General features: G+C 45.8%; 1 protein-coding gene across 1 annotated transcript; it reads right to left on the minus strand.

Moving 5' to 3' along the window:
* Positions 1 to 7,137: 7,137 nt before the first annotated feature.
* LOC147106314 (ras association domain-containing protein 9-like) lies at positions 7,138 to 52,526 on the minus strand. The gene is made up of 2 exons (XM_086009310.1): positions 52,438 to 52,526; positions 7,138 to 13,377 (listed from the first exon to the last, which is right to left on the minus strand). The coding sequence occupies exon 2, from the start codon at positions 13,356 to 13,358 to the stop codon at positions 12,066 to 12,068; it is 1,293 nt and encodes a 430-aa protein (XP_085865436.1). The 5' UTR covers positions 13,359 to 13,377; positions 52,438 to 52,526; the 3' UTR covers positions 7,138 to 12,065.
* Positions 52,527 to 72,089: the final 19,563 nt, after the last annotated feature.

Here is a 72,089-nt window from a genome sequence, read left to right on the forward strand (position 1 = left end):
CCCTGCCCCACGTAAGTTTCAGGGGTGGCGGGTACCCGCCCCGCACTGGGACCCACCGAAACCAGGCGGGAAGGGATTAGTGCCAATGAACTGCCTGTTAACAGGTAGTTAACAGGCAGTTTTTAGCCTAATCCCTATTTTGAGGGGTTTCGTGTGGGTTTCCCCGACAGCTCCAAACCACGCCAGCTAGAGCAGGTGGGCCGTCGGGTTGAAGGAGTTGGAGGGGTCGCGATGTCAGCGCTCAGGTGAGTGATGGGTGCATGAGTGCAAAGGTAAGTGTGTCTAAAGTGTGTAAAGAACTTTTACTTACCTGTACTTACCTTAACAGCCTTTCTTCCTGTAGCCGTCGGGAGTGCATCACTCAGCCGGAACTGAAAGCTGAACGGCTGCGATCTGTCAAAAGTGACAGCCTTCAGCTTTGAGTGCCAGTGAGAGTTCTAACTGAGTCTGTGCAGAATGACTCAGCTTAGAACTCAGAGTGTCAGTGTTTCACAGCTTCAAACAGCTGTGAGACACTGATATTTCATCTGTCAAGAACTCTTGACAGATGAAATTTCAGTCTGTGATGTCACCTGTTGCCGGGTGGCCCTTAATTGGCCTGCTGAGCCCGCTGGGTGGCCTCAATAAGGTCAATCAAGGGAAAATTGCGCGGATTGGCCGGACGTCGAAGTAGGTGGGTCAAAAACCCGAAAGGGGAAGTCCCGCCTTCTTCCCGACAGGTTTGGCAAAATCTACCCCAATGTCCCGTAATTTCCGATAGGAGGCTTCCTGCGTGCGGGTGCCTCCTATCGGGAAAAAAATCTACGTACTTACCTGAGGGTTCCCGAGGTCCGGACACTTCCGATCCTGGGCCTCTCCACAGTCGAAATGCACAGGGCCCACGTATCCCAGGAGCACAGGCGGTTCGCAAGCGTTCCTGGGATCATGTGGGCCAAGTGAGCCAATGAAAGATGGGAATCCCCCTTCATACTTTTGACAGATAGACCTGTCAAAAGTATGAATGGGGATCACTGAAAAAAGACACTAAAACATTAAATAATTTTCTTTAATCACATTTTTAAAATGAGTTAAAATTACATTAAATTAAATATTTTAAACAAAAATTTGACTTTTTGAAAAAAATAATTAAAGCTTTGTATGGGGCTAAAAATAAACTTACCTTTATTAAAAGTATTTTGAAATTATAACTCTTATGCTGGTAAAAACAGGCCTTATGCCTGCTTTTACCAGGCGTAAGATTTTTAAGGGTTTTCAGCGGGCAGAGGTTCTGCAGAAAGCGGAACTCTCCACCTGCAGAGGCCCTTCTCCAGGTCAGGCGTGCGATCTGTCAAGAGGATTCTTGACAGATCGGAAATGCGGGCTTTCAGCGCATGTGCTTCGCATGCCTGAAACCGGCACTTGCGAGGCCCCTACGAGTGTGTACACAGCGCATATACATCCGTAGGCATCGGAAAATACGGGTCCATATTTCAAACAGCGAAACATTCCCTAGCTACTGCACTTGACTTGTCAGCCTAGTATTTGAAGTTTAGAAGGAAAAACGAGAGAAAAGTTCAGAGGAACAATCCCCATAATAGTCTTAATATAATAGAGACAGACAAGAAAAATTGCCAACACAGTCTGCCTTTAAAACTATTTTGGTATTAAAAAGTAAGGGGCTAAAAATTCGATAGCCCCCGAAAAAGGGCGCAGGAATCATGATGCGCGATTAACCCATGCCCGTTCAAAGTAATTCAAGCAGCACTCAAACTTTGGGCTGCCTGCTAATTTAAATGATAGTGGCGTGCAGCTCAGCACTAAACGCACTGCTGAATGGCTGCACGCTCAGAAGGGGGCCTAATTAAAGCTAGCCTGCAGTTCTTAAAGCCGGCCTGAACCACTTAAAGGTGCCGTTTGATGAAAGCAGATGCTGGAAGTAATTGCAGAAGGAAGTTTCACCTGGGAAGCATACAGGAATGATATAACAGGCCAGAGAATGGGCTCCAAGGTTCTCAGACGCAGCACTGGAGGCCTTAGTAAAGCAGGTGAGGAGGAGGAGAGAGGTCCTATTTCCACAGGGGGCCAGGAGGCCATCTAGGCAGACACTGCGAAGGCAGTGGGAGCAGATAGCCATGGAGGTCAATGCCAACGGTGCTGCCCGAGGACCTGGATTCAGTGCCGAAAGAAGTTCAGTGACCTCACACGAGTGGTCAAGATCAGTGAATGCATCTTCAATTGCCATATCCCACCAACTGCACCACTAGCCTCACACACTGGTCAACTCACCACACCCCCATTACGCACCTACCGATAATCTCTATCAATCACGGCTCACGCCTCACATTCATACGCTCCATCTCACCCTCACACACTTACCACTGCTGCAAGCCTCACACCCACACCTCACAGTTTGCACACACACTGCCAGCTATTCAACCATGACAGCCACATCAGCCAAACACATTGAACCACACCCACTCACACACTTCCCTCTCTCTTGCAGGAAAGGTGGCACACAACTGCAGGAAGTAGTGGCTAACCAGAGGGGGACTGGCGTGCCTCTATATCCTGGCCCCACTCGAGGAGATAGTGCTCAACATAATTGGAATGGCTGTGACTGAGGCCATGGCCAGCGATGGCGCTGAAACCATTGAAGATGACGGTATGCTCACACCTAATCCTCCTTCTCACATCCCACTTCCCCCTCATCCCACAATCTCATCCGACGTACAAGCTGCAGATGGTGTAAGCAGGCACCTCTTGCTTTCCCCCACCTCCCCCTCACCACAACCCTACCCTTGTGCCGTTCTCATTTCAGAGACCCAAGAAATCCAACCTGGCCAGGCAGTGGTGCAAAAGGAAGAGGAGAGTGCTGATGAAGAAGAAATACCATCACTCGATCTCATAGTCGCAGCCACCAGCTCAGATATTAGCACTGCGCAGAATTTAGAGGGTAGCTTAGAGGCAGGATCTGCACGTGGTGAGCCACTGGGCATAAGTGGGCTGCAGCCAGGGAAGGGGGAAAGGGTAGCGCAGGTGCCAGCTCCCCGGAGGGCGAGATCGCACACGAGTTCTGCTGCACAGGACTCAGATGAGGACTTCGATGGGGCGGCCTAAAGAACAAAGCTGATGGGTAGGCACAATGAAATGCTTAGTGCATTGGCAGGCCTGCCAGAAAGCCTGAATGCAATGTCAAGGAGCATGGAGAAGTCCAGCTCCAACCTTGCACAGGGCTTTGCTCAGAGCTTGGAGCCCATCCTTTCCAGCGTGGAAGGGGTGGGCAGATCCATTAGCACACATGTGGACCAAACCATCTTGCAGTGTTTGATGGCCGATGTCTCAGCACAAGCAGAAACCACTCAATGTCTGAGTGCTGCAATGGAAGCTCAGACTGAAGTCATGCAAGCTCAGCTTGCTGCCACGCAAGCACAGACTGCTGCCATCATGGCTGGGTTTACCAGTGTAGTAAGGGGCTTGCAGGGTGTCACAACAATCTAGCAGTCTGCCCTCCAGCAGATTACTAGGATTGCTGATGCGCCGCCCCGAGGCGGTGGAAGTGGCTCCGTGGAGCATGAACCTGCTGTCCTCTCTCAGGATTACAGCATTCGTCCTCCCACCACTGCCATCCACCAGTGCCCTTGCTGTTGCCTGTCAGCCAGCCAGCCCAGACTGCTGCCACCCATGCCGAGGTGGTGCAGTACGAAGCCGGGGCTACTAGGCCCAGAGCTCCTCAAGATCGTCCTGCAAGGCCATCTGAAGTCTCCCCCACTGAAAGTCAGCAGCCTTCCACCAGCCATACTGCAGCCACTGGGGTAGCACTGCATAGGAGCACTAGGACAGGCAAAGGCACAAGGAAGTGAAGCACTAAGGGAATGAACAAGGGTGATTAGTTGACTTTTAAATGAAATATTGTAATGGTTTGATTCATAAAATTGGTTTGGAATGTTTGTTTTGTGGTGTTTTTTATTGTAGCATTTTGGCCAAAAGGACTCTGTGATGGTCAATAACAGAGGGAAGGTAAGGTGTGGGACTATTTATGAATGTGGAATGGGGTTGCGTTCACTGGAACCGCAGTCGGATGAGTCGATCACGAACAGCCCAGGCAGAAAGGGGCTGTCTGGGTTGCCTCCTCCCTTCCGCTTCCTCCTCCTCTTCCTCCTCCTCTGCTGGTCACCGTATGCCTGGTGGCAAAGGCTGTGCCCTCATGATGGCGAGGTTGTGCAGCATGCAGCAGACCACGACGAATCTTGAGGCACACTCTGGTGAGTACTGCAGGGCTCCTCCAGAGCGGTCCAGGCAGCGGAAGCGTTGTTTAAGGACGCCAATGGTCTGCTCTATCAGATTCCGTGTGGCAGCCTGGCTTTCGTTGTATGAATGCTGCCCATATATGCATGGGTTGCACAGCAGAATCATGAACCAGGTGGTCAGCAGATAGCCCTTGTTGCCCAGTAGTCACCCTTTGATTTGTCGTGGTGGCTCAAATGCTGATGGTACAGTGGACAGAATGAAGGCATCATGGCTGCTGCCAGGATACCCAGCATTGACTTACATGATGCGCTGAGTATGGTTGCACACCAGCTGGACATTGAGTGAAATCCCTTCCGGTTGCGGTACATCTCCGAGTTGAGATGAGGTGCCCATAAAGCAATGTGTGTGCAGTCAATGGCACCCTGCACCATGGGAAAGCATGCTATCCTGGCAAAGTCGCGTGCTCGCTCTGCCTGCTTCTCTCTGACAAGAGAGAATGAAATGTATTCAGCTATCTTTGCACACAGAGCCTCACTCACCTCCCTTATACAGGAGTGGACGGCGAACTGGAAGATGTTACAGATGTCACCTGCTCCAGCCTGGAAGGAGCTCGATGCAAAGAAGTTCAATGCCACGGTCACATATACAGCCACTGGCAATGCTGTCCCCGCCCTGGAGAGGCTGCAGGTCTGCCTGCAGCAGGTGGCAGGTTTCAGTGCACACCCCCTTAGCAAAACGGAGACATCACACACATTGTCCCTCGCTGAGGTTGCGGTAAGAGAATTGCTCCCTGAAGACCCTGGGTGGATATGGCATCCTGCTGAGAGCCCTTCTCCCCCTCCTCCTCCTCCCTCTTCCAGCAGCTTGTCCTGCTCTGTGCTGCCTGTGCTCATTCCCCCGTCTTGCTGCAGGCCAAGGGGGATACAAACTACTGCACCCATGTCTAGGAGAACTAGTCTGAACAGACCCCTTGCAAGTCAGTACCAAGTTCTTGAGCACGTGCAGCACCACTCCTTGTAGACCTTAGGCAAGTTTAAAGAAGTCTATAAAGCACCAAACACTTCTACAAACTCAGCAACAGCTAATAGAAATCAATCAGCAACTAACCTGTAAGTAGGAGATGACCCCTTTAAATAGTGCTGATGGGGATCCTTCCTGCTACTAAACCATGTTCAGCTGTGCAAGGTTAAGAGAGGGTGTTAGCTCCAGCGTTGAGGTAAAAAATGGCAGCGCTGGCATCAAATCAGCACTGCACTCTGACTGATGTCACAATCTGTGCACTCTGCAGATGGCGCATGCTCCCAGCGCTGATGCTAACGCCCTCTCCAAAATGGCGTCCGGCGTGGCCCACACCATAAGTGTATGCGTGCTGCTTGGATGCCATTTTTGAGCCAAATCAGCACCCATAGCGCCCAAATAATAGGCGCTACGCATCCAAATTTTTAGCTCAAGGTTCCTCATATGGAACAAAGCACAACTTGAGATGTGACATAAATAAAACTACATGAAATGTGACACTTCATAGTCCTGTTTCCACAATGGAATGTTGGCTGTGTTTATTTTGGATCACAACTGGACCTATTGATAGCTTAATAACTTCCTGCTCTCATTATTCAATTTCACCTGATCTGTAAATACCATTTCTGAGCACAAGATTATTTACAGTTGATATACTAAATATATACCTTTCATAAGGCTTTTGCTAGAAATGTTTGTTTATTGGGCAGTTTATCATCCAAATATTATTTTTGCTGCTGAAAGAAATAAAGTTACTTACACACGCAAGAGTTTTTCTCTACTTGAAATTTCACAACACAATAATCAAATATATTTTATTACAATTTTGATTTGTTTCTGGAAAGTATCAGGTGCCAAGTGTTCAGTCATAAACCAAATGGGATCAGTTGTAAGTTTTAAAGTTCTAACATAAATTGAGTGAATAAGCTCTGTGTAATAAGGCACAAAGATAATCAGCAGTGCCCTTATGAAATACTGAAATGTATTCAATGTAAACCAAAGATATTCTCCAGTTTCTGTTAGCCACAAGTGAACAAAGCAATAGAAAGCTAACTAAAAATATAGGCCACTCCTTTTGAGTTTTTTTGCTTCTAGTTTTTACATGTACAACTATAAAATACGCCCACATCATGAAGTTACTGAGCTATGAAGTCCTTCATTAAGTTTCATTGCATGACCATAAATCAATCATTTCACAAATCATAAATAAATCATGTTTAGTAGTGACATAGTCATGGTTTCAACATAATAAACCTTGCTGTTGTATTAATGAAAGAAATTCGTGTATTTTTAAAATAATATTGTGGGCACATGAATTGTTTGTTGCTGTTTAAAAATGAACAAAATTAGAAATTGTTAAAAAAAAAACTTGATGGAATTTTTTGTTTTGTTTATGGGATCAGGGCATCACTGACAAGGCCAGAATTTATTGCCCATCCCCAGTTGCCTTTGAGAAGCTGGTGGCGAGCCGCCTTCTTGAACCGCTGCAGTCCTTGTGGTGAAGGTACTCCCACAGTGCTGTTATGTAGGGAGTTCCAGGATTTTGACCCAACGACGATGAAGGATCGGTGATATACTTCTAAGTCAGGATGGTGTGTGACTTGGAGGGGAACTATGAAGCACTTTTTATTCCAATTCATTCAAAAATATATTTTCATTGAATTAAATGATTATGGGGTTTTTGTTTACAGTAGTCACTGTTGTACTGTAGGCAATGCAGCAGCCAATTTGCACACAGCAAGGCCCCACAACCAGCAATTAAATAAATGACCAGAATATCCATTTTAGAAATTGAGTTGCAAGCCATAATTTTATATGATAATAATAAAAGCCAGGGGGTGCTGAAGATAAATTCAAGAGAATTTGTGATTTCAATAGGTAATAAAGCACAATTCATTTTCTCGTCAAGTATATGTACTGGCTGTTTCATATTTCCCATTATGCACAATTTCACTGAGAAGAAACTCAAGGATAGCAGAACCAAAAAGAACATTTTCATAAATGATGATTTATTCAGCTGCCAGTTCACAATTTAGTACAAATGGAATTGTAAGCAATAATTTTTGTAATAATGTGTGAATCAATGAAAAATAACAAGTTAGTACCATTGCATCTTACATTATTGAAGAAATAGGTGCAACTTATTCTTTATATATTTGAACATGTTTATTTTTGTTCAGTCAGCAACATAATTGCGTGAGAAAAATATAAAGAAAAGCTTAATAAACTGATCACAAAAGTATGAAAGGAGGTAAACATTGCATAAAACAACAATACAAACAACAAAAAAAGAACGATTAACTTTTACAACAAAGTCATACTTATCATAATTGACTTCTTCATAGGGTGTGACATGAGAACACTCCATAAAGGCTGTCAAAGAGATATTTTATTAACAATATCACGACCCTTCCATTTTATTACCCTGTTGTTGGCACAGAGTACATCGCAAGATTTTTACTATTCCTTCAACTATGGTAATTTATCTGGGGCATGTCAGGAGCAGGTTTACTGGGAGGAGGAAATTGTTAAGGTTAACTGGAAAGCTGTTGCAGAAACTTTTAGGTTTGGCATAACAAATCGTTTTTAACTTTGAAGAAAGCAATCAATGGCCATTTCAAGTGCTCGTCATGGTTTAAGTATAATTCTGTGCTCAAAATGTTGATTCACTCAACTGTATTTTGCAGAAAGTTTCAAATGTACATTTTAAGTGCAAGTTTCATTTCAGCTGGAGGAATTCATGGCAAGCTTGTACAGTAGAGATTAGTGAGTTTGCTATCATTTGCCCTTTGTAAGATTATTGCAATGTCTAACATTTCTATTTAAATAAATGAACAGCACCTCCCCTTCTCACCAGGTACAATGCACATTCCATCGCTTGGAAGTCCTTTGTGTATGAAATGTCTTTTTAACCTTATGTCAACACATTGGGTACTGGCATTTTTTATGCAATAATTTATCTAATATCTGGCCGTAAAGTCAGTTGTGCGAGACCAGAAAACACTGACCGTCTTATGCAAATTGTTTCACTGAGCATTTTAATGATCCAGGATTATTGTTTAATAATTACACAATTTCATCTCCTTGAATCTGCGAGGAGCCAAAAAAAAACAATCCAGACAGGAATGTATTGTTGTGCAAATGTTTTAGTCTCCAATATGGCCGATAAACTATATAGCCCCTGTTGCATTACCAGAGATCGGTTTTAGTGTCATTGCAATTACTTGGAATATTTCATGCACAATTATTTTGAAATAGACCAGGAGGACCATTGAACAATATTCAATGCATTCTTCCTCATGTAAGCACTACACAGCTGTGGAGCAACATAATGATTCATTACATGCAGCTATGAAAATCCAAAATACTCTTTAAAGAACGCTTACTGTAATTTGTTATTTTAGGTTTTCCTTTTTGCATTTTCCAGCAACGTACACACATCATTTTGTTTGCTGAAATAGAATTAATTATGGAGGTGCAAAAAGTTGGCAAGAAAAATGTCAACCAACTGCTGACAAAGGAGAGACCTGCCTTGATCTCATTCCTGTATATTTTAGACAATATAATAAGGTGACTTTTAGTGCAGTATCGTCATAGTCAACAGTTCCAGAGGCTGCTGGTGTAGCTGTTTATTTTTAAATTGAGAAACCTAAGTGAAGGCCAAACCTCACAGTGCAGGGCACCACCAACATTGAAAAGAATAAGGTGAGTAATGATTAGATTTTAAAAGCCTGGAGATTGTAAGACTAAGGCAGGTGAAAAAACTCAATTTGCTCATTGATTTATAGTGTGAACTACACTTTAAACTAAAAATTCTGCATATAATTTAACGACAACCTTGCACATCATCTGAAGAATATTAAATATCCCGCTTTCGTTGAGCAGTCGATCTTTCTACTGAATTGTCAGGAAATTAGCATTCCTAAGCATATCAGAACGTAGTTTAACAGCTTGGTTAAAGTCAATCCAATTGCTTACAGCTATGTATATATTATTAGGAAATTTGAATAATTACTCACAATTAGGAGGAGTGAGCCTTTGGTTAGTGGTAGCATTCCCCCTCCCCTCAGAGTTAGAAGTTGAAGAGTTCGAGCCCCACTCAAGACAACCCTGGTGAGTGGAGACTAGAATATGGTCTCTAAATACTGTGATGACATCCAGTGGGGTACTCGCGACCAGACTGAGTGACCACTGGTTCAGTGGTAGTATTACCGCCTGTGAGTCAGAAAAGTTGGGTTCGGGCCCCACTCCAGACAAACCTGGTGAGTGGAACACTGGAACTCTGAATACTGGGTTGATGTCCAGCAGGGGTACTTGAGTCCGATGTGGGTGGGTGCTGTTAGAAATTAGGGATACTTAAAAATATGTGGTTATGCGAATGCAACTGTGACGTGAATAATACTGTGTTATATGATTGTATTAGAGCTCGAGACAAGTAAGGGGTTAATGTATAAGGTATGTTTTACTGGAACTGCATTAGTTTTGTTTTCCTGGAAAATGAGTATGAGAGACTTTAGTCTTGGGAGGACAGGGCCAGATGAGATAAGGGGAAAGACAGTCCTCAGCTTGCTTTAAGGCCATGATTGGTCAATTACAGAAAGCATGTGTAATGGTTGCGAGAAGACCCCGGACAGGTGGGAGATAACAGGATGGTTGGCCTTTTTCCATGGTTTAAACAAAGAACTCGACATGCCATTGAGCACCTTGTTTTAAGGGGTACTTCTATAGGTTAAATGGTTCTGTCCATATTCTACCCCAGGCCCACCACTGAAAATAAAATAAAATAAAAAGGAAGACCTAAAGATCCCTTAGCACAGACGGTGGAGTGAAGAGCTCCTGAGAGTGTTTAACACTCTTGGCAGTTCTACAAGAGAGAGGGAGAAAGGCCTTAAGCCGAAGAGCCGTTCACGCACACCAACCGTCTGTCCGATCAGATCCGGTACCAGCTATTTGTCACGGTCGTATGTTTTTGCTGTATAACCAGTGTGTTATATTCTGTTCTAAACTCCGATTAAACACACATACCCACCATATTGGTTTGCACTCGATCATGATTACTTGGAAGACCAGAGCTAAGTTAATCTCAACAGTGCCCCTCTACATCGTAAAAGGGTCGGTGGGGCTCTTTAGTGTTGGATGCAGTCCATCTAGAAAAAGGTACTCTGAAGATAAAAACCCACGAGGAAGGCAATAAGAAACCACCTGAGCTACTCTTCCCTAGTAAGTGGCTGAACAATCTCATGTGTGTGACTTCAGTTCAGACCTGCTCTAGGGCAGAACACAATGGACAGCCTCACAATTAGAATTTTAAAACTAATCCTAAAGTCCTGAAAGATAAAGAGTAAAATAAAGATGTCCATCTTTACAGTCTGTTAAGCATCACCTGGGCAGGATGCACAAGGGAAAATTTGGCAGAGAGGATTGCTTGCCCCTTACAGAACCAATTGGATTTTTCTTTTATTCATTTCAATGAACGGAAATTTAGCCGGATTCTGTTACTCGCACGCAATCCTCCCCACCAGATTTTCCTTTCAGCTCTCTGCCCAAACGGTGCTTAACATTCAGCTGGGAAAGATGACAATCTACTCCCATATCTCAATATTGTAAAGTGGTCACATTTAAACCAATAAGCTTTTTATTGGCGTGTTATAAAAAGTTCTATATTCTATTTCACTTTCTGATATGTTAACATGCAATCCATTTTTGGATGTATAACTTTAAAAAAAACATTTCCCAGTATTCATTACTCATTTTCACTGAAGTTATTTATTCTATATAATCACATGTAAATGTATGATATTGTAGCCCATATACACAGTGCAAAATAATCACCCTGTTCTCACTTTTGTAAATGCCACTCTCTTAATTGTTCATCAAAATGATTCTTAATACCATATTATTTATTATTGGCATCTAGCCAAAAAATGTCAGAAATTTAAATGATTTCATTCATTTTATGGTAACTATTAAACATATTATAGTCCATTTGTGTTTATAGTACTTACCTTCTAAATGATATATTTTGTACTACAGTGTACTTAAATGAACTTCTCTAAACGGGTGTGCCCAAGATAAGGGTGTAGAAGAAGCTGTACAGTTAGGAGGGGTGCATTGTGTGTAGGTTAATTTATCAAACTACATCACCCTAAACGACCACAGGCTCCCTGATCTGCATTATAGACCTCTTCTACAGTTACTTAAAGAGAGGTGTGATCAGAGTGTAATCTTATTGTACACGCAACACTGTTAGAATGGATCCCTACAGTCTTTTGTACTTGTTCCAATTCTTTAATGAAGTTGCCAAGATGCCGGTTAACTCTTTAAATAAACAGGGTGAGGGTTATGTTATAATCTATTTCGTTGGATCATAAATTACTTTTGCGACTTGAATCCATTTTGTGTTTCTTAAACAGTGGATTACTTTTTTGTAATGCACCACTGTGTCCCAAAAAGTGTTCTCTGAAGCAATTTGTCTAATCACTCTCTCTAAAGTGTGTGACCAGGAAAGACCGGAACTTCTATTTTAATAATTGCATTGCTTTAAAGACTATCATTTCAAAATACCATGTGACGGCTTACAGTTGAAGAAAGGGTCAAATGACACCTTCAATAAATCTTTCTAAACATTGACTTAGTGGAACGATGTCTATTTCTGTACTGCATTTAAGTTAAAGTCCCATATTTTGGGCATTCTTTAAAAGACACCTAATATCTAACAATATGAAATAGCTTTTAAACGTCGTATCCTCATACAAGAGGGTGTATTGTTTCCCCCTACTCGGTCACTAATAAACAACAAGGCTGTGTTTCCTGAAGGATTACTAAAGATAATTTTTCGAAGTCGAAAGCACCTCGACACAAGGCGGCTCTGAGTCCAGGCTGTGTGTGGAGCTTATCCCCGTGTCGGAGTCGGTATCGTTCACATCGGAAGGGGAGAGGGGCTCGGAGCGGCTCCCAGATTGATTCTTGACACTCTTCCGCGGCGAAGTACACTTGGCCAAATCTTTCCAAACCCCAGGCACCGGGGCTTCACTCTCCGGGACTTCAGTTTTCGCATCCTGTGCAAGCTGCAGTGACTTCAGTTGTTCGATTAAGTGATCACATTCCTCCGCCTTTTTGCTCAGTATTAATTCCTTCTGTTTCACTTTCTCCTGGACATCCATTAAGTGTTTGCGGAGTTGAAGAGCCTTGTCCATGCTGGTCTCCAACTCGCTCTCAACTTTCTCAGTCTCTCCCTGGGAACCCGGTTGGTCACTGCACGGGGACTCGGAGTCGCTTTGGACCCTCTCCTCTGGGTTTCCCCCCCACCCCTTCTCCAGCTCCTGTTGGATTTCCGCTGTCAGTTTCTCGATGACTTCCCTGCGCTGCTCGAGCTCTTGCTCCAGCTGTCGGGTCGCGTCCCGCTGGTTGAGATACTCCTGCAACTGACCTGGTCCACCGTGCTGCTGCTGGCCGCTGCCTCCGCTCTCCAGCAAATACGTTTCTTGCACATAGTTTTCTCCCTCGTTCTGTATCCGCTCGAAGTGCGTCCTGCACTCGTACCTGTCGATGTCCCCGTCCAGCTCCCGCATCCTCTGCAGCTGCTGGCGGATGGTGTGGTCCTGGGACACGATCAGATGGACCAGGGTCTCGACCCCCGCCCGGCCCTGCCTCAGCTTTTTCATTCTGGCCAGTTTCTTGAACGCTTTCCTGACCATCCTCTTCTGCTTGTCCGCCGGCAGCTTCTTGATGTACTGGGCGGGGCTCAGGTCCCTCTGGCCGTCGGTGCTGTGGACCACCTTGGCCTCGGCTGCCCTCAGCCCCGCCACGGGCAGGGAGGCGCCCGACTTGACCAGGACGAAGTGGACGTTGGCTCGCTCCTCGCCCCAGGACGCCCAGAGCCTCAGCAGCTTGGTGGGCGACGGCAGCAGCCGCTCGAAGCCCCTCCACTTCTCCACGATGCAGTAGTCCTTGGGCGGCGCGTGGAGCAGCCTGGTGTCCCCGGCGTTGGCGAGATGGTCCTCCAGCAGAGCCCTCACCACCTGGGCACAGCTGGTCCGCTTGGTCAGCCCGCACACCACCTTCTCCTCCTGGCACACCCACACCGCGATCTCGGCGTCCTCCGGGGAGCCCATGGTCGCACTTGGGCGAGATCTGCAAAGAGGAAGAGCTGTGTTAGGACACATACGTCTCTCCCCCTTCTCCCCACCCTCGGTTCTCTGAAAACATAAATTTGACTTGAGTGGATCACGTGGCTGCAGGTAAACACTCCCCAACTCCCTGCGGGCAAACTTTCCTCCTGTCCTAACTCTATATTGCTCTTTGAGAATATTGCCTCTTCAGCCAAACTCTCTCTCAATTGACACTCCAACTGCTCGACATCACCGCGTTCGCATTTAAAGATTACAGCAGCTTCAACCATTAACCTCAGAACAATCTCTAAAATATGTCGCTTGTTCTAGTTTTCCACTAGATCAATTCCTGAAAATATCGTTTATGGTCAGAATATTTTCACTTTATTTTTTTGGGGTATCTAGCTATTTTTGGAAACTTTGAAATAACGCCCAGGCGAGAAAGCTGTGTCAAGTGTCGAATATTTCTCTAACTTGGTATTTTTCACCTCTTGGCTCAATCCGTACTAAATCAGCTAAAAGCTTCTTCAAACTTTGTCGCGCGTCTTTTAATTGCTTTAAACCCAGAGAGCTTCCTGTGCAATGCTGCTTGAAGTTGGCAAATTAGCCTGGCACCGTTTGGGAGTGTCCAAATCCTCAGAAAGACAAGGAAAAGCAGAACATTTCCGTGCAGCGATAAAAAGAGAAAAAAATGTATTGTTACGTTGGTGCAAAAAGAAGTCGGAAATTAAAAGTTGCAGCGATGCTAACATCTATATGTTTTCATTAGAGAAGGTTCATCTGCTCTTTGTGTTCAAACTGAAGTATGAGAATTATGTCTTAGTTAAAATGAGATTTATTTATTTAAAATAGTTTTAGAACATAATGTTTAGTACAGCCTGTATTCTTTTAAAAATCCATATAACACAAAGGAGATTATTTTGGTGAAAGGGTGAAAAGAGGCACTAAATGGGTGCTGTGTTAATGAGACCCGCCTGTTTGAAAGTCTGGTTTTAGCCTGCAATGTTGGTCCTAATTGCTGATTACCATAATTTGAACTTGCCTGGAGGTGCTAAAACAGACACCTGCAGATTTAGCACTCAAACGCTGATTAAATAGAATTTTTGAGGAGCAGTATATGTGGGCTCCACTCACCCACTCCCATTGAAGGTGTGGAGTGCGCTGGCTGACACACAGCGGCACGTTTCAGGGTGGCTCAGGGACTGAGGTTAAATTCCTCCTCTATGCAGACGACCTGGTTCTGCTGTCACCAACTAAGGAGGGTCTACAGCAGAACCTGGATCTGCTGGAGTCGTACTGCCAGACTTGGGCCCTGACAATAAATCCCCCAAAAACCAAAGTCCTTGTGTTCCAGCAAAGGTCCAGACATCAGGGACCCAAAATAAATTTCACACTAGGAACAACCAAAATTGAACAAACCACTAACTACACATACTTGGGCTTAAAAATCAGTTCTACGGGAAATTTCAAACTGGCTGTGAATGAACTGAAAGAGAAAGCAAGAAGGGCTTTCTGTGCCATTAAAAAATCAATCCAAATAGAAATCCCAATTAGCATTTGGCTCAAAATTTTCAAATCAGTAATTGAACCAATTGCACTCTATGGCAGTGAGGTGTGGGGATCGCTAACACAACAAGAATTTGCAAAATGGGACAAACACCCAATTGAGATCCTACATGCAGAATTCTGTAAAAGTATCCTCCGGACTCAAAGGAAAACCGTAAACAATGCATGCAGGGCAGAACTAGGCCAATATCCATTAATAATCACTATCCAAAAAAAAGCCACCAAATTTTGGAAACACCTAGAAATGAGCAACCCCCAATGCTATCATTACGAAGCCCTGAAATGCCAAGAGAGGACCATAAAGAAGAATACCCTCAGCCAACTAGTCCTGGGACTCAGTGAAGTAACTACTAACACTACTAACAATAACCAGCCCCAGGACAGTGACAGCGTAACACAAAGAATTCGACCGAACACAATCGTCACTAAGCAAAAGGAAAAATATCTGTCATATTGGGCAGAAACAACAAAAACCCAAAGCAAACTCAATTGCTACTTGGCCCTAAACAGACAATACAACATGGCTGATTACCTGACCATGGTAAAGGATAGCAAACTGAGAAAAACTTTGACAATGTACAGACTTAGTGAACATAACCTGGCGATCGAAAAAGGTAGACACAGACAGACCAGGCTACCAAGAGAGGACAGGATATGCTCTCACTGCAGTCAGGGAGTGGTGGAGACAGAGATGCACTTCCTCACAGCTTGTAGAAAATATCAGGGCATAAGGGAGAATTTCTACCCAATATTCACAAAAATATGCCCGGAATTCAGAAATTTGAATGACAACCAAAAACTCCCATACCTACTAGGGGAAGAGAGAAATTGCTTAACACTAGCGGCACACTATGTTACAGCTTGCCATAAACAGAGGGACAACTACTAAATATAAGAAAAGAGTATATATAAATTATATGAAAGTATAGTTATACACTCAGGGATATATCTGTTTATACACTGTATGGATAGATCTGTATTTTTGTGAACAAACATGAATGTTTTCCGATGCTTTGGCAACATAAGATGTAACTTGTCATGCCAATAAAGCGATTTGAATTGAATTGAATTGAATTGACTGAGTTAGACTGCGCACGGGTTGTCGGACGCGGCAGTGGAGGTCCAGAGGAGGAGGGATGTCCTGTACCTGCAGGGAGGAAGGAGTCCACCTCGCCCTCCTGTCCCCCTCTCCTGCAGCAGCTGGTGCTGCTCCGCCTGGCCTCATGTCCTCCTCCCATTCCTCCTGCAGAGCACGGGGAGCCCCTAGCAAAATACCCATGACTCGCTTTCTCCTGGTGACTCCTATAAGGTGGAGTGGCACAGCACTTACTCTTTTTAGGTAAAGTTCGAAGAGAATTTGTGGAATAAATGTTGCTCGAGTGTTGGTAAAGTCTTGACAAAGTGTCCCAGAAAGTCTCTCAATATGCTTCAGAGGTCTTCTTCAGAGCTCCAGCAGCAATTAACATGAAATGGGGAGTATCCCTTTAAGTAGCGCTTGAAATCCACATCAACGCCTTGTTTACTCAAACAGCTGGTCGTTGTTAGGAGAGGGTGTTCGGACAAGCGCTAGCCACCAAAATGCCATGCAGCCTCCTTAAATGAGCACCAGCAGGTATTTTAAGTGACAATTGTTTTATATTTGTTCATGGGATGTGGGTGTCGCTGGCAAGGGCAGCATTTATTGTCCATCCCTAATTGCCCTTGAGTAGGTGGTGGTGGACCACCTTGAACTGCTGCAGTCCGTGTGGTGAAGGTACTCCCATAGTGGTGTTAGGGAGGGAGTTCCAGGATTTTGACCCAGTGACGATGAAGGAATGGTGATATATTTCCAAGTCATGATGGTGTGTGATTTGGAGGGGAACTTGGAGGTGATCGTGTTCCCATGTGCCTGCTGCCCTCGTCCTTCTAGGTGGTAGAGGTCGCGGGTTTGGGAGGTGCTGTCGAAGAAGCCTTGGCAAGTTGCTGCAGGGCATCTTATAGATGGTACACACTGCAGCCATGGTATGCCGGTGGTGGAGGGACTGAATGTTTAAGGTGATGGATGGGGTGCTGATCAAGCGGGCTGCTTTGTCCTGGATGGTGTTGAGCTTCTTGAGTGTCGTTGGAGCTGCACACATCCAGGCAAGTGGCAAGTATTCCATCACGTTCCTGACATGTGCCTTGGAGATGGTGGAAAGGCTTTAGAGAGTCAGGAGGTGAGACTCTTGCTGCAGAATACCTAACCTCTGACCTGCTCTTGTATCCACAGTGTGTATGTGGCTGGTCCAATTAAGTTTCTGGTCAATGGTGACCCCCCCAGGATGTTGATGGTGGGAGATTCGGTGATGGTAATGCCGTTGAATGTCAAGGGGCAATAGTTAGACTCTTGTTGGAGATAGTCATTTCCTGGCACTTGTGTGGTGCCAGTTAATTGTCACTTATCAGCCCAAGCCTGAGTGTCATCCAGGTCTTGCTGTGTGCGGGCACGGACCGCTTCATTATCGGTGGAGTTGTGAATGGAACTGAACACTGTACAATCATCAGCAAACATCCCCACTTCTGACCTTATTTTGGAGGGAAGTTCATTGATGAAACAGGTGAAGATGGTTGGGTCTAGGACACTGCCCTGAGGCTGAGAAGATTGGCTTCCAACAACCACAACCAGCAATCAGCCCCTCAACAAGCCTACGGTGGCTATTCCTAGCGAAGACTTCAACTCCTTTACCAAGATGGTGTCTTGCGCTAAACGCAGGCTAAACCGACGTTTCAGCTCAAGACCTTATCTTGGCCACCTCAGAGGATCATTGGTGCCTGAACATGCTGCCAAAAATTATCTCCAATGTATTTCCAGAAAACCTTCGCCCCACTATTGGCGGCTGTGCCTTCAGTCGTCTAGGTTTGAATTTTCTCCCTAAACCTCTCCACCTCTCCAGCTCTCCACCTCTCTCACCTCATTTGAGACACTTCTTAAAATCTACCACTTTGACCAAGCTTTTGGTCACATGTCCTAATGTCTCCTTTGGCTCGGTGTCAATTGTTGTTTGATAACGCTCCTGTGAAGCACCTTGAAATGTTTTACTACCTTAAAGGTGCTATATAAATGCAATTTGTTGTTATGCATATATTCAAGAATTTTTTTTTACAGAAATAAATTATGCTATCATAATATTCAAGTCTTTAGTGTGTATATAAAAGCAAATACCTCAATTATAACTTTACAACCAATGTCTCCATTCTCACCTGTCTCGATTCACTCCAACATTTAACCAAGAACAGGCCCCATATTTCCTCAAGGTCTGGGAACAATTCTGTGGTAAATGGAGGAGGCCCAGTGGGGGCAGGAAATTGGACATGGCCTGGACTTGCCGGGTCTCCTCCCTAAGGAAGGACTAAAGGGAATTCTCACATAAGGAAGGTGTCAGGGTCAATAGGATGACATCAACTGATGGAATCCCCATCAGTTCTACCTCCTTTGTGCCCAGTGACCTGGATGCTGGCAAGATACTCATTAGAGGTCCATGGGCACACATGAGGCCCCCAGAGATCTCCAGGCTGGGGTTATGCCCTGGGAGACCATTTATTGATGGTTGCTTTTAATTTATCAGTCATCTTATAAACATTGTTTATTATGTGCAGACCTTTAGCTTTTAGGATGGTGGCACTCCCATGTGGCTTTACGTTGCCACACCTTCCTTTCCCTCTGTGGTGGGCACCCTAGATTGGCCTATATTGGTGCAACTACCCATCGGAATTATCAAATTAGCTGACCCTGTCCTGATCCTGGATATGCTGGTGGGGTCAACAGCAGATGTCACCAGCACATTGTTGGGTCAAAATCCAGGAAATCCATACCTAACAGCACTGTGGGAGTACCTTCACCACATGGACTGCAGCTGTTCAAGAAGAAGATTCACCATCATCTTCTCAAGAGCAACTAGGGTGGGCAATAAATGCTGGCTTTGTCAGCAACACCTACATCCCAAGAATGAATTTAAAAATGAAGATTTCTTCTTCATTGCTGTGAGCAGAACCAAGGAATTTTGGCATCAACGGTATTTTGATTGACAGCAGACACTAGCCAATAAGCAATATGCTGCATCTGGCATCAGAACCCTGCATATGAATCAGTTGCCCTCTTTTCTACTTCAAGACTTTTCCATAGCTATCAATCCTAAACCTAAACCCTAACACCCTCAACATATTCCTTCCTCTACATGCACAATTCTTGAATGTTCTACGTAGTTTGAAAACCTGACCTAGGTTGTTGAAATAGAAAAAGTTTCTGATAATATTCCATTAATATTGGGGCCATGGTGGCTGCACATTTAGATATTTCAAACTACTTAAAGTAAGGCCTATATGACTCAAGAACTCACAAAATATAGGGTGGTGACATATCGCTTATTAGAATATGAGACAATAACGTAATATGTTACAGAATATTGGTTTGTGATATAGGACCTTTCAGAATATCAGGTTATTTTATAGGGTGAATCACAAAGCAATTCATCGTATACCATGGTATATCATCCTTAATTATAAATAAATACTTGTTAAACATGTGCCTTCATGACCTATAATTATAAACTTTGCTTTGTTGTGGCAAATGCAATATATTTTACAAAACGTGTTGTTTAACATTCCATGTTATATCCTTCAGGTAAATTATGGTTTCATTTGGGGTTTCACTGCACATATTTAACCTTTCCCTTTGAAATGTCTTTTAAAATATATTACAGTATTTAGAAATGTTTAAGAAGTGGGCTGATTATTTATGACTGTATTTACTTTGAAAGATTAACCCTTGAGGGAAAATGCATTCCAGGGATTTTCAAGCATTTACAACTAATGCTTAAAAATAAATGCTGTTCTGATTTAGACACAGTGCAGTCCAAACCTTCAACATAACTTTTCAAAAGATTAGATTAGAACAATAGATTCTTAGAAAATTGAGAATGCCATGTTATTATTTGAATGGACCTATAAATAAAAATGACATTTTGCAATGTGCTGCTATACTTGACCTTAGTTGCTTAAAAGGAATGACAAAATTAGTGTATGTAGAAGAAAATGAGATGTAGGTTTTGAAATCTATTCCTTTAGTTCAACTTTGCAGGCCAACAAAGGAGTGACTTAGAGAAAACTTGTTTTTTGATTTTGTTTTTGCTTCTGAGTTTCAAAGGATTTTCTGCCACGAGCATCTTGAAGTGATTAGAAGATATGAGGAACTTCTAAGCTCATTTTATATGTAAACTATCCCATTTATTAAATGGATTAAATTGCATATAGAACTGCATGTACTTCAGGAAGGCCTTCAACTGCTCATTACTCAATGTGATAGTGATATGTGTGGTAGGGTGGAAGACAGATGGAGATGGAATTGGAAATGGGAGGGCATACAACTCTGTTATCAACAACATTAATCAAATATTTTGATTGATCTCAAAGGAACTGATTATTCGTTAAGACTGGGCACTTCAATCTTCTATAAATCATTGGTCAGGCCACATCTAGAATATTGTGTGTTAATTTGGCCAACCTACCTTCAAAAAGATATTGATACATTGGAGAGAGCTTAAAAAAAAGAACCATTTCAGGATCTAAAGCTTTAATTTATGAGCAGAGGCGCACAGAACTCAGTTTGCATTCGACTGGAATAAAGAAGGTGGAGAAGACTTGATGCAGGTATTTGTAATAGTCAAATGCATTGTTGTAAGTAGGTTATTTAACTTAGTAATGTGCCATTACTAGAAAATACTAGTATAAAACTACCAAACCTAAACCAGATTAGGGACTACAAGAGTTGCAGATATGTGGAATAAACACCCATCAAATGCAGCTATTGCTGTCATACGGAGCAGCCATGATCTAATTGAATGGTGGAACAGGCTCGATGGGCTGAATGGCCTGCTCCTGTTCCTATGTTCCTATTCCTATGTTAGCTACCATATTCAAAAAGAAAGCTTGATAAATATCTGATTTAGGCTGCAGTTTTATTGCTATTTTCCTGTCAACGTGAAGTGGTTTCGAGTATGCACTGATACAAAAGAGATAGTACGGCTGCGATTTTGCTGACATTGGTGGGTCGGTGGTGGGTCCCGACCTCGCTGCCAGCTCTATCCCGGCCTCTGAAATGAATTTCCCCTGATTGGGCTTGTTAAGCCGCCCAGCGCATTTGCTGGCCAATTAGAGGAAGCGGTTCTGGTGCCGTTATTTGATGACGCGCCATCAGCCGGTTTCCTTAAAGGGACCATGGACAACTTTATTTTTGACATTTGTGCTGTCAGTGTTCTACAGCATTGAGGTGCTGCAAACACTGACAAGCACTGCACAGAGGTGCACAGTTGCACCCAGGCTCTCCCATGACTCCCCCCATATGCTTATGGAGGGAGTCACAGCGCACAGGGAGGTCCTCTTCACTTTCCATGGGCAGAAGAAACCTCCCCAGGAGATCAACACAGCCTGGTTGCACATTGCACAGGAGGACACAAGCAGGGATGTGGTCAGGAGGACCTGGGTGCAGTGCTGCAAACATTTCAATGATCTCAGTAGATCACGAAACGTCAGTACAAAGCCACACAACCGCACCCTTCTGTGCCTCTCATCACATCTCCATCACTCTGCCTCCCCTACCCTACTCCTGCACATCCTTACTCACTCCAACTTACCTTGCACCTCCACCCATCCCTCTCTATCTACATTACCACTTCCCCATCTCACTAGCTGCCCCTCATACTTACCCTCATCCTTGTGCAATCATACCAACTAACAACACACAAGGGTGGGTACTTGGGTGTTTTATGCAATGTTCATGTAAAGTTTCTGTTAATGTGTAGTCAAACATTGAAACCTTTATTTTCAACACTTTGTGTTCTTGAACAGACTTGTGTGCACCTTTGGAAGTGGTTTAATGAGTTGCAGTGAATGGTGAGACATAACTGTACCCCCCGCAATGGTGCTGAGTGTGAAAGGAATGGTTTGGGCATTGTAGGAATGTTTTATGGTGTTGGGGTGGGGTGGTGCCAACTTGGTGCATCATGTGGCAGCCAGCCAGGGTGTACAGCATCAAATGAAGTAAACCTGGCCATGGTGAGGCCATCCCTGACTTCCTAGGCAGCAATGTGGTCGGGTCAGGTGCTGATGCCCCCTTTCCTGTGCAGCATCAGGTGATTGCGGAGAAGGTTGGTAGTGGTGTAGGTGCTGCTAGTGTGCCTGGTGCTGCCGGGGTTGGGGCTGATCATGGTGGGATCCTGAGGACCAAGGTGAGAGATTATAAAGGGTTCCCATGCTGATGGAATAGATGGCAGGTGAAGTAGAGATGACAAGCGATCTGTCAGTGGTGAGAGGGGTAATGAGGTGGATGGAGACTGGATGGAGACTTGTGTAAAGATGTGCAGCATGGTGAATCTATTGTAGAAATGCAGTGAGGAAGAGTTTGTGGATGAGGGAAGACATCGCTGTAAGGTGGAAACTTTTACTGTACATTTGAAGCTGTCAACTCAACAGCTGATTCAATGACCACTGAACTCCCACCTCAGTTTGACAGACGTGGTCCACGACCAGCGTTGACCCGGTGGGCGAGCTGTCAAATGTAGAAGGTGAGCTCAAATTCATTCTTAAGTGGCTCTAAACAAGCCACTAATTACTTGAATTGGGTCCTCTGCTGTGAACCCACTGCTGTGTGTCAGGTCTGCTCAGCACTGACAGACCCAACATCAGGGAAAGGTGCATGGCAGCAGGTTCACAGTAGGGTCCCGACCCGCTGGGGGAAAAAAAAACTTTCCCACCCGCCCCACCACCGATCGCTGCCGCTGACCCCCCTGCAAAATCCAGCCGAACGAGCCAGGAATTACTCCCTGATCTGATTTCCAGGTTCACAAAAGTCAAGTGATACAAGGCCCCACCACATGCCATCTCACACCACACAAAAGCAAAATACCGCAGGTGCTGGAAACCTGAAATATAAACAGAAAATGCTGGAAATACTCAGCAGGTCAGGCAGCATCTGTGGAGAGAGAAAGAGTTAATGTTTCAGGTCGATGTTCTGATGAAAGGTTATCGATCTGAAACATTAACTCTGTAAATACTGTAGCAACAAGAGCAGGTCAGAGGCTAGGTATTTTGCGGCGAGTGTCTCACCTCCTGACTCGCCAAAGCCTTTCCACCATCTACAGGACAGGAGTGCGATGGAATACTCTCCACTTGCCTGGATGAGAGAAGCTCCAACAGCACTCAAGAAGCTCGACACCATCCAGGACAAAGCAGCCCGCTTGATTGGCACCCCATCCACCACCTTAAACATTCACTCCCTTCACTACCGGCGTACCATGGCTGCAGTGTGTACCATCTACAAGATGCACTGCAGCAACTCGCCAAGGCTTCTTCAGCAGCACCTCCCAAACCCGCGACCTCTACCACCTAGAAGGACATGGGCAGCAGGCGCATGGGAACACCACCACCTCCAAATTACCCTCCAAGTCACACGCTATCCTGACTTGGAAATATATAGCCGATCCTTCATCGTCGCTGGGTCAAAATCCTGGAACTCCCTCCCTAACAGCACTGTGAGAGTACCTTCACCACACGGACTGCAGCGGTTCAAGAAAGCAGCTCACCACCACCTTCTCAAGGGCAACTAGGGATGGCCAATAAATGCTGGTCTTGCCAGCAATGCCCACATCCCAGGAACAAATAAAAAAACAAGCTGGGAACAGTGAATTATTGTGGTGCTCTGGAGCATTTTTGTTTGCTTCACGGAGTCAGAGAGTAATTTTTCAGAGCTTTTCCTAAAATTGACCAGAGATTTTTTTATTCTCCAGGGAAATTGCATGGCTGGGTGGGGGAAGGGTTGGAAAGTAGTGTTTGTAGCTGCACCGCTTCCTTTTCCTCCCTTTTTATACATTTGTACGTTCATATACTTCCTATGAGGAAGTGACCTAACTATGTTCTGACGTCAATCAGAATTTAATTGCTGTTTGATGAGGAAAGTTTCCAGATTGCCAGGTACTTGTAAATCTCTGGCTGCGGGTCAGAAGAAAAGCATGCCTTTTTTAATATACCTTTGACACTTTGGAATGTGCTGTCTGAAGTGCGGTCTCAAAACTATTATGAAGATTTGCAGATCTCCCATGCCATAGCTCCCACTGCGTTGGAGGATTCAGAATGACAGGAACATTATACCATGTAACATACGATGCATGATAATATCATCGATGATCTGTGGTATTGTACATCGGCAAAAAAGGGCTGATTTGCTTTTGCCGTGCCTCTGGGAAAGCTACGTTCCTGGGGGCAAAGCAGAGTACAAAGAGGCAGAGACCTAACATATTGGCTCTCACTGTGCAACGATTTCCTGACGATCTTCCAAGGGATCAATTATGCTCACATTGGGCGTAAGCAATACCATGAAATGAAAATGTGGTAGGAGGGGCATAACGGGCTCTCATGCCTCATTTTCCTGTTAGAATACTCCTCCTGTAACATGTGGGAAATCAGGGACGCTTCCTGTGTCCCTGACGACTATGTGTGCAGGAAGTGTGTCCAGCTGCAGCTCATGTGGGACCGCATGACGGCCCTTGAGCTGCAGATGGACTCACTTTGGAGCATCCACGATTCTGAGAGGGGTGTGGATAGCACATTTAGTGAGTTGGTCACACCGCAGGTTAAGGCCAGCGTAGACAGTACATGGGTGACCAAAAGGCAGAGCAAGGGCAGGAAGGTAGTGCAGAAATCCCCTGGGGTTGTCTCCCTTAGCAACAGGTTCACCGCCTTAGGTACTGTTGTCGGGGGGGGTGACACATCGGGGGAAGGCACCAGCAGCCAGGCTCATGGCACCATGACTGGCTCTGTTGCAAAGAAGGGAGGGAAAAAGAGTGGCAGGGCTATAGTAATAGGGGATTCGATTGTAAGGGGAATAGATAGGGGTTTCTGTGGTCGCGACCGAGACTCCAGGATGGTATGTTGCCTCCCTGGTGCAAGGGTCAAGGATGTCTCGGTGCGGGTGCAGAACATTCTGGAGGGGGAGGGGGAACAGCCAGTTGTCGTGATACATGTTGGTACCAACGACGTAGCTAAAAAAAGGGAAGAGGTCCTACAAGTAGAATTTCGGGAGTTAGGAGCCAAGCTAAAAAGTAGGACCTCGAAGGTAGTAATCTCTGGATTACTACCAGTGCCACGTGCTAGTAAGAGTACAGAGAACAGGATAGTTAGGCTAAATACGTGGCTTGAGCAGTGGTGTAAGAGGGAGGGTTTTAAATTTTTGAGGCATTGGAACCAGTTTTGTGGTAGGTGTGACCTATACAAAAGGGACGGTCTACACCTGTGCAGAGATGGAACTGATGTTCTCGGGGTAATTTTTGATAAAGCAGTTCGGGAGCATTTAAACTAGTATGGCAGGGGGCTAGAAACCTATGTAGTGAAATAGAGGAAAGTGAAAGGCAGACAGAAATAAATGATAAAAGGGTGAGGAACAAAAAACAAAGGGCCAAACTAATTCATAAAAAATGTGAGCATAAAAAAAGCCTGAGGGTTTTATACCTTAATGCGAGAAGCATCAGGAACAAGGTAGATGAATTAGCTGTGGAAATAGAGGTTAATAATTATGACCTAATTGGGATTACGGAAACATGGTTGCAGGGTGAGCAGGGCTGGGAGCTTAACATACAGGGGTATTCAGTATTTAGGAAGGATCGACAAAAAAGAAAGGGAGGAGGGGTAGCATTGCTAGTAAAAGAGGGGATAAATGCAATTGAAAGGAAGGATATTAACTCAGTTAATACAGAATCTATATGGGTGGAGCTAAGAAATAGCGAGGGGCGAAAAACATTAATAGGAGTGGTATATAGGCCTCCAAATAGTAAAATAGAGGTTAGGGAGGGCATCACGAGGGAAATTAGAGAAGCGTGCAATAAGAGCACAGCTGTCATCATAGGTGACTTTAACTTACATATAGATTGGACTAGCCTAATCAGTAAAAATAATGAGGAGGAGGAATTCCTTGAGTGTTTGAGGGATGGTTATCTGGATCAATATGTCGAGGAACCAACTCGGGAACAGGCTATATTGGACTGGGTACTGTGCAATGAGAAGGGACTAATCAGTAATCTTGTTGTACGGGGACCCTTGGGTCAGAGCGATCATAACATGATCGATTTCTCACTCGAAATGGAGAGCGAAGAAATTGACTCAGAGACTAAGGTCCTGAATTTAAACAAGGGGAATTATGATGCCATGAGACGGGAACTGAGTAGGTCTGATTGGACAACGTTCCTGGGAGGACTGGAGGTAGATAAACAATGGCAAACATTTAAAGATAGAATGACAAAATTGCAAAAATTGTTTATACCAATCTGGCATAAAAGGAAATCTAAAAAGGTGACTCAACCGTGGATAACAGGGGAAATTAGAGACAGCATAAAATCCAAAGATAGGGCGTATAAAATAGCCAAAAAAAGCGCCAGAGCGGAAGATTGGGAACAGTTTAAGATAGAGCAAAGGAGGGCAAAGGGCATAATCAAGAGGGGCAAAATAGCTTACGAAAACAAGCTGGCGGAAAATATAAAAACTAACTCCAAAAGCTTTTATAAGTATATCAAAAGGAAAAGACTGGTGAAAACCAAAGTTGGTCCATTGCAGTCAGATACGGGGGAATATATAATGGGAAATAAGGAAATGGCAGATCAACTAAATGCATACTTTGGGTCAGTCTTTACGAAGGAAGACACAAAAAACCTCCCTGGGATATCGGGAAAAATAGGGACATTGGCAAAGGAGGAACTGACGCAAATCAATATCTCTAAGGATATGGTGTTAAGGAAGCTAAAGGGATTGAAGGTGGACAAATCCCCAGGGCCTGATAACATGCATCCTAGGGTACTGAAGGAGGTGGCCCTAGAGATAGCGGATGCACTAAGGATGATTTTTCAGAATTCATTAGACTCGGGAACAGTGCCGATGGATTGGAGGGTAGCTAACGTTACCCCACTATTCAAAAAGGGGGGTAGGGAAAAAGCAGGTAATTACAGACCTGTAAGCCTTACATCAGTTGTGGGCAAAATGCTGGAGTCCATCATTAAGGATGAAATAGCGGAGCACTTAGCAAATGGGGACAGGATAGGACAGAGTCAACATGGATTTACAAAGGGTAAATCGTGCTTGACTAATCTATTGGAATTTTTTGAGGGAGTAACTGGTAGAATAGATGGGGGAGAGCCAGTAGATGTGGTGTACCTGGACTTCCAAAAGGCCTTCGATAAGGTCCCACATAAAAGATTAGCATGGAAAATTGAGGCTCATGGGATAAAGGGGAAAGTTTTGGCGTGGATAGGGAACTGGCTGTCAGATAGAAAACAGAGAGTTGGAATAAACGGCTCATTTTCTGAATGGCAGGCAGTAACAAGTGGGGTACCACAGGGATCTGTCCTGGGCCCCCAGCTGTTCACAATTTACATTAATGACCTGGATCAGGGAGTCGGATGCAGCATTTCCAAATTTGCAGACGACACTAAACTAGGAGGGGGGGTGGGCTCAGAGGAAGAGACCAGGAAGCTCCAGAGCGATTTGGACAGACTGGGCGATTGGGCGGATAAATGGCAGATGCACTATAATGTGGACAAGTGCGAAGTTATCCACCTTGGGTGCAGGAACGGGAGGGCAAATTATTATTTAAATGGCAATAGATTGGGAGAGGGGGAAGTACAGAGAGACCTGGGTGTTCTTGTACACCAGTCACTGAAGGCGAGCATGCAGGTGCAACAGGCGGTCAAGAAGGCAAACGGTATGCTGGCCTTCATAGCAAAAGGGTTAGAATACAGGAACAGGGATACCTTGCTGCAGCTGTACAGGGCACTGGTGAGACCACACCTCGAGTACTGTGTACAGTTTTGGTCGCCTCATCTGAGGAAGGATGTTCTTGCCATGGAGGGGGTGCAGCGGCGATTCACCAGGCTGATACCAGGAATGGCGGGAATGACCTATGAGGAGAGACTATGTAGTTTAGGGATGTACACACTGGAGTTTAGAAGATTGAGAGGGGACCTCATAGAAGTGTATAAAATTCTGACAGGTCTAGACAGACTGGATGCAGAAGGAATGTTTCCCTTGGCGGGTGAGAACAGAACTAGAGGACATAATTTAAGGATAAGGGCTAAACCATTTAGGACAGAGATGAGGGGGAATTTCTTCACTCAGAGAGTGGTGAACCTGTGGAACTCATTGCCACAGAGGGCAGTGTACGCCAGCTCATTAAATATATTTAAGAGGGAATTAGATATATTTCTACGGGCAAAAGGGGTTAAGGGTTACGGAGAGAAGGCGGGGACGGGATACTGAATTAAAGGATCAGCCATGATCTCATCGAATGGCGGAGCAGGCACGAAGGGCCGAATGGCCTACTCCTGCTCCTATCTTCTATGTATCTATGTATCTATAATACCAGGAGGGCACCCATTTGAACTAGTGCCCAGAAGAATTAGACCATCGACCTTGTGCTCAGCCATTCATTTTTGGAGGATCTGAGTGGGGCCTGGGTGCCAACTATTGCAGAAAGTAGGTACATTCTTTTACAAGTACAAGGAAAAAAGGATCAGGGCTGTGACTTTCTGGCTTCTGTTCTTGCCCAGCAGCATGCCACAGCTAGCAGCCATTATTATTAGCTGACTTTGGTTTCCTGCTTCCAGGCACCTGGGCAGGCCAATGCTGAGGGATCATTTGGCTTATATAACATTCATACCACACAAGTGCCAGGCAATGACCACCTCCAACAAGAGAAAGTCTAACCACCTCCCCTTAACATTTAATGTCATTGCTATCATCGAATCCCCCATCAACAACATCCTGGGGGTCTCCATTGACCAGAAGCTTAACTGGACCAACCACATAAATACTGTGGCTACAAGAGCAGGTCAGAGGCTGGGTATTCTGCAGCGAGTGACTCACCCCCTGACTCCCCAAAGCCTTTTCACCATCTACAAGTCACAAATCAGGAGTGTGATGGAATACTCTCCACTTGCCTGGAGGAGTGCAGATCTAACCAAACTCAAGAAGCTCGACACCATCCAGGACAAAGCAGCCAGCTTGATTGGCACCCCATTCACCACCTTAAACATTCACTTCCCTCCACCACCGGCGTACCGTGGCTGCAGTGTGTACCATCTACAAGATGCAGTGCAGCAACTCGCCATGGCTTCTTCGGCAGCACCTCCCAAACCCGCGACCTCTACCACCTAGAAGGACATGGGCAGCAGGTGCATTGGAACAGCACCACCTCCAAGTTCCCCTCCAAGTCACACACCATCCTGACTTGGAAGTATATCGCCGATCCTTCATCGTCGCTGGGTCAAAATCCTGGAACTCCCTCCCTAACAGCACTGTGGGAGTACCTTCGCCACACAGACTGCAGCGGTTCAAGAAGGCAGCTCACCACTGCCTTCTCAAGGGCAATTAGGGATGGGCAGTAAATGCTGGCCTCGCCAGCGATGCCCACATCCCGTAAATGTATTTAAATAAATAAATAAATAAATATCCTGAACTCCAAAACAGAGGCGCGTTCAAGTTATGTAAGGTGGAACTCACTTTGGGGAGGAACGGGAGGGGACCATCGGCCCTTATATCTCTCTGCAAATCGCAACCTGAACCCTATCATAGAAACATAGAAACATAGAAGATAGGAGCAGGAGTAGGCCATTCAGCCCTTCGAGCCTGCTCCGCCATTCAATGAGATCGTGGCTGATCATCCAAGATCAGTACCCTGTCCCTGCCTTCTCCCCATATTCCTTGATCACTTTAGCCTTAAGAAATAGATATTATGTCCGTGTATAATTGAGACACGGACTGCAGGAGTTGATTATAACAAGTCTTTACTGAATGGAGACAACCTGGAAACTGAAACTACAGAAGCCTGCTAGGGCCTTTTATACAGGGGTGGTCACTGCCGGTACTGCAGTCTGAGACCAGTTATTCCCTTAAAGGTACATACACAACAATTCCTCCCCTTTTAGATAAACAGTACATAACATTCATTTAACAACTAAATAATAACTAATTACAATTACGGTTGCTAGATACATTGGTTGAAGTTAAGCAATTATAAGTTCAGTCTTTGAGGAGGCTTCCTGATTCTGTCTGGATAACGCCTCTTTGGGATATCAGGTTCTTCTGGCAAGGTTGAGTCGGGATCAATGTCGTTGTTTGGTTCGTCTGCTTCCAATATCACCGATTCTGCGGTAGATGCAATTGGTACTTCGGTTTCATCGCCAGGTGTATCAGATCGTGGTGTGGAGTTGACGTATTCCAGTGACTCTAGAATCTGGTCAGCATAGCGTCTTACAATGCTCTCTCCAACGTCCACGGTATACATTAGAGGTCCTTGCCGTGTACAGATCGTTCCTGGCTGCCATTTCTCTGTGCGGTAGTCCCGGGCCAAAACTGGTTGACCTATCTTAAAACTCCTGGTCGGCCTTTCATTCATATTCTGAAACTGCCTGTTCTCCACATCTCTTCTGACATTTGGCTTAACCAAATCCAAGCGGCATCATAGTCTTCGATTGAAGAACATCATGGCTGGAGTTTGGTTAGTAACCACATGTGTCGCATTCCGGTAGGCAAACAAGAAGTTATCCACCTTGTGTTGTAGGGGTATATCTTCATTACACATTGCCTTGATAGCCTTCTTGAATGTTTGAAAAAACCTCTCGGCCAATCCATTAGTGGCTGGATGATATGGGGGCGGATGTGTAATGCTTAACACCATTGTTCTTTAAGAACCTCCGGAACTCTTCAGACACAAACTGTGGTCCATTGTCAGAGCAAATCTGTTCAGGCAGCCCATTCTTGGCGAATATGGTTCGTAAGACTGTGATAGTTTTTTCTGTGGTGGTTGAGGACATTCTTATTACCTCTGGCCACTTTGAATGTGTATCCACCGCAATTAAAAACATCGAGTCCATAAAGGGACCAGCAAAATCAATGTGCACCCTTTGCCATGGAGATGAGGGCCACTCCCATGGATGTAGAGGGGCTTGTGGTGGGGCGTTTTGGACCTTCTGGCATCCTGTACAGCTCTTGGTCATCTCTTCGATTTCTCTATCGATTCCCGTCCACCACACAAACGCTCTGGCTAAGTTCTTCATTTTTACACCTCCCAGATGACCCTCATGAAGCTCATTGAGCACTCTATCCTTCAATTTGGGTGGAATTACTACTCTGGATCCACACATCAAGGTTCCTCTGCACACTGACAGCTGTTCTCTTCTCAGCGAGAATGCAGGCAGCAGTGGTTCGCCATGTGCTGGCCATCCCTTCACCATTAAATTATAGACCCAGGAGAGTGTCGGGTCATTTCGTGTTTCCTTTTCTATGTTTGCATTCGTCACGGGGAGACATTCGACTATAGTCGAGTGGAATAACTCCACTGGACCCACTGCCAGTTCTTCTTCCACCGTCGGCAACGGTAGGCGCGACAATCCATCAGCATTCCCATGCTGTTTAGTTCCTTTGTACTTGATGTCATATTGGTGTGCCCCTAGGAAAAGGGACCACCTCTGTAGCCGTTGTGCCGTCATTATCGGTACGCCCTTCTGAGGGTTGAAAATGGAGATGAGCGGTTGATGATCAGTTAGTAGAGTAAATTTCTGACCGTGCAGGTGATTGAACTTCTTCACCCCCCACACCAGGCTGAGGGCCTCTCTGTCAATCTGGGCGTAGTTACGCTCGGCTGAAGTTAACGAGCGTGATGCAAAAGCTATCGGCCTCTCTGAACCATCAAGGAATTTATGTGACAGTACCGCCCCAACACCATAGGGAGACGCATCACACGCCAGTCTTATCGGTAGTGATGGGTTGTAGTGAGCCAATACTTCTCTTGAAGTGATTAGGTCCTTACTCTTCTGAAAGGCCCACTTACATTCATCGCTCCATTTCCATGCTACTCCCGTTCGTAGTAGGGCGTTCAGTGGATGCAGAATTGTGGACAAATTCGGCAAAAACTTATGGTAGTAATTCACCAATCCGAGGAATGACCTCAGTTGCGACACATTTTCAGGCGCTGGAGCCTTAACTACCGCTTCAATTTTGTCAGGGGACTTATGCAACCCCTCTTCATCAATCACGTGGCCACAATACGATATCTGTTTCTTAAAAAACTCGCACTTAGGGCGATTGGCTCGTAGCCCATGTTCCCGTAGTCTAGTGAGCACCTGCTCTAGGTTAGCAAGGTGTTCACTGTCATCTTCACCTGTCACTAGGCTGTCGTCCAAGTAACACTGAGTCCCCGGAATCCCTTGCAGGACTTGTTCCATCGCTCTTTGCCATATCGCCGGAGCTGATGCTACTCCGAATACCAGTCGATTATACTTGTAAAGACCTTTGTGAGTGTTTATCGTGAGATACTTCCTAGAGGATTCTTCAACGTCCATCTGCAAATATGCTTGTGCTAGGTCAATTTTTGTAAAACGCTTCCCTCCAGACAGTGAGGCGAAGATATCTTCTATCCTTGGAAGAGGATATTGTACTGTGTGAAGGACTGGGTTCACCGTCACCTTGAAGTCCCCACAGATGCGTGTGGGATATGTACCTTTAAAAGGAACTATGTTTTTTTGAAGCCCCTGTGTACTGTAGTACCGGTAGTGACCACTCGGGTATATAAGCCTGTATAGCATCTTGTATAGTTTAGTTCACCTCCAGACTTTGTTCAGTAAACACTTGTTAAATCAACTCCTGCTTTCCGGGTCTTCATTAACACACGGATACAACAGTGGTGACGAGTTAGAAATGAACTTACCTGCAATTCAGCAGCACCTCAAGGAGATCGATTCCTCAGACGAAGGTCAAAGAAAAAAAAACTGTGGTTTCACCAGCTAAACGGGCTGGTGGCAGGTACTGCACTAATCCTTCCTGGGCGGCGGGCTGCGGCTCGATCGGGTAACTTTGTAGTGGGGCCGGTCAGTGAGTCGTAAGGCAGAAGCAAACAGACAGAGGGTGGAGCACTCAGGACATGGCTGGCGCTGCAAAGCAGGTTGGAGTTCGGACCAAGCAAAGGGAGGGGAAAGTCCCAGAGAGTCTGACAGAGTGACGGAGAAACTGTTTAAAAATATATATGTAATTAAAAACCGCGGAGAACAGCGTTGGCAGCAGCGGCAGCGGCGGGAAAGCGCGGGAGGTGCCATCTTGACTCAACAGGGAAGAAGAGAAAGCGCGGGAGGCGCCATTTTTGATTTTCAGGATGCCTAAGACTGGCAATATCACTGCTTTCGATAGTGATATAGAGGATTGGACCACAAATGTGGAAAGAGTGGAGGTATATTGCAAGGCGAATGAAGTAGCGGATGATAAAAAGGCATCGGTACTTCTAAATCTGATGGGCGCAAGGACATACGGGCTGTTACGAAACTTGGTCACTCCAGCCAAACCAATAGACAAGAATTTTAAGGAGATTGTTGATACCCTACAGGAGCACTTAAACCCAACACTGCTGCTGATAGCGGAACGATTCAAATTCTTCAGGAGGAATCAGCACAAGAATGAAAGTAACGCTGATTACCTCACCGAATTACGAAAGCTGTCTAAGCACTGCCAATTCGGGGCAGGACTGGCAGATTCTCTACGAGACAAATTCGTCTGTGGTCTCCTAAGCGAAGGAACACAAAAAAGACTACTTTCTGAGAAAGATTTGACACTGGACAAGGCTTTCAGTGTGGCTGTATCATACAAAGCAGCAGCAAGAGGAGCTGCAGAGATACAGCAAAAGCCACAGGACTTCGGCACCCATGAAATGACACGGGGTTTCGAGAGATGTTATCGCTGCGGCAGATCCACCCATGACCAGAGGGACTGCTGGTTCAAGGACAAAGCATGCAGGCAATGCGGAAAGATAGGACACATTGCATGTGTATGCCGATCTGGAAAAAAATCCGCTGACAGTAAAAAGGTCAATAAGGAAAAGTACAGGAAGGTACAAATGATGACGGACAGTAGCTCCGAAGACCAGAAGAGCGATAGCGACTCCGGAAACAAGAGACTAAGCTGTCTCAAATTACATAATGTAATTGCCAAAGAAGATTACCAGACCATTTGGGTTACCCTCACAATAGCAGGGTCCCCAGTTAAAATGGAGCTAGATACAGGATCAGCTCTGACCGTCATAAGTCGATGGGATTACGAGCGGCTATTCCCGCATATACCTTTGAAAGACACATCCATTATCTTGAAGACATATACGGGGCAGAAAGTATACCCCAGAGGGAAAATAAGGGTGCCTGTTGTATACAACGGCAAGGAAATACAGAAGTTGTATTTATTCGTTCTGCAAGATGGTGGTCCACCATTGTTGGGACGTGAATGGATCAGAAAGATACGTTTGGACTGGCACTCCATTCAGGCACTGACGGTGACCAGTAAGAAAAAAAATGATGATGACATCATCCCTGGACGATTAAAAGAAATCTTGGCTAACGCCAAAGAAGTGTTTCAACAGGAACTAGGAACCCTGAAAGGCGCCACCGCCTCAATAAAAGTAGAAGATGCGGCAATTCCCAAGTTTTTTAAGGCAAGGCCGGTGCCATATGCAATTCGTCCAGCAGTCGAGGCAGAGCTGGAGAATTTGGAAAAAGCAGGCGTGTTATCCAAGGTAGATTGGAGCGAGTGGGCAACACCCATCGTCCCAGTCATGAAGAAAACATTGAAAAATGATAAATCTGAAGAACAGAGAAAAATTCGCATCTGTGGGGACTTCAAGGTGACTGTAAACCCGGTTCTTCATACGGTACAGTATCCTCTTCCGAGGATAGAAGATATTTTCGCCTCACTATCCGGAGGGAAACGTTTCACCAAAATTGAATTGGCACAGGCATAGCTACAAATGGAGGTTGAGGAGACCTCTAAAAAGTATCTCACGATAAACACACACAAAGGTCTGTACCAGTACAATCGGCTAGTTTTCGGAGTAGCATCAGCTCCAGCTATCTGGCAAAGAGCTATGGAGCAAGTACTGCAAGGGATTCCAGGGACTCAATGCTACCTAGACGACATCCTTGTAACAGGAGAAAATGACAACGAGCACCTTGCCAATTTGGAGCAGGTGCTCACGAGGCTGAGAGAACGGGGCCTACGAGCAAATCGCCCCAAGTGTGAATTTTTCCAGAAACAAATATCCTATTGTGGCCATGTCATTAACGAAGAAGGGTTGCATAAATCACCTGAAAAAATTGAAGCCGTCGTAAAAGCCCCAGCACCTGAAAATGTCTCACAATTAAGGTTGTTCCTGGGATTAATAAATTACTATCATAAATTTTTACCGAACTTGTCAACGGTTCTGCACCCTCTTAACGCACTGCTACAAACGGGAGTAATTTGGAAATGGAGCGAAGACTGTAAACGTGCCTTCCATAAATGCAAAGGCTTGATCACATCCAAGGAAGTGTTGGCTCATTACAACCCATCACTGCCAATCAGACTGGCGTGCGATGCATCCCCTTACGGCGTGGGAGCGGTATTATCGCATAAATTCCCTGATGGCTCGGAGCGGCCGATAGCTTTTGCATCACGCTCATTGAACTCAGCTGAGTGTAACTATGCCCAGATCGACAGGGAGGCACTCAGCCTGGTGTGGGGGGGTGAAGAAATTCAACCATTACCTACACGGACAAAAATTTACCTTGTTGACTGACCATCAACCCCTCGTCTCAATATTCAACCCTAAAAAGGGCGTTCCCATTATGACAGCGCAAAGGCTACAGAGGTGGTCCCTTTTCCTAGGGGCACACCAATATGACATAGGATACAAAGGAACAAAACAGCATGGGAATGCTGACAGTTTATCGCGCTTACCGTTGCCAACGGTAGAAGAGGCACCTACAGTGGACCCAGTGGAAATGTTCTACTTAACCATAGTTGAATGTCTACCAGTGACAAATTCTATCATTGAAAAGGAAACGAGAAATGACCCGACTCTCTCACGAGTCTACGATTTAACGGTGAAGGGATGGCCAGCACATGGCGAACCACTGTTACCAGCATTCTCGCAAAGAAGAGAACAGCTGTCAGTGTGCTGAGGAACCTTGATGTGTGGATCCAGAGTGGTGATTCCACCCAAACTCCAGGATAAAGTGCTAAAGGAGCTTCACGAGGGGCATCTGGGTGGAGTAAAAATGAAGAACTTAGCCAGAGCATTTGTGTGGTGGCCAGGTATCGATGGAGACATCGAAGAAATGACCAAGAGCTGTCTAGGATGCCAGAAGGTCCAAAACGCCCCACCACAAGCCCCTCTACATCCATGGGAGTGGCCCTCATCTCCCTGGCAAAGGGTACATATCAACTTTGCTGGTCCATTTATGGACTCAATGTTCTTAATCGCGGTTGATGCACACTCCAAGTGGCCGGAGGTAATAAAGATGTCCTCCACCACCGCGGAAAAAACCATCACAGTATTAAGGACCATATTCGCCAGGAATGGGCTGCCTGAACAGATCTCTTCTGATAATGGACCGCAATTTGTATCCGAAGAATTCAGGAAGTTCTTAAAAAACAATGGGGTTAAGCACTACACGTCCGCCCCATACCATCCCGCCACCAATGGATTATCTGAAAGGTTTGTCCAGACCTTCAACAAGGCCATAAAGGCCATGGGTAATGAAGACATAAATCTACAACATAAGGTAGATAACTTCTTGTTTGCGTACAGGAATGCAACACATGTGGTTACAAACCAAACCCCCGCCATGATGTTTTTCAATAGAAGACTAAGATGCCGGCTGGATTTGATCAAGTCAAACATCAGAAGGGACGTGGAGAACTGGCAATTTCAAGGCATGAATGAAAGGCTAACTAGAACCTTCCAGATAGGTCAACAAGTTTTGGCCCGGGACTACCGTACCAAGAAATGGCAGCCTGGAACTATCTGCACGCGACTAGGACCGCTGATGTATACCGTGGACATTGGAGAAAGCATAATAAGGCGCCATGCTGACCAGATCATAGAGTCATCCGAAAAGGGACAACCTACACCACAACTCTATACGCCTAATGATGAAGCAGAGATACCCATAGTATCTACCTCCGATCCGGTGATACTGGAACCAGATGAACCCGACACTGGCATTCAAGTCGAATCGACCTTGCCAAAAGAACCTACTACACCACCGAAACCTACTACCCCACCGAGGCGTTATCCGGACCGAGTCAGGAAGCCTCCAGAGAGACTGAATTTGTAATTGATTAACTTCAGCAAATGTGTAGATTATTGTTCTTGTAAAAATGTTAATTAATGATTACTTAAAATATTCTGTACTATTTATCTAAAAGGGGAGGAATTGTGGTGTATGTACCTTTAAGAGGAACTATGTTTTTTTGAAGCCCCTGTGTACTGTAGTACCGGTAGTGACCACTCGGGTATATAAGCCTGTATAGCGTCTTGTATAGTTTAGTTCACCTCCAGACTTTGTTCAGTAAATACTTGTTAAATCAACTCCTGCTTTCCGGGTTTTCATTAACACACGGATACAACAATGCGAACCTTCCTTGGCTCCTCAGACTTATTGTTTAACGTTTTCTTCATGACAGGAACGATGGGTGTTGCCCACTCGCTCCAGTCTACCTTAGATAACACGCCTGCCTTCTCCAGATTCTCCAGCTCTGCCTCGATGGCTGGGCGAATTGCATATGGTACCGGCCTTGCTTTGAAAAACTTGGGAATTGCATTCTCCTCTATTTTTATCGAGGCGGTTACGCCTTTAAGAGCGCCCAGTTCTTGTTGAAATACCTCTTTGGCGTCAGCTAAGATTGTTGACAATCGTCCAGGAGTGACGTCGTCATCCTTTTTACCAGCCACCGTCAGTGCCTGAATGGAGTGCCAGTCTAAACTTATCTTCTGATCCATTCACGTCCCAATAACGGTGGTCCACCATCTTGCAGAATGTAGAGATACAATTTCCGTATTTTCTTGCCGTTGTATTCGACAGGCACCCTTATTTTTCCTCTGGGGTATACTTTTTGCCCCGTATACATCCTCAAGGCAATGGATGTCTCTCTCAAGGGTATGTGTGAGAATAGCCGCTCGTAGTCTCGTCGATTCATGACGGTTAGAGCTGATCCTGTATCCAATTCCATTTTGACTTGGGACCCTGCTATCGTGAGGGTGACCCAAATGGTTCGGTGATCCTCTTTTGCGATTACGTTGTGAAGTTTGAGACAGCTTAGTCTCTTGTTCCCGGATTCACTATCGCTCATCTGGTCTTCGGAACTACTGTCCGTCATCTTTTGTACTTTCCTGTACGGTTCCTTAGTAGCCTTTTTGTTGTCGTTGGTCTTCTTCCCAGGCCTGCAAACTCATGCAATGTGTCCCATCTTCCCGCATTGCCTGCATATTTTGTCCTTGGACCAGCAGTCCTTCTGGTCATGGTTTGTTCTGCCGCAGCGATAACATTTTGCAAATCCCCGTGTCATTTCGTGGGTGCCGTATTCCTGTGGCTTTTGTTGTATTTCCGCAGCTCCCCTTGCTGCTGCTTCGTACGATACTGCCACGCTGAAAGCCTTATCTAGTGTCAGCTCTTTCTCTGAGATTAACCTCTTCTGGGTTCCTTCACTCAGGAGTCCACAGACAAATTTGTCCCGTAAGGTATCTGCCAGTCCTGCTCCGAACTGGCAGTGCTTCGATAGCTTGCGTAGTTCCGTAAGGTAATCAACATTGCTCTCATTTTTATGCTGATTTCTCCTGTGGAATTTAAATCTTTCTGCTATCAGCAGCGGTGTAGGATTTAGGTGTTCCTGTAGGATAGCAACAATTTCGTTAAAACTCTTCGCCTTCGGTTTGGCTGGAGTAATCAGGTCCCGCAATAGGCCATACGTTCTTGCGCCCATTAAATTTAGCAATACCGATGCCTTTTTCTTATCGGCTATTTCGTTTGCCTCGCAATATACCTCGACTCTTTCCACATACGTGATCCAGCCTTCTATTGCATTATCGAAGGCAGTGATATCGCCAGTCTTTGGCATCTTGAAAATCTAAGATGGCACCTCCCGTGCTTTGCCTTCGTCCCCAATGGATCAAAATGGCGCCTCCCGCGCTTTTCCTTCTTCCCCGTCGAGTTAAGATGGCGCCTCCCGCGCTTTCCCGCCGCTGCCGCTGCTGCCAACGCCGCTCTCCGCGGTATTTTTATTTTTCTATCGCGCTTCAATATTTGCTCCGTTAATTGAAGAACCATTCCCTTCGTGGAGCGGACCCTCTGGGACACTTCCCTCCCTCTTCTTAGGTCCGAACGCTGCCCGGCTGCGAAGCACCGGCCGCGCCCTGTGTGCTCCACCCTCTCTCTCTCTCTTTGCTTCCCGACTCGCTGCCCGGCCCCGTTGCAGAGCCACCCGATCGAGCTCTAGCCCGCCGCAGCCTAGGAAGGATCAGTGCACCACCTGCCAGCAGCCCGATTAGCTGAGAAACCACAGACTGGAGACCAAGCCTGGCTCTCGACAGTCTCTCCTGCACTTTCCAATTCGATGATTTGGAGGGCGGTTGCCCACGGTCGACGCCTGTTTCTCGAGTTTCTTTGGATTTTTTTTTTTTCTTTCTTCTGGCTTCGACCTTCAATAACGTCGTCTGAGGTGCTGCCAAGTTGCAGGTAAGTTCGTTTCTTACTCGTCGCCAGTATTATGTCCGTGTATAATTGAGACACGGACTGCAGGAGTTGATTATAACAAGTCTTTACTGAATGGAGACAACCTGGAAACTGAAACTACAGAAGCCTGCTAGGGCCTTTTATACAGGGGTGGTCACTGCCGGTACTGCAGTCTGAGACCAGTTATTCCCTTAAAGGTACATACACAACAATATATCCAACTCTTTCTTGAATATATTTTATGAACTGGCCTCCACCGCCCTCTGTGGCAGAGAATTCCACAGGTTCACCACTCTCTGGGTGAAGAAATTCCTCCTCATTTCAGTCCTTAATGGCTTACCCCTTATCCTTAGACTATGACCCCTGGTTCTGGACTCCCTGGCCATCAGAAACATCCTTCCTGCATCTAGTCTGTCCAGGCCTGACAGAATTTTATAAGTTTCGATGAGATCCCCTCTCAATCTTCTAAACTCCAGTGAGTATAAGCCCAATCGACACAATCTCTCCTCATACATCATTCCTGCCATCCCAGGTATCAGCCTGGTGAATCTTCGCTGCACTCCTTCCATGGCAAGAACGTCCTTCCTCAGAAAAGGCGACCAAAACTGCACACAATACTCAAGGTGCGGTCTCACCAAGGCCCTGTACAACTGTAGCAAGACATCCTTGTTCCTGTACTCGAACCCTCTTGCTACGAAGGCCAACATACCATTTGCCTTCTTAACCGCCTGCTGCACCTGCATGCTTACCTTCAGCGACTGGTGCACAAGGACACCCAGGTCTCGTTGCACTTCCCCTTCTCCCAATCTATTGCCATTCAAATAATAATCTGCCTTCCTGTTTTTGCCACCAAAGTTGATAACCTCACATTTATCCGCATTATAGTGCATTTGCCAAGTTTCTGCCCAATCACCCAACCTGTCCAAATCGTACTGGAGTTTCACGACATCCTCCTCACAGCTTACCCTCCCACCCACCCTCCCTAAATCAATGGCTGCACTCTGCTTGTTTCCACATCTCTATTCCTTTTTATGTCATGCTTTCTGTGTTTGCCTTCTACCCTTTTCCCTCCCTCTCTCCCCTTCCTCTCCGCTCTCTCTCCCCCTGTACGCCTGCCACAAACCTTTCTCATTATGATGTCTGTAACACTGTGAGGCTCTTTTTCATTGTTTCTGTCCCACCTTTTCTCTTCCATAATTTTTCTCTCTCTTTTGCATGTCTTCAATGCCTCCATATGGCTCTCACACATGTTTCTTTGATGATGTACTCAATATCTACCTCTTCGTATTTTTAAGCCCTGGATTACACAGGTAGATGAGAAGCAAAATATACTGGGCTACAGATGGTGGTTGGAAGAGATTGTTAGGCTGAAATTTTAATTTGGAGGCGGGGGCACTGGAAAGCGGTCAGGAAACCCGGGAGAACGGGTTTCCCGCAGGCCCTGCCGAATTTAACAGCAAGGCCTGAGTAGCATTTCGAATCACTGTTTCCTGTCCGCTGCCAGCCAGATGAAGAAGCTGGCTGACTGTCGGGCGGGTAGGCCTGCGGCACCAGGCTGCAGAAAGGAGGGAAGAAGGGATCGGGGGGAAATCGGAGGCCAGAGGGAGGATCGGCGGTTGGAGGGGGGATGTCGGAGCAAGATCGGTGGCCGGAGGGGGGAGGTCAGAAGGCCGGAGGGAGGATTGGGGGGCGGAGAGGGGAGACCGGAGCGAGATTGGGGGTGGGATGGGGAGATCGGAAGGCAGGATGGAGGATCGGGGGCCGACGGGGGGGGAGGTCGGAGAGCCGGAGGGGGGATCAGAGCCCAGAGGCCGGAGGGTGATCACAGGCCAGAGGTGGGGGGAGGAGTCAATAGGCCGGAGGGTGATTGTGGGCTGGAGGGCGGAGACTGGAGCGAGATTAGGGGTCGGAGGGGGAGATCGGAAGGCCGGATGGAGGATCGGGGGCCAGAGGGGGGGCATATCGGAAGGCCGGAGGGGGGATCACAGGACGGAGGCCGGGGGAGGGGGTGGGGGAGTCGGTAGGCTGGAGGGTGATTGGGGGGCCGAGGGGGGAGATCGGAAGGCCGGATGGAGGTCAAGGGCTGGAGGGGGGTTCAGAGGCTGGAGGGGGGAATCAGGGCGGGGGGAATCAGGGCTGGGGGGGGATCAGGGCTGGGGGGTCAAGGATCGAAGACCAGAGGGGGGATCGGATATCAGAGGCCTCGTGGAGGAGGTTGGAGGGAGACTGGAAGAGTCAGGGGGTGTCTGATTGAAAGGCTTGGCTTAGGCAGGAACGCTCGATCCAGCAGGTAAGTGGAAAGGCACTTGCATCCTGGATCCAGCAGTCCTTGCTTTCCTTTAGCTGGTGGGTTTCCCGAGGCCTAGGAAACCCGCCCGCCCACGGTTAAATTTAAATGATGGATCACCGTGTGGCGCGGAGCTCATTATAATATTTAAAGTGACAACCCGCCTTCTGCGAGCGGGTTAAAACTGGAAGTGGGCAGGTTGGAGGCAGGCTGGGGTCGGGATTCAGATTTTTAACTCTTTAACTTCCCACCCGACTCCAACCCACCCTTTTTTGGGGTTAAAATTCCTCCCTTAGAGAGAGGTATTGCAAACCTGAGCAATTATGAGAGAAGTTGAGGTTGCGTGTCAGACCATGAGGAAGTAAAGGTTGCAGCTGGAGCTTGGGATGGAGTAAGCTGAGGGGGCTATGGTCTCAAAAGGAATGACCGGAGTGCTGGACCTGGAGCTTGGGTCATGGCATGTGCCAGTGCGGGGGTCTGGGAACACTCAGTGGGATTACACTCTGGGAGGGCTTTGAGGGTGACTAGATTTTGGTAACAGTCATGGTCAGGGGGACAGTTCGGGCATGACAGTACTCGCAGGGTGGGCTTTGAGGAGTTGGAGTACTGGGACAAAGGGGTTTCGTGTTTGTCATACCCGAGGGAGGCAATGGCTGGTGGGTGCAGTCAAGGGGGTGACTGGAGATCAGGAGCTGGGTGTCTGGCAAAACTGGAGGGCTAGAGTCCATGGGCAGTCAAGTCAGGGAGAGATTTGACATCATTGTGGGGGTGGAGGCAGTATGCTTGAGGGGCTGATAACACTGGGAGCACTAGAGTGTGAGAGCACTTGGGTCCACTACAACATGGGAGGAGTGGAGTGAATTGGGACATGGACATATTGGGAGTAGGTGCACTAGAGCATTGTGTGAACACTCAGGGGGAGATGGGGGCTGTAGGTACTCAGAAAGTTCAGAAGCACTAAGGGGAATCCAGGAGCACTGGCCAAGTACAGGAGCACTGATGGTGAGATGGGCTTGAACCACTGAGGAGGGTATGGAGTTTGAAGAACTGAGAGTGTGTGACTGGGAGCAGTCATGGACACATACCCAAACCATAAGTTTAGGTCTCGGTCACAAGTATTTGCCCAGATCCGGGAATGGCCAAACATGGGAACAAAACACAAACACTAGCCCAGAACAAAGTAGAGGTGCCATAATGTAGTACAGCTGTGACAAGTAGCAGAAACATTGGGCCATGATCAAGCGATACTGTAACAAGGATACAACTAAAAAGACTCAGAAGATGTTTTTTAGATGGTGAACTGGTCAGGCATGCTAGAGGGGAGAGAGTATGATGAAAGTATGACCACAGCATCTCTTAGAAGAGGCTGTGGGTGGGTGGACCTCATTTAATTGTAGCAAAGTCCTGAAGCCTTGGAACAAAACATTTTGTTCATATATTTTTAGGCCAACTTTCTCATAGAATCTTACAGCAAAGAAGGAGGCCATTTGGCCCATCGTGCCTGTGCCGGCTCTTTGAAAGAGCTGTCCAGTTAATCCCACACCATTGCTCCTTGTAGGACTGGAGGATTTTACAACCCTGGAAATGTTTCCTTTTCAAGTATATATCCGATTGCCTGTTGACAGATACTATTGAATCTGCTTCCACTACCCTTTCAGGCAATGCATTCCAGATCATAACAACTCAGTGCGTAAAAAAAATTCTCTGCATCTCCCCTTTTGAGCTTGTTCAAGCAGCATGTCCATTCTTGACAATAAACATAATTAAAAACGATCTATTTCAGTAGTTCTCAATCTATTTTGGGCTGTGCCAGACCGAAAACGCCCAGTCTCTTGCCTCCCTAGCCAAAATGAGTGATACTGGAAAGTCTTCAAAACAAACCTTTGTCTCTCTTTCTCCTCCTTCACTTCTCTTCTCGTTCCCTTCTTTATGTATCTCTTGTGATGAAATATTCCATTCATCACTCATCAGTATTTCTCTGCCTGTGACTGTGGTTGGTTTCAGTTTCATTTCCATTGTATTGTACTGTGTGTAGGGCTCCGCCCATACCTGGCTCCTATGTAAGCTGGCCCAGCCTGCAGCACATCCAGTACGGCAGACCTCTGGATGGAAGATACATTCTCCTCTGTGTGTTACCTTCTAAGTCAATAAAAGCCTTGTTTTGTTTCGCTAACATCGAGTCTCGGATTTATTGAGGCACATCATCTCTATCCTCCTCCACTTCCGCTCATCTGTCCTTTGCTTCTGTGTTTCTTCTCTTTGCCCTCCATTTCTGTCTGTGTCGCTCTTATATGCCACTTCTGTCTCTTCCTCTCAGGCCACTACTGTTTCTCTCTCTCTCTCTCTCTCTTGCTTCTTTTGTTATTCTGCTTCACAAGTACAGCCGGCAAATATAGAAGAGACAAACATCGCAACTGCCGATGAGAAAATTGTAAGTGAGAGAAAAAGACTTGGGTAGGAAATGACTCTGAGGGAATTAGGGGTTTGGAGCTGGGAATGGCTTATGGCAGGTCGAGGCAGGATGGAAACAACTCGGGGTGGGTTCAGAACAACTCTGGGTGGATTGGAATAGACTAGAAATGACTTCGGAAGGATGAGTGGACTGCAGCAGATTACAGGTGGGTCAGAGCTGGCTGGGAATGATTCCGGGTGGTTTGGAGCAGGCCAGGAACACAGGAAAGTTTAGCATTGGGTGGAGCTAAAGTGAAGAAAGAAAGGACTTGCCATGATTTATATGGACTGTAGCCACTTGGGAGGAACAAAGGCAGTTGCAGAAAAATAAAATAAACAAAGCCGAACCCAATAATTGAAGCTCCAGCCAACAGAGGAACTGACTTCTTTGGGAAAACATTTCCAGGGATTTACAACACTGTAAACACAACTCTACTGTGTATAACTGTGTATAAGCTACTTTTAGTGTTTCATGGAGTGTTTGCTCATTTATATCTATTCTTAGACTTAAAACCATAGAGTATGAAACACTACATTCTGCCTGCCTAGAGAGAACTCTGCACACACACGCTACATGCATATGAGGAGCTCCACTTACCTGGTGGTCATTTAAAAAATATTAATACAGTGCAAATCGAAGCATTGATTATTGTTTTTTTATGGGTTCTAATGTTATAAATGTTACTTTGGCTGATAATTTTTTAATTCGGGGAAACATTCAAGGTCAGAACAACGGGATAGAAATTGGTATATGTTGTGCATGTTTTGCAGGGGGAAATGGGTGCAAAGCATAGCAATTTAGCAGTGGGAAGGCCTGTGCACAATCGACGCAGGTGTTGATCCCACTGCTAAATTTGTGGGGCCATTTTTCTAATTGTCCCAGGTGGCCGTTTAAAACAGGTGTCAGGCACTTAATTATGCAAATTAGGAGCCGAATACTTGTTGCAAGATACCATTGAGAAATTGGTCAGCAATGAGCAGGGCAGGCATTGGGCTTATCTCGCTCAGGATTCTTCAGCGGTCTCCACGGCCACCAACTCCAAGTAATGATTATATTTTTTTTGTTTCAAAAACCCATTCTGTGAATCCAGGAGGAGCAGAAGTGCTCCCCTGACTCCAAAGTCATCACGATCGCCCCTGCCCGCAGCCCACTCCAATCCTCCCTCACAGGACTTACTTGAGAGCCACTGACGGCGAGGCAGGCGGACCGACATTGACGTCTTCGCTCGGGTGAGCTGCCTGTGGAGACGTGACCAGCGCTGACAGCCCGCGCCGACTATGTTAATGAGTCCCGAGGGACTCTTTGGGCCTCTCAGTTGGGGTGCAGGCCAACATTTCTAGGCCGACATTTTTGGAGCAATTTTATTGGTCACATATGGCCCCGATTTTAACTCCAGGTGGATTCCCCGCTCAGGCCTGAGTTAAAATTACAGTCGGGTCTCAATGATGTCATCGGGCCGCAACATGCATAGGTAAAGAAGGACCCTGTTGGCTCCGGGTGCGTGTCCCTGCTGCCTGCTCAGGAGAGCAGGTTAAAATTGCAGATGTTGCGATCATGGCGGCTTTCAGACAGGTAAGAGCCAGGGTGATTTTAATTGTCCATCTGTCAGGTTTCTGCTGAGCGAGTCAGGTTAAAAATGTCCCCGTGTTACTTGCCATTTCACAATCGCTAGCTTAAAAGCACGGGCAATTTGATTGATTGGTTTTCCGCTGCTTACTTGTTCCTCATCGGTACTTGCCAACTGAATCAAACGGCCTTTGATTCATTCATGTTTAGTCAGTGGTATATTTGATTGTTGACTTAACAGAAGAGTTCTCATTTTAGCAAATGATTAATTTTTGCCCTAAGGATGGGGGATGCCCTGTGGTGTGACACTTTCAGCCTTCACATCTTTGAAAGTCCTGGTGTGAGGTTCATGTACTAGATGCAAAACTTTTAATTGTACAAATAGATAAATGAGACAGCCAATGCTGCCATTTGCACACTCCTAACATTAAAAATTAGTCACCACAGGATTAGAGCTGTTCATACGCATGAAGCAAATACGTGCCGACTTCTCTCCTTGGCAGGTGGAGTGCAAGTTGCAGATATAGTACAATTCCAAACTTGCTGGCTGTCCTTTTTACTCCACAGTTATAAGTCTAAGAATAGATATAGATACTCAAAGGAAAACTAAAAGTCATTTACAGGCCAGTTATATTATACTTTGTATCAATGTGAAGTGGTTTTGGCTGCATGCCCATCCAGAATGTAAAGCTAAACTTGGATGTGAAATTGCTTCACGCCTTTATGAACAACATGAGATCACCTTGAGGCAATTTGGCCATCAATACAAATGCTGAATTTGGAACTAATCCACTGCAAATAAACCATCCATATTCAACAACGTTAACCTTTATTGTTACATATTGCATATTGACACTTTGGATTGATTTGCGCCTTGTTCATCTTAATTGCAGATTTTTGGTATTTGGATAACTAAAGAGCAAATATCATTTACTAAACAAATAAAGGTATCCATCTGTGAGAATACAGCTTCGCCGACTGATTTTCTTTCCCAGGTTAAGAAGGTGCATTCCCTGGACCCATACTTCCAGCGGTGAGCTGTGCTTGAGGGGAGCACAGGTCAGAGATAGGACTGCAACTCTCGCGTCAATTTTACAACCTGCAGTCACTTGGTAAATTTACCCTAAGCATTATATTGTTGGTCTAATCACTTTTATGGCTGTCCAACCATGAAGAGCATGCAAAACATGCCATTTCCTATTTTCTTAACTAGATCAATGTCACTTTTATCAGAAACTAAAGCAAACATAGAAAGCGGAATACACTTATCATAGAGATAAAAATGAAAATTCTAATTGCTGAAATAAAAACAAAAAATGCCAGAAATAACCAGCATGTCTGCCAACATCTAAAGGCAGAAAACACAGGCTAACGCTTCAGATGGAGATCCTTCATTTCTAACAAAGAATCCCCACCTAAAACATGAACCTGTCTTTTTTAGATGTTTATAGATTGCTATTTTATTACTGGTATCCAGGCTGTACAATAGGCCATAGCTAATGGCTTTTATCTGCCATTTTAATAATACATTAGGAGGTAGAGATTGGTCCATTTTCCAGGCGGTAAAAAGGACAAATTTTTGGATGACTTCGGGCCTACTGGATGGGGCCTGTGCAGAGCTGATTCTGAACACAAAACGATTTCTCCTCTTAAATCTTGTAATTAATTCAAAGATAATAATTTGCCAACATTTGTCATTCTAAAAGTTACAGGAAACTTTTTTTTATCCGGCACGGACGGGACCGACGTGGTGCCGGTTCATCAAAAATTCTGGATAACCGAACGCTATAGTAAACGATACGGAGCTGAGCTCCGTATAAAGCAACAAACCCTGTTGCTTAGCAACAATTTCAGAACAATAGCCACAAGTTGCAAGCGTCTCTGTAGCTTAGCAACAGCTGCAGCCACACCCTTGCACAGCAACAAATGGAGGAAGGCAAGTAATAAAAGTTACCTGAACCTACTCCTGAATTTTGCCGGTTAACCGAGATTTCCAGTTATTTAGGTGCTGGTAAATCGAAAGTTTCCTGTAGTAAATATCACAAAAGTTGCAAATGCGAAAAGAAAAAACCCTAGAAATACTGAAAATCTGAAATAAAAGCATTAAATTACATAGCAAGCCAATGCGCATCTAAAATGAGAAAAGCTAGTTTAACGTTTCAGAACTGGAAAGGGAAGCAGGTAAGCCCTTTTATAGAACTAAGCAAAACAAAAAAGGGAGGAGAGTCAACAGGTGAAAGTTGCAGACCGGTATACTAATTACAATGAGAAGCTACTAATGGATTTAACAGCCTGGAAATGGATTTAAAAGAAAGAAAAACATAAGAACATAAGAAATAGGAACAGGAGTAGGCCATTTGGCCCCTCGAGCCTGCTCTGCCATTCAATAAGATCATGGCTGATCTTCTACCTCATCTCCACTTTCCTGCACTATCCCCATATCCCTTGATTCACTTAATATTCAACAATGTATTGATCTCTGTCTTGAATATGCTCAACGACTGAGGTTCCACAGCCCTCTGGGGTAGAGAATTCCAAAAAATCACCACCCTCTGAGTGAAGAAATTTTTCCTCATCTCAGTCCTAAATGGCCGACCCCTTATTCTGAGACTGTGACCCCTGGTTCTAGACTCCCCAGCCAGGGGAAACATCCTCCCTGCATCTATCCTGTCAAGTCCTGCAAGAATTTTGTATGTTTCAAATAAAGAACTTGGGAGAAGAATTGGGTTGCATTGCGCCGCAAAGCATCTAGCGCCTCCCGCGAAATTCAGCGGGAGTTTAGCGGTGGCGGTAGCCGGTAGCGCCCCGCAGCACTGCACCTCCAGTGATGACATTATTGCTGTGCGCAGCGCCCCGCTCGCGCCCCGGCCGCAAACTTTGCTCGTGCCCCCTGACCTACCGCCGGACACTATGTCCAACAGGGTCAGGGTGCTGTGTTTGTGGCTGGGGCAGCGCAAATTAAATGGCAGGTGCTGGGCAGCCATTTTTTTGGGCCGCCTGACAGCACCTGCCCCCTTTTGCCTCCTTCTGTGGGGTACCGGCTGCGATTGGTCAGCCCGGCACCCCTCTTGAGTGCCAGGCTCTTTTGCCATTAAGATCGATGGAGAATGGATATCCCCTGATTAACCCTTGACTCTAGATGTTATACTGACATTTAGTATCACCTCAATGTAGTAATTGTGTTGCTTTGCAGTCGCTAAAGTTGCAGTGCAAACATACCATTAAATGTTCAGATAGGGCAAATATAAACAAACATGTTCTGTCTTTAAAATTTGCAAATGTTCATTGATGGCAACAGGATGGAGATGTGTGTTGTATAAAAAGCAAATGTTGGTCTGGTCCGTTGACCAGCGAAGATAAACCATTACTTTATGAGAGCAGTGTTAACAACGGTTAGTTTTTTACAAGCCTGTACATGGATTTTGCTAATCCCAAAATAAAACATTCACTTTTACTTTACTTCCCTGATAGAGGCAATATATGGATGTTTTCCTGACCTGACTATTTCTTAGCTGGTTCCTAAGCTCTGGAATTCCCTGCCTAAATCTGTCTGCCTCGCTCCCTCTCTTTCCTCCTTAAAGACGCTCCTTAAAACCTACCTCTTTGACCAAGCTTTTGGTCACCTGCCCTAACTTATCCTTATGTGGATCGGTGTCAAATTTTTTGTCTTAAAGTACTTCTGTGCAGTGCCTTAGAACAATTTACTACGTTAAAGACGCTATATAAATACAAGTTGTTGTTGTTGTTGGTTTCAGCGTGTTACCAAATTTATTTTAAGTTCATCGAAAATGCATAAAATGTTGCTGTGCAAAAGTCTTTTCAAAAAGACATATTGGTTATTTCAGTAAGTTGAACACCGACACATGTACCTGTCTCAATGGGTTTCTCCGCTTCTCTAACTTGTTCCCAAAATGTACCTAAAACTCTTAAAATCATGCCCCAGAAATTGCTGAAGCAGCGCATCTTGCAGCGAGTGCTGTGAATTGGATTTTTTACCCTTACCCTTCAGGTTGTATTATTTTCGAACCGCAAATTGTTGGAAATGAGAATTGAAATGCGACGTCAATGGGGCATCTGGGACCTCCTGGACATCAGGTCCAAACATCAGTCCAGTGAGGACTGGAGGACTGCTAACATTGTACCATTGTTTAAAAAGGGAGAAAGTGATAGACCGAGTAATTACAGGCCAATCAACCTAACCTCAGTGGTGGGCAAATTATTGGAAAAAATTCAGAGGGACAGTATAAATTGTCATTTAGAAAGGCATAGATTAAGCAAGGACAGTCAGCATGGATTTGTTAAGGGAAGGTCGTGTCTGACTAACTTGATAGAATTTTTTGAGGAGGTAACAGGGAGGGTAAATGCATATAGTCTACATGGATTTTAGCAAGGTTTTTGACAAGGTCCCACATGGCAGACTGGTCAGAAAAGTAAAAGCCCATGGGATTCAATTGGCTCAGTGGCAGGCAGAAAAAGGGTAATGTTCGACGGGTGTTTTTGTGACTGGAAGGTTGTTTTTAGTGGGGTTTTGACGGGTTCAGTACTAGGTCCCTTGCTTTTTGTAGTATATATCAATGATTTAGACTTCAATGTAGGGGGTATGATTAAGAAGTTTGCAGATGGTACAAAAATTGGCCGTGTGGTTTATAGTGAGGAAGAAAGATGTAGACTGCAGGAAGATATCCGTGGACTGGTCAGGCGGGCAGAAAAGTGGCAAATTAAATTCAATCTGGAGAAGTGTGAGGTAATGCATTTGAGGAGCGCTAACAAGGCAAGGGAATACACAATAAATGGTAGGACATTGAGAAGTGTAGAGGAACAGAGGGACCTTGGCGTGCATGTTCACAGATCCCTGAAGGTAGCAGGACAGGTAGAAAAGATGGTTAAGAAGGCATATGGGATACTTTCCTTTATTAGCCGAGGCATAGAATATAAGAGCAGGGAGGTTATGCTAGAACTGTATAAAACACTAGTTAGGCCACAGCTGGAGTACTGCGTACAGTTCTGGTCACCACATTACAGGAAGGATGTGATTGCACTGGAGAGGGTACAGGGAAGATTTACAAGGATGTTGCCAGGGCTGGAGAATTTTAGCTATGAGGAAAGACTGGATAGGCTGGGGTTATTTTCTTGGGAACAGGGAAGGCTGAGGGGAGACTTGATTGAGGTGTGTAAAATTATGAGGGGCCTAGGTAGAGTGGATAGGAAGGACCTATTTCCCTTAGCAGAGAGGTCAATAACCAGGGGGGTATAGATTTAAAGTAATTGGTAGAAGGATTAGAGGGGAGTTGAGGAGAACTTTTTTCACCCAGAGGGTGGTGTGGGTCTGGAACACACTGCCTGAAAGAGTGGCAGAGGCAGAAACCCTCGTCACATTTAAGAAGTACTTGGATATGCACTTGAAGTGCTGTAACCTACAGGGCTACGGACCAAGAGCTGGGAAGTGGGATTAGGCTTGATAGCTCTTTTTCGGCTGGCACAGACACGATGGGGCGAATGGCCTCCTTCTGTGCCATAAATTTCTATGATTCTATGATTCTATTCTATCTATCACCTTGGCCAATGAAATTTAAGGATAGAGAAAGAAACAGAGCAAACAACAGAGAAGGAAATAGGGTGAATTAGAGTAAATTAGATATGGAAAGAGAAATGGAGAGGGAATGAAAGAGAATAGATTATGAGGGAGAGAAAAAGAGACAAAGGAAAAGTAAGAAAACAATTAAAACATTTAAAATTTAAAATGTAAAAACCCCCTGGGAACAAGTTACTACTTGTTGGAGTGGGGCTCCAGTATCATTGTTCCCATTCTGGGCCTCCAGGGTTGAGTGACATGTCAGGACCATAAATCACGTCATTACCAGCGTCCTTACCACATGAATTACCAGCCCTAAATGGCTGCGGCGAGATTAATTCGTGTTAACGGCACAAATCCAGCAATTTCAGGACCTGCAATCGGGAGGCTCACGGCGAGATGGTCATTCTTTCGGTTTTGGCAAGGCTAATGGAGAAGCAGCGCAAATCCTCCAGCAATCTGTGGTGAATCGGAACTTGCGGCTTATCTCTTGGCCGTAAATTGATGGTTGTTTTTTTTCCGCACTAAAATGGCGGGCACCATGAGCTCGCCGTTACTTTTCCAGCAGTTTCTGGGCCCGTGTATTTATTTATCGAACCAAATTCACTTCATGGGACGTTTGCAGTACAATTCCCAAGAACTTTGGGGGGTCGCCATTTGTGTGAGTGCGCACTTTAGCTGCCCTCCACAAAGACCCTGATGTTTACCACAGAGACTCTTTCTTTGACCCTTTTCACTCTTATTACAACATAACGCAAGTGGGACTGAAATATTACTTTCCACCACACTTTACAAGGTGTCAAGGCATTGATGGTTGAAACTGCGACTGGCTAAAGAGAACATAGTGAGGTGACCATAGCCACCCATCTCATCCAGTACAGATAATACACCTCTCCTCCTATGAGACTGTCACTGCTGTTTCTATTACACAACCGAGATGCCTAACATCTCACAACTCCCACTCCTGCTGGCGCTGGAGAGCTCATAGCAATGTAAGTGTCACTCAGTAACTATATATGTATAATAAATATATGTAGGTCGACAAGTCTACATGAGAACCTTACCTTGCTACTTTCGGCTAACTTTAGTAATTCCTTCAAGCGGAGAGCGTTCGACTTCTGCAACCAACATTCCCGGAAAGCCTCCTTCAAATAACTCCAGATCACTGATGGGTTACTCATTAATTGTGACCCTCTGAATGCCGGAGATGCCGAGTGAGTGGTTTGGCACCATCCCAGACCTAAACAACCTCCCACCTGTTTAAAAAAAAAACCTACGTTTTGGAGCTGGCCAGAAACCTTGGGATCAAAAGGACGAACAAAACAGCATCATTCAAGATCATGTTAAAGATTCGGAAAACAAGCGTTGCGAACGGACATATTGGCCTCCCAAAAAAGTACGGGGCAGAGTAGCCCTGAGACCGCCGTCTGTAATACTCTAAAGGACTTAATGCTGAAAGACTCGCAATCCAAGTTAACAGTAAGACCAGTGTTCAGCAATGCCACTGGAATGCTTGAATACTGCTCAGAAGCATGGCTTCAACCACAAGATAATATATACAATCGAAAGTCTACCTTCAATACAATAGATTTTCCTTCCAAAAGTGTTTCAATTTTTCATTTCTCACGAGATTTAGTTTTCCTTGTACCTATTGGGATTATTTCACGTTTAAGTTCGGGTTCACAATGAAAGTCAATCTGTGGGAAATGAATGTGTGTGTTTGTTGTTGGTTACCAAACTGAAACGGGATGTTTGGCAGCGGGAGTTTGTGCTCCAGATCGCCATCCAGTGACCCCTGCTGGAATGTGTGGGTGTGTGGATTTGGGGCGAGAACAGGAGCAGGCTCAGTTCTGATGCCTGCGGCAACAGTTGGGTTCCTGGCTGTGTTTCCAGGTACAAGATCCTACCTGAGGGTAAGGCTGATCTCAGATAGAGGTGGGGGAAAGGGAAAGAGAATTGGAGCCACTGTGTGCGGAATTGTTGATACAAAATCAGCATCCTACCATTTCATTGTGCAGCAACTGTTGTGCATGTACCTTTAAGGGAATAACTGGTCTTAGACTGCAGTACCGGCAGTGACCACCCCTGTATAAAAGGCCCTAGCAGGCTTCTGTAGTTTCAGTTTCAAGCTGCCTCTTGTTCAGTAAAGTACCTGTTAAACTGTTCTCCCGAAGTCCGTGTATTATTGAGGCGCGGACTTTACAGTGGCGATGAGTAAGTTCGAACTCACCTGCAGTGTGGCATCATCTCACGGGGATCTTGCCTGAAAGGAAGGTCCTGGAAGGTCGTAGTCTGAGCAACAGGCATCGACCGAGGGCAACCGCCCAAAGAATCCATCGGTGTTTGGAGAATTGCGGGAGAGACTGTGGTTCCAGCAAATCGTGCTGGTAGCAGGTAGTGCGCTGACCCTTCCGGACTGCGGCGGGCTCAAGCTCGATCGAGCGGCTCTACAAATCGGGCCGCGCAGCGTCGCCGGGAAAAGAAAACAAGAGAGAGAGGGTGGAGCGCACAGGGCGCGGTCGGTGCTCGAGAACAGGACAGCGGAGAGAAACTAAACGGGGGAAAGGAAAGCGAGACTCGCCGAAGGTACGGGTCGCCGCCATTACCCCGTAGAACGCTAGGAGCAGCGTGGCAGTAAGGGGAAGAAGCAAAAGCGTGGGAGGCGCCATTTTATTCCATTGGGGAAGAAGCAAAAGCGCGGGAGGCGCCATTTTAAATTGCCCAAGATGCCGAAAAGTGGCAGTATCACTGCTTTCGACAACGAGGTAGAAGACTGGACCACGTATGTGGAAAGAATTGAAGTGTACTGCAAGGCAAATGAGGTGGCTGATGGAAAGAGGGCGTCGGTATTATTAAATCTGATGGGTGCGAGTACGTACGGCCTATTGCGGAATTTAATTACCCCAGCTAAACCAATGGAGAAAAGTTTTGAGGAGATTGTTCATATCTTACAGGAACACCTAAGCCCTACACCACTGCTGATAGCAGAAAGATTCAAGTTCCATAAAATAAACCAGCACAAAGATGAGAGCAATGCTGACTATCTTACGGAACTACGCAAGTTATCGAAACACTGCCAGTTCGGAGCAGGACTGGCAGACACCTTACGGGATAAGTTTGTCTGCGGGCTCCAGAGTGAAGGAACCCAGAAACAACTACTTTCAAAAAAGGACCTGACGCTAGAACAGGCTTTCAGCGTGGCAGTATCCTACGAAGCAGCAGCACGGGGAGCTGCGGAAATACAACAGAAACCACAAGAATACAGCGCTAACGAAATGGCGTATGGAGCAGAAAAGTGCTATCGCTGCGGCAGAACAACCCATGAGCAGAAGGAATGCTGGTTTAAAGACAAAATATGCAGGCAATGCGGAAAAATGGGACATATAGCAAGAGTCTGCAGGTCGGGAAAGAAAACCAACACGACAAGAACTACTAAGGAACAGTACAGGAAAGTAAAGAAACTGACAGATAGTAGTTCAGAAGATCAGGAGAGTGATAAGGACTCTGGGAGCAGGCGACTAAGTTGTTTAAAGTTACACAACGTGATCGCAAAAGAAGATCACTGAACCATTTGGGTCACCCTCATGATAGCAGGGTCCCCAGTGAAGATGGAATTGGACACAGGATCAGCCCTAACTGTCATGAATCGACGAGACTATGAGCGGCTATTCTCACACATACCCTTAAAGGACACGTCCATTGTATTGAAGACATACACGGGGCAAAAGGTCTACCCCAGAGGAAAAATAAGGGTGCCAGTTGAATATAACGGAAAGGAAACACAGAAACTATACATGTATATACTACGAGATGGAGGACCACCATTATTGGGATGTGAATGGATCCGAAGACTACAATTGGATTGGCATTCCATTCTGGCAATAACTGTGACTGACAAAAAAGATGATGACGTCGCACCTGGACGTCTGTCACAAATTCTATCTGATGCGGAAGAGGTGTTCCAACAAGGACTTGGGACTCTAAAAGGAGTAAAGGCAACCATAAAGATTGAGGATAACGCAACCCCAAAATTTTTCAAGGCCAGACCGGTGCCATACGCGATACGCCCAGCTGTGGAAGCTGAACTGGAGAGTCTGGAGCATTCGGGGGTGCTGTCTAAGGTGGACTGGAGCGAGTGGGCCACACCCATCATTCCTGTAATGAAGAAAGCATTGAGCAGCACGCCTGGGGAGCCAAGGAAGGTTTGCATCTGTGGGGACTTCAAGGTGACTGTGAACCCAGTCCTGCACACAGTACAGTATCCGCTCCTGCGGATAGAAGATATTTTCGCCTCATTATCTGGAAGGAAGCATTTTACAAAGATTGACCTGGCTCAAGCGTATCTACAAATGGAGGTGGAAGAAGCATCTTGGAAATACCTCACGATAAACACTCACAAAGGCCTTTACCAGTACAATCGACTGGTATTTGGGGTAGCATCGGCCCCGGCTATGTGGCAGAGGGCAATGGAACAAGTCCTGCAAGGGATCCCGGGGACCCAGTGTTATTTGGACGACATCCTGGTTACGGGCGAAAATGACAATGAACACCTTGCCAACCTGGAACAGGTGCTCACGAGATTGCAGGAATATGGGCTACGAGCCAACCGTCCCAAATGCGAGTTCTTCAGGAGACAAATCTCGTATTGTGGCCACATGATTGATGAGGAAGGGTTGCATAAGTCGCCGGACAAGATTGAGGCTGTAGTCAAGGCTCCAGCACCAGAAAATGTGTCGCAACTGAGGTCGTTCCTCGGGTTGGTGAACTACTACCATAAGTTCTTGCCGAATTTATCTACAATTCTGCACCCACTGAACGCCCTGCTTCAAACTGGTGTAACATGGAAATGGAGTGATGAGTGTAAGCGTGCCTTTCAGGAATGTAAATGCCAAATCACTTCAAAAGAAGTATTGGCCCACTGCAACCCAACACTACCGATTTGGTTGGCATGTGATGCGTCACCTTATGGCATTGGAGCGGTGCTGTCACACAAATTCCGTGACGGTTCAGAGAGGCCAATAGCCTTTGCATCGCGCTCGCTAACCTCAGCCGAGCGTAACTACGCCCAGATTGACAGGGAGGCCCTCAGCCTGGTGTGGGGGGTGAAGAAGTTCAATCACTATCTGCACGGGCAGAAATTCACCCTACTGACTGATCATCAACCCCTGGTCTCAATTTTTAACCCAAAGAAGGACGTTCCGGTGATGACGGCGCAACGGCTGCAAAGATCGTCACTTTTTCTAGGGGCACATCAGTATGACATAGAGTACAAAGGTACGAAACAACATGGAAACGCTGATGGGCTGTCGCGCCTACCGTTGCCTACGGCGGAAGAAGCACCTGCAGTGGACCCTGTGGAGATATTCCATGCGACCATCGTTGAATGTTTGCCTGCTCCAAACGCAAGTATTGAGAAGGAAACCCGAAATGACCCGACACACTCTCGGGTCTATGATTTGACGGTGAAGGGATGGCCAGCATATGGCGACTCACTGTTGCCAGCATTCTCGCCAAGGAGGGAACAGCTGTCAGTGTGCCGGGGAACCTTGATGTGTGGATCCCGAGTGGTAATTCCACCCAAGTTGAGAGATAGAGTACTCAATGAGCTTCACGAGGGTCATCTGGGAGGGGTAAAAATGAGTAGCCTAGCCAGGGCGTTTGTGTGGTGGCCGGGAATCGATAAAGAAATCGAGGATATGACCAAGAGATGCACAGGATGCCAGAAGGTCCAAAACGCTCCACCACAGGCCCCGCTACATCCATGGGAGTGGCCCTCATCTCCATGGCAACAGGTACACATTGATTTCGCTGGTCCATTTATGGACTCAATGTTTCTAATCACTGTGGACGCCCATTCGAAATGGCCAGAGGACATTAAATGTTCACCACCACCACGGAGAAAACTATTGCAGTCCTAAGGACCATCTTCACCAGGAATGGGTTGCCAGAACAGATCTGTTCCGACAAATAGCCCACAGTTTGTGTCTGAGGATTTCCGGAGGGTCCTGAAGAATAATGGGGTGAAACATTACACATCTGCCCCATATCATCCAGCCACAAATGGATTGGCTGAGAGGTTTGTTCAGACCTTTAAAAAGGCCATAAAGGCAATGTATAATGACGACATACCACTGCAACACAAGGTGGATAACTTCCTGTTTGCTTACCGGAATGCGACACATGCAGTAACCAACCAAACTCCAGCCGTACTGTTTTTCAACCGGAGACTAAGATGTCGCTTGGATTTGCTCAAACCAAACATAAGACGAGATGTTGAGGATGAGCAGTTCCAGCACATAAATGAGAAGCCAACCAGGAGCTTCAAGATAGGGCAACCAGTCTTGGCCCGCGACTACCGAACAGAAAAATGGCAGCCAGGCACGATATGCACACAGCAGGGACCACTAATGTACACAGTGGACGTTGGAGAGAGCATTGTGAGACGCCATGCTGATCAGATTCTAGAGTCACAGGAACAAGCCAAACCTGTACCACAAGCATGTACACCTGGTAATGAGCCTGAAGTACAGATTGCGTCTACCTCAGAAGCAGGGGTATTGGAAGCTGACAAACCAACCAATGACAATGAGCCAGAATTGACTCCACCTCCAGAACAGGATACTCGAGAAAGGCGCTATCCGGTCCGGATCCGGAAGCCTCCTCAAAGACTGAACTTATAAATGACTATTTCAGTTGATGTATGTATTACTGAGAAAATTGTAACTGTAATTAGTTATTATTTAGTTGTTAAATGAATGTTATGTACTGTTTATCTAAAAGGGGAGGAATTGTTGTGTATGTACCTTTAAGGGAATAACTGGTCTTAGACTGCAGTACCGGCAGTGACCACCCCTGTATAAAAGGCCCTAGCAGGCTTCTGTAGTTTCAGTTTCAAGCTGCCTCTTGTTCAGTAAAGTACCTGTTAAACTGTTCTCCCGAAGTCCATGTATTATTGAGGCGCGGACTTTACAACAACAACAACAACAACTTACATAATAAGAACATAAGTAGGAGCAGGAGTAGGCCATACGGCCCCTCGGGCCTGCTCCGCCATTCAATAGGATCATGGCTGATCCGAACCTAGACTCATGTCCACTTCCCTGCCCACTCCCCGTAACCCCTAATTCCCTTATCAGCTAGGAAACTGTCTATCTCCGTTTTAAATTTATTTAATGTCGCAGCTTCCATAGCTCTCTGAGGTAGCAAACTCCATAGATTTACTACCCTCTAAGTGAAGAAGTTTCTCCTCTTCTCAGTTTTGAAAGGGCAGCCCCTTATTCTAAGATTATGCCCCCTAGTTCTAGTCTCACCCATCAGTGGAAACATCCTCACCGCATCCACCCAATCAAGCCCCCTCACAATCTTATATGTTTCGATAAGATCGCCTCTCATTCTTCTGAATTCCAATGAGTAGAGACCCAACCTACTCAACCTTTCCTCATACGTCAACCCCCTCATCTCTGGAATCAACCGAGTGAACCCTCTCTGAACTGCCTCGAGAGCAAGTATATCTTTTCTTACATATGGAAACCAAAACTGTACGCAGTATTCCAGGTGTGGCCTCACCAGTTCCCTGTACAACTGAAGCAAGACTTCTCTGCTTTTATACTCCATCCCCCTTGCAATAAAAGCCAAGATTCCATTGGCCTTCCTGATCACCTGCTGTACCTGCATAGTAACCTTCTGTGTTTCATACACCAGGACCCCCAGATCCCTTTGTACTGTAGCACTTTGCAGTTTCTCTCCATTTAGATAATAACTTGCTCTTTGATTTTTTCTGCCAAAGTGCATAACCTCACACTTTCCAACATTATATTGCAGCTGCCAAATTTCTGCCCACTCACTTAGCCTGTCTATGTCCTTTTGCAGGTTTTTTATGTCCTCCTCACTCACTGCTTTCCCTCCCATCTTTGTATCGTCGGCAAACTTGGATATGTTTCACTCGGTCCCTTCCTCCAAATCGTTAATATAGATTGTAAAGAGTTGGGGTCCCAGCACTGACCCCTGTGAAACACCACTAGTCACTGATTGCCAACCTGAGAATGAACCAACTTGTATTTATATAGCGTCTTTAACATAGTAAAATGTCCCAAGGCACTGCATAGGGGTATTTTAAGACAACAAATTTGATGTCAATCCACGTAAGGGTCAATTAGGGCAGGTGACCAAACATTTGGTCAAAGAAATAGGTTTTAAGGAGCTTCTTAAAGGAGGAAAGAGAGGTAGTGAAGTGGAGAGGTTTAGGGAGGGAATTCCAGAGCTTCGGGCCTAGGCACCAGAAGGCATGACCACCAAAGGTTGAGCGATTATAATCAGGAATGCTCAAGAGGGCAGAATTAGAGGAGCGCAGATATCTCGGGGGGTTGTGGGGCTGAAGGAGATTACAGAGAAAGGGAGGGGCGAGGCCATGGAGGGAAGCTGAAGCTCCAAGTCTGTTGGATACATGGCTTGTGCCTGAAATTCCCACTCAGTTAGCGAAAGTATGGCCAAGTGGGATTTCTGGCCGCCCATGCCCAGCAACGCAGAAATAATAACAGAAAATGCTGGAAAAACTCAGCAGGCCAGGCAACATCCGTGGAGAGAAATAGAGTCAATGTTTCAGGTCGAAACCCTTCGTCAGGACTGAAAAAGCACAGGAAATGAAACAGATTAAAAGGCCAGTTTGGGGGCTGGGAAATGGGGATGAGAGAACAAAAGAGAGGTGAAGAGACATTAAGAGGTATTAAAACGAGACAAGATGGTGATCAGATACCTGATCAAACACGAGAAGGGAAACTGAAAGTAATGAAGATGAACAAGGTTGAAGAGCCAAACGGAGATCCCGTCGAAGAGAAGAGCAGAACTTCTTCAAGGTAGGCATTCCTAGAAGCAATGCAGACCCTGCCCCAAATTGCGGGGGGGAAGTGGGGGCAGAGTCATTGGCATAATCAGGACAAGCAGCCAGAACTGTAAAGGCAATTCAGAGTCACCTGCCCCATTCTTCTGGCAGAAGTTGGAGTGGCATCCTGAGGGCTGGAAAGGGTTGGAGAAACAGCATTGGTTTTGAAGCTAATCAATCTCCTCTTTGAGCTGGGTGGGATCGGCAGACAGGGGACTTTCCTTTCTTCCTGACTGGTCTGAATTTAAATGGGGGGAAAAAAAACCAAGTGGATTTGGGTTTTGCACCACCTTTTGGCCCCCAGCAGGTAATCCATCCACTGTTCTCCCAGCCACGGGAATTTTGCACCACTTGGCTTCTAAAAAGTGCTTAATAAAGTACCTGACGAGCAAGATAGAAGAGGTGAGGACTAAAATAATTAAGAGAGGCATAGCTAAGCTAATCAGAAAAAAACTGACATTAAGGGTAATTATAAATCTGAGTGCATGGAAAGTAACTAGCGATGTTCCCCAGAATTCAGTGCTTATACTTCTACTTATCACAATTTGAATAAACAACCTAGATAGATAAATTGATATTAAAATAACAATTCAGTTGAGATATTAAAAGACAAAACTAGTGAATCCACAGAGTACAGGCAGGAAGGATTGCCTACTGTACACTGATGATATAGTGCTATATTTCACTTCCAAGCAACTTTCACAGCATTAGAGAATTTGAACAAGTCTTAAGTTGAAAACACAACTCCAGTAAAACAGAAGGTATGTCCCTCCCATGGGATGTTTCCACACAAGTACAGGAATCCTATCCCTTTGCATGGTCAGAGGCTTGCTTCAGATATCTTGGTGTATACATCACCCCAAAACTCATTACCTGTACAAAAGGAACCCCCCTCCCCCACTTTACCAGCATATATGCTGACCTGACCAGATGGAACCAGCTGCCCATACTTGAAAAAGGTGAACACAACAAAGATGAACATTTTCTCCTGCTTCCCCGACCTATACCAAATGGCAACATCTGAAGAATGTTCATCTTAATTATGTCAAGGTAGCAGCCCAGTTATTTCACAACCTGAACTGTCACATCTCCAAGTTCCTCTAGGAGGGCAATATATGACTCAAATATCTCCAGCACCCAAAACAAGAGGGAAGCCTACTCAGCACAAACTACCCCCCCCGCCAACCCCCACCGGATTAGTAACCCACTCACTGACCATGAGGGGCACTGACACCAATCAATGTGACCAACATTTTGCAGTAAGTTGAACACCATTGCAGTCCCTACTGAATGGCCCCAGGCCTAATTGACCTCCAGGTCCCATGGCCAAAAAAACTGCATTGACCTGCACACTCCTGGCAAGAAGCCCAGATGTGGCAATGTATTTCAACTGTGGACATTGTGCAGTTTGGATGCACTATGACTTGATAAAGTATGCATGGGAATGTACAGTCTCACAAAATATGTGTGTAAATGTACAACCAAATATGCAATAACCTCAAAATATATATGTGAATGTTCCCTTAATTGTACAGCGGCTTCACAAAATATGTGTAAAATAGCTTCATAAAATCCGAATACACTTTCTTAAGAACCCAATAGAAGTAGAACCAAAAAATAAAACTTTTGCATATCAAACTTATAGGATGATGAAATGAGGTGAAGGTGGATGTTTTTCAAATGGACCAGTAGTCAAGCATTGCTCTTTAGGGTATCACATGACACCGTGTTCTTTCTGCCAGAAGCAATGTCCTCTGGCAGCGCACATGTCAATTGTCTCACATCCTGTAATGTATGTTAACACATTGAAGCCTCTCATCTTAGGTCCTTGTTCCCTTTCACCTACAATTAGTGCCATCCATTCCATGAATTCTGACTGACTGTGACTGCAGGATCTGGAGACTGCAGCAGCCAATTAACACCATGCATTCCCCCTGCAGGAGAAGACGGCACACAACGTCAAGGATAGAAAAGGCAAAAATCCCAAATTTAACACCACGTGAAGAGAAAGCAGTGGCAATCATTGGCTTCAACTCCGGCCTGGCAGTTGGGCATGCAGATGTGGGAGTGACTGTGCCTTCCGTGGATTCATGAGAATGCATAGCTTTTCTTATTGACAACAACAATTTGCATTTATATAGCGCCGTTAACATAATAAAATGTCCCAAGGCGCTTCACAGGTGCACAATCAGACAAAAATTGACACAACATTGGTAACTGCCTATCCACATTCGCCGCCTTCCTTCCAGCAGCCCATAGATAGCAACTCAAGGGGCTACAGATAATGTAGATGAGGAATTGGCATGTGATAAGATACAGAGCACAAGAAGGCCATAAGATTCAGATGTGGAGGTGGAGCCTTATGTAGTTAAACGGAGGTGTGAGACATGTCAGCCCTTGGTTGTAGGTATGCAGATATTGATCTCAGGGATCCTGCTATGAAGCGAAGGATGCTAGCAGAACATCAGACACATATGGAGGTTCTGCATGGTCTCTCCCAAAATGTGCAGAGGCTGGGGTTAAAATGGAGTCCACGAACCTGCTATGTGCTAACATCCGAGAGGTTTTCAACTGAATGAATGGCTCTCTGGAGAAAGCGTCAGCTGCAGGAACATCTGCAAATCTTCCTCTGCTTCATGAGAGACCCAGTCAAGTAAGTCAATTCAATTTCCAGGCAGTGAATGAAGGACTGTAGGCCTTGGGGGTCTGTCTGGAGAGGTCAGTGTCAACAGGAATGCAAAGTATAGAGGGAAGCATTCCAAAGGGACAGGAGGATATTCAGTTGCTTCTCAGGAATTTATAGATCTTTTTGATATTGTGAGGTCCATTATGCCACTGACCACTGGTAACCAGCATCCTGCTCCCAATACCAGTGTAGTAGCTGATATGCGTGCTTCAGAGGCTGGTTCCCTTCATGGCAGCAGCATGGAAGAGAACTTCATTAGATCCCCGCAGAATCCTTCACCTTTGTCGGCCCAATCTGCCAAGGAACCCATGAAAAGGAGTCAGTCTATCTCTTGACTATCCCAAGACTTCCTTTTGGAATGGAGGTGGCCCTTCTCTCAAGGTCCCTAAACTTGAGAAAAGTACCACCTCCATTCCAAATGGTTCATAATATTATGCAGGATCTGTTTACATCGCAGACCCCAGGCCCTCAGGTGCTACATAGAATAGGACACTGAAAAGCTTGTTTGGTCACAAGGGGTATACATGGTGCCAAAACGAAGAAATGTTTCTGTAAAGGATTGCAATAAATCACTGGAATATTTGATATAAGCACTGCTTGATGTTTGGTTTCCTTGTATGACACTGGGAACAGATAATATGCTGATGTTGAGGTTCAGGATTAGGATGTGATGGCTAGCTTTGAGGTGAAAAGATCTTACTTTGACCATCAAAAGGTTGGTGAGAGGAACCAGAGTTTTGATGGTCTGAGACTTCCAAATAATGCTGCTGTGGCGGAGCCACCAAGGGTCTCAGAACAATTAGTAATAATCCCTTTAACTACAGTGTAGTGCAGCCGCGGACTGTACCTTTAAACTGCCTGTTAACTACTGTATTGTGTTTTCCTGCACTCCACGTGATGACGTCATGACGCCGATCACGTGACCACCAGTGGCGCGAAGAACGCGATGACGTCATGACGTCAGCTTCCAGAATCTTCCAGTAGTCGTCGAGTGCTCAGCAAGCTGAATAGACCTGTGTACCGTTTCTCCTGTAGTTTCCCTGTTAACTTCGTTGTTCATTAAAAACTGTTGATTTGATTCATCGAGTCGAATACCTTATTCAGATAGGAACCTCCGTTCCTACACTGCTCTATTTATTTCTGAAGGTGTGCTGAATGCAAGTCTCTCTCAGCTGTCTAGCAGCCATTGCCACTGTGCCCACCTCCTGTTTTTCATAGGTCGGGTCTTCAGAATCACCAGTGCCATCAGCAGACTCCCTGGCATCCTCTGGAACATTTACTATCAGTCCTTTATCGATTGCAAAGTTGTGAACCACAAAACATGCTACCATTATTTGTGAGACAGTGCTAAGTGCATAATACAAGGCACCATCAGACCTATCCAGACACCAGAACTTTGACCATCCCAATGACTTGCTCAATTCTTATCCTTGTCTTCATGTGTTCTTCATTGTAGCGCTTTTTTACAGCCTATGAAGAGGCATCATGAGCCATGTGAGTAGGAGATATCCCTTGTCACCCAGCAGTCATCCTGCCTTTTGCCCTAAGTATGGATGTCCTGCAATTACAGGTGTGAGCTTCAAAAGCCATTAGGGAGTAACATAGTACTGTAGTATTTACATAGAAACATAGAAACTTAGAAGATAGGAGCAGGAGTAGGCCATTCGGCCCCTCGAGCCTGCTCCGCCATTTAATGAGATCATGGCTGATCATCCAAATTCAGTAATAACAACAGAAAATGCTGGAAAAACTCAGCAGGCCAGGCAACATCCGTGGAGAGAGAAATAGAGTCAACGTTTTAGGTTGAAACCCTTCATCAGGACTGAAAAAGCACAGGAAATGAAACAGATTAAAAGGCCAGTTTGGGGGCTGGGAAATGGGGATGAGAGAACAAAAGAGAAGTGAAGAGACATTAAAAGGTATTCAAAATGAGACGAGATGGTGATAGGACTAGTGGAGAGACAAAAGACGGCTCTAGGTGTGAAATGCGCTGGCAGAATGAGAGACAGCTGCCATGTGGAAGAGAAAAAAAAGGGGGAAGGGCCAAAACAAAGGTGTGGATAAAAAATATATGTAAAAATGTAATAGGATCCGAGGTTATGATCTGAAATTGTTGAACTTGATATTGAGTCCGGAAGGCTGTAAAGCGCCTAATCGGAAGATGAGGTGCTGTTCCTCGAGCTTACGCTGGCTTTCCGTGGAACAATGCAAGAGCCCGAGTATGGTGAGGTCTGAGTGGGAATGGGGCGGTAAATTAAAATGACAGGTGACCGGAAGCTCGGGGTCACCCTTACGGACTGAACAGAGGTGTTCCACAAAGTGGTGGTGGATGGGGACTGGTCGGGCCTCTGTTCAAGGAAGAAGCGGAGCGCCCTCAGGCCATCCTGGTGGGCGATGGAGGTGTAGACGGATTGTACATTCACTACAAGCCCACCGACTCCCACAGCTACCTGGACTACACTTCCTCCCACCCTGCCTCCTGTAAGGACTCTATTCCATTCTCCCAGTTTCTCCGTCTCCGCCGCATCTGCTCCGACGATGCCGTCTTCCACACCAGTGCTTCCGACATGTCTTCCTTTTTCCTCAACCGAGAATTCCCCTCTACCGTGGTTGACACGGCCCTCGACCATGTCCATTCTATCTTCCGCACTTCTGCCCTCAGCCCTGCCCCTCCCTCCCAGAACCACGATAGGGTTCCCCTTGTCCTTACCTTTCACCCCACCAGCCTCCACATTCAACGGATCATCCTTCGCCATTTCCGCCACCTTCAACATGATCCCACCACCAAACACATCTTCCCCTCCCCTTTCAGCATTCCATAGGGACCGCTCCCTCCGCGACACCCTAGTCCACTCCTCTATCACCCCCAGCACCCCTTCCCCTTCGCCCGGCACCATCCCGTGCAAGCGCAGGAGATGCAACACCTGCCCTTAAACCTCCCCCTTCCCACTGTCCAGGGTCCCAAACACCCCTTCCAGGTGAAACAGCGATTTACTTGTACTTCTTGCAATCTAGTATACTGTATTCACTGCTCACGATGTGGTCTCCTCTACATTGGGGAGACCAAACGCAGATTGGGTGACTGCTTTGCGGAACACCTCCGTTCAGTCCGTAAGGGTGACCCCGAGCTTCCGGTCGCCTGTCATTTTAATTCACTGCCCCATTCCCACTCAGACCTCACCATACTCGGGCTCTTGCATTGTTCCACGGAAACCTAGCGTAAGCTCGAGGAACAGCACCTCATCTTCCGATTAGGCACTTAACAGCCTTCCGGACTCAATATCAAGTTCAACAATTTCAGATCATAACCTCGGATCCTATTACATTTTTACATCTACTTTTTATCCACACCTTTGTTTTGGCCCTTCCCCCTTCTTTTTCTCTCTCCCACATGGCAGCTGTCTCTCATTCTGCCAGCGCATTTCACACCTAGAGCCGTCTTTTGTCTCTCCATTAGTCCTATCACCATCTCGTCTTGTTTTGAATACCTCGTAATGTCTCTTCACTTCTCTTTTGTTCTCTCATCCCCATTTCCCAGCCCCCAAACTGGCCTTTTAATCTGTTTCATTACCTGTGCTTTTTCAGTCCTGATGAAGGGTTTCAACCTAAAACGTTGACTCTATTTCTCTCTCCACGGATGTTGCCTGGCCTGCTGAGTTTTTCCAACATTTTCTGCTGTTATTTCGGTTTTCCAGCATCTGCAGTATTTTGCTATAATCCAAATTCAGCACCTTGTCCCTGCTTTCTCCCCATATCCCTTGATCCCTTTAGCCTTGAGAAATATATGTAACTCCTTCTTGAATATATTTAATGAATTAGCCTCAACTGCCTTTTGTGGTAGAGAATTCCACAGGTTCACCACTCTCTGGGTGAAGAAATTCCTCCTCATCTCTGTCCTAAACGGCTTACCCTTATCTTTAGACTGTGACCCCTGGTTCTGGACTCCACGCCATCCGGAATATCCTTCCTGCATCTAGTCTATCTAGTCCTGTTAGAATTTTATAAGTTTCAATGAGATCCCCTCTCATTCTTCTAAACTCCAGCGAGTATAAGCCTAATCGACTCAATCTCTCCTCATCCGTCATTCCTGCCATCCCAGGTATCAGTCTGGTGAATCTTCGCTGCACTCCCTCCATGGCAAGAACATCCTTCCTCAGATAAGTGACCAAAACTGCACACTATACTCAAGGTGTGGTCTCACCAATGCCCTGTACAACTGCAGCAAAACATCCTTGCTCCTGTACTCGAACCCTCTCGCTATGAAGGCCAACATGCCATTTGCCTTCTTAACCGTCTGCTGCACCTGCATGCTTACCTTCAGCAACTGGTGCACAAGGACATCCAGGTCTTGTTGCACTTCCCCTTCTCCCAATCTATTGCTGTTCAAATAATAATCTGCCTTCCTGTTTTTGCCACCAAAGTGGATAACCTCGCATTTATCCACATTATACTGCATCTGCCATGCATCTGCCCAATCACCCAACCTGTCCAAATCATATTGGAGTTTCTCGGCATCCTCCTCACAGCACACACGCCCACCCAGCTTTGTGTCATCTGTAAACTTGGAGATATTACATCTAGTTCCCTCGTCTAGTCACTGCCTGCCACTCGGAAAAAGACCCATTTATTCCAACTCTTTGCTTCCTGTCTGCCAACCAGTTCTCTATCCAAGTCAGTACCTTACCCCCAATCCCACGTGCTTTAACTTTACATGCTAATCTCTTATGCGGGACCTTATCGAAAGCCTTCTGAAAGTCCAAATACACCACATCCACTGGTTCTCCCTTATCTATTCTACCAGTTACATCCTCAAAAAATTCCAGTAGATTAGTCAAGCGTGATTTACCTTTACAACACAGAAACAGGCCATTTAGCCCAACAGGTCCATGTCAGTGTTTATGATCCACACAAGCCTACTTAATGAGTCAACATCATTTCCATTTGACACTTTGTGGATAAAATATATGTTTTATAAAGTCTATGTTTGATTGGCAACCCTATTTGAACTGGATGTTTTAGTTTTCTTACCTTTGACTTGACTTGTACCAAATCAGCAATCAGTCTGAAGCTGTAAGAGACAGAGGCAAGTCAGAGACTCTGTGGTACAAAACTGCCATGTAAGACTAATTAGGGACCATGTTTCTGTTATGTATTGGGTGTTCTCCTCCCACCTGCGGTGGTGCTGTCACAGCAGATAAATGGTTGGGGTTGTTCTCTTGGTTAAGCTTTAGCTCTCTTTGTTCAGTTCTCTCCAGAACCTTCTTTTGAATAAAGCCTCATGTTTGAATCTCTGAGTTCTGAGTCCTAATTCTGTCTAGGTAGAAAGGTACAGACACAACAAAGTGGCGACGAGGATCGGATGAATCTGCGTTGTGGGAACTTTTTTGTTTTCGACTACAAAACATTAACGTTACGGGTGCAGTGAGTAAACAGAAATTAAAATTTCAAATGTGAGATGGCTACTATATTAGGAAACATTGGCGATTTTGATGAAAATGTGGAGCAATGGAGCACTTATACGGAACATTTTGACTATTTTGTTTTGGAGAATGCGGTGGCAAACGAAAAGGTCATGCCTACCTTTTTGAGTATAATGGGGGCAAAGACATTCAATTTACTTCACAGCCTGGTACAGCCAGATAAGCCAGGAACTAAAACATATAAGCAACTAGTGGAAATTCTTGGAACACATTTTTCACAAAAACCTCTGGTTATTGCTGAGAGATTTAGATTTCACAAACGGAATCAAGAGGAGGGGGAATCAGTGGCGATGTTTATTGCTGCTTTAAAAAGGTTGTTGGAACACTGCGAGTTCAGGGAGGTGCTGAATGACACCATTAGAGACAGACTTGTGTGTGGTCTGCTAAGTGCAGCCACACAGAAGCGCCTTCTTACTGAGGACAACCTTACTCTTGAAAAGACCATTGAAGTTAGTGTCTCCATGGAGATGGTGGAAAAGGAGGCTCACCAGTTGAGTACAACAGGGAGAGTTCACAATGTGTCGTCTGAGCCTAAAGGTGCGCGGAACAGCACATGTTACCGTTGTGGGAAAACGGGCCATCACGCTAATGACTGCTGGTGTACAGAGCTGGAATGCCGAAATTGTGGCAAAAAAAGGTCACATTGAACGTGCCTGTAGAGGTAAAAAAAAGAACAGACAGAGCTGGGAAGCATGAAAGCAAAATGTCTGTATTTGGACGAGAGAAGAAAAAGAGTGTTCATTCAGTGCAGTATGATGGAACAAGCAAAACAGAGGGGAGCGACACCTGAGGAGGAAGAGGTGCACATACTGACGGTTGCAGATGGTCCAATGGCTACTGGGTGTCGCCACTGGTGGAGGGACAATCAGTGCAGATGGAGGTGGACATAGGCGTGGCTGTGTCCCTTGTTTCAGACACTGTCTACAACAAAATGCTAAAGCATCTTACCCTTCAGCCAACAAACATTGTGCTAAACACGTATACCGGCGAACCTGTGGCCATGAGAGGCGCCATTGAGGTGACAGTTAAATTGAACGGACAGACTGCAAAACTGTCACTATATGTGGTAAAGGGAAATTACCCATCTCTACTGGGACGTGCGTGGCTAGAAAAAATCACGCTGGACTGGCCTGCAGTCCGCATGATGTCAAAAGGGGAGTCAGGTTTGACTGCAGTTTTAAACAAACATGCAGAACTCTTCAATAGTGAACTTGGGAGCATGAAAAAGATCAGCGTGAGACTGGACATTAAACCTGACAGCAAGCCGAAGTTTCACAAAGCCCGACCTGTACCCTATGCAATTAGGCCAAAAGTTGAGGCTAACTTGGAGGCCTTAGTCGAGAATGGAGTCCTGGAGCCTGCGAGCGTGAGCAAATGGGCCACACCCATTGTTCCTGTCCTGAAAAAGGATGGATCTGTTCGAATCTGCAGGGATTTTAAAGTGACTATTAACCCGGTGCTGTCTGCGGAACAGTACCCTCTTCCCCTCATTGGTGATCTTTTTACGGGCCTGGCTGGAGGGCAAAAGTTCAGCAAAATAGAATTATGCCAGGCTTATCTACAAATGCATGTCGATGACAAATCAAAGGAGCTGTTGACAATTGTGACACACAAGGGGCTATACCAGTACTGCCGCCTTCCGTTTGGAATTACGTCAGCTCCTGCTCTATTCCAAAGGGCAATGGATCAGATCTTGAGTGGACTGCCAGGAGTCCAGTGCTACCTGGATGACATCCTTATCACTGGGACAAATGAGGAGGATCATCTCCTGAACATGGATGCGACACTGCGGCGACTGAAAGAGTACGGACTCAGAGTTCGTAAGGACAAATGTGAATTCTTTCAGTCTTCAGTTGAGTACCTGGGGCATGTGATTGATGCTACTGGCCTGCATAAGGGGCCGTCAAAGGTCAAGGCGATCGTGGAGGCCCCAGCACCCCAGAATGTGAGCCAGTTACGTTCATTTCTGGGGCTACTTAACTACTATGGGAAGTTTATTCCAGACTTAGCAACATTGCTGAAGCCGTTACACCAGTTGCTATGTCAAGGCAAAACATGGAAATGGACTGAACTGTGCAACGAAGCTTTCGTCCAAGCAAAGAAAGCATTGCTGAAGTCTGAGGTCCTGACACACTTTGACCCAAAGCTACCCGTGCAGCTAGCATGTGATGCATCACCATATGGTGTGGGAGCAGTCATATCCCACATCATGCCTTCTGGGGAAGAGAAACCTATCGCCTTCGCATCACGCACCTTGAACAAGGCCAAGAGTAACTATGCGCAGATTGAGCGCGAGGCCTTGGGAATCGTTTTTGGAATTCGAAAATTTCATCAGTACCTGTTTGGGAGAAGGTTCACACTCCTGATGGACCACCGTCCATTGACTTCAATCTTCGGGCCCCACACCGGAATTCCGTCTCTTGCTGCAAGCAGGATGCAAAGGTGGGCTTTACTGTTGTCAGGACACACATACGACATCAAATATTGCAAATCAGACTTGCACGGCAACGCAGACGGTCTCTCGAGGCTGCCCTTGCCTGTTACTCCCCCAGAGCCTTGTCAGATAGACATCTTCTACTTTAGACAAGTGGAGGGAGCACCTGTCACTGCAGTTCAGGTGTGAAGGTACGCCCGCAACGATCCAGTCCTGTCTGAGGTAATGGACAATGTCATTTGAGGGAGAGCTATAGCAGATTCTCCTAGTTTGGAACCTTACGTTTCAAAAAGAAATGAGCTCTCCGTCCAGGCAGGTTGTCTTCTTTGGGGACGCCGTGTCATCATTCCGCCACCTCTGAGGGAACCTAAACTGCAACAACTTCATACAGGCCACAGTGGGATGGTTCGGATGAAGGAAATGGCAAGAAGCTACTTCTGGTGGCCAGGTCTCGATGGAAATATTGAGGAGAAAGCCAAAACATGTTCCCCATGTCAAAGGGTCCGGAATGTTCCACAGCTGGCAACCCTACACCCTTGGGATTGGCCTGAAGAAGTGTGGCAGCGAGTACATGTGGACTTCGTCGGTCCTTTCGAAGAGAAGATGTTTATGGTGGTTGTGGATGCTCGTAGCAAGTGGCCGGAGGTCACTGTGATGAGGTCTACCACAGCAGAGAAAACAATTGAGAAACTGGGTGAGATGTTCAGCCATTATGGCTCACCAGAACAACTCATAAGTGACAACGGTCCACAATTTGTATCACAGGAGTTTGCAACCTTCCTGCATGTGAATGGTGTCCAACACATCACGTCTGCGCCCTATCATCCCTCTACTAACGGCCTGGCAGAAAGGTTCGTGCAAACTTTGAAGCACGCCTTGAAGGCATCGCAAGGCCAGGGCTCAATCCACCAACGTCTGAACAGCTTCCTGTTGTCCTACAGGAACGAACCACATGCCACAACCAAAACTTCATTCATGATGAAGTGGCAGTTGCGGACAAGTTTTGACTTACTCAAACCTCCAAGGGCAGAGCAGGTTGTCCATCGTCAACAACAAGCTCAAGTTGAAAGGAGAGAGAAAAGAGCCAAGGAGAGACGGTTTCATCCTGAAGAGCATGTCCTAGCTCGAAACTACAACACTGGACCGAAATGGGTTCCTGCTACGGTGATCGCGCAGATGGGCCCTGTGTCTCACACGGTTGAGACTGCTGAGGACGTCGTCTGGAGAAGACACCACAG

Source organism: Somniosus microcephalus, chromosome 16, assembly GCF_052327205.1.
Source record: "Somniosus microcephalus isolate GS21.2 chromosome 16, FLI_Smic_1.0, whole genome shotgun sequence".
Classification (NCBI taxonomy): domain Eukaryota; kingdom Metazoa; phylum Chordata; class Chondrichthyes; order Squaliformes; family Somniosidae; genus Somniosus; species Somniosus microcephalus.

Excerpts from the sequence above, each read along its gene's own strand:
- LOC147106314 (XM_086009310.1), bottom strand. The coding sequence starts at position 13,358 with ATGGGCTCCCCGGAGGACGCCGAGATCGCGGTGTGGGTGTGCCAGGAG.